General features: G+C 44.6%; 1 protein-coding gene across 1 annotated transcript; it reads left to right on the plus strand.

Annotated features, from left to right (window-relative positions):
* Window positions 1-2971: 2971 nt before the first annotated feature.
* SUZ12 (SUZ12 polycomb repressive complex 2 subunit) lies at window positions 2972-52772 on the plus strand. The gene is made up of 16 exons (XM_083148233.1): window positions 2972-3255; window positions 13294-13340; window positions 17193-17257; window positions 21485-21553; window positions 31166-31215; window positions 31284-31369; window positions 32116-32347; window positions 33062-33161; window positions 33235-33340; window positions 33830-34007; window positions 44848-44939; window positions 45209-45352; window positions 49097-49254; window positions 49482-49680; window positions 50010-50089; window positions 51030-52772. Exons 1-16 carry the CDS (start codon window positions 3093-3095, stop codon window positions 51373-51375), a joined length of 2115 nt encoding a protein of 704 aa, XP_083004359.1. The 5' UTR covers window positions 2972-3092; the 3' UTR covers window positions 51376-52772.
* Window positions 52773-72089: the final 19317 nt, after the last annotated feature.

Genomic DNA, 72089 nt, shown 5'->3' on the forward strand with positions numbered 1-72089 from the left:
TTTGTGGGCTCCGGGAAGAAGACAGGGTGGCAACTGATGCCATGTGACGTCAGCCATCCACATTTGCATGGGTACACCCATGAAACACAGGGTGTTCCCATATCCCAACAATGCCACCGCTTCTTTCCTCCCCCGTCTCTGTGCAAACACTAGGTTGAATGTGCAGGTCGGTGAAGACACCTGCACAGAAGCCCTGCGCATGAGAATATACAGAGCTTCAACATTGGACGTGCGTGGGGGCCCAATCAAACTAGAATAGGGGCCAAGGTGTGCTGCTAACTGCAGCTGGTACAAGGGTTGTCAGCCCAAATGACAATACAGGGAAAAAAAATAGTAAATGTGTGGCTGTGATGTAATAAGTTACATATACATTTTGAAATGGAGGGTACTGTTTTTTTTTTTCTCTAAATTAAACAGTTTAATATGCACTTGGCAAAAAAAAATAAAAAATGAATATGGATACCCAGTGAGATTAAAATATAAAACACATACTGGTGGGGGAAAGTACTCTCCAGTCTGTGTAAAAATTGTTGTAACCTACGTATCTCTTATATATTTAGCCAGATCTGTCACTCAACCCCTGTGGAGAACGTTCCTGTGTAGAACAGTTTCACTTTCATGTGTCTAACGTTCCACCCCCTTGACATCACCTCCCCCCGCCCAGCCAGGGCTACAGTACACGCCCACCATCCACCATTACTCCACAGCCACCATCCACCATTACTCCTGCACATCCCTACCCTCTGTCAGGACCCCCGCGACCCCCCTCCCGCGATTCGCGGGACCCCCCGCGACCCCCCCCTCCCGCGATTTGCGGGACCCCCCCGCGACCCCCCCTCCCGCGATTCGCGGGACCCCCCGCGACCCCCCCTCCCGCGAATCGCGGGACCCCCGCGACCCCCCCTCCCGCGAATCGCGGGACCCCGCCCCCCCTCCCGCAATTTGCAGACCCCCCAGACCCCCTTCCGGCAATTCCACCCCCCAGCGGACCACCGCGGCCCCCGCTCCCGCATTTCACGTACCCCCGTGACAATGGGGGATCCTGTACCACCACAAGCAGGTACCGCCCCTAGGTGGGAAATCCGGCCCTGGCTGCCGCACTGCAGGTTTCCCCACTGCCCTCTGCACCAGCGCCACAACTTTTATCAATGTCTTGCCCACATACCACTATTATACAGCCTCCTGCTCTCATGCACGCTCACTCCCTCCCAGTGGGAGGAGACGCTCACCCACTGCCGGGAGCTGCATACTGTCCCCCACCCTCCTCCAGTTCTAGGGATGCCCATCGACCATCAATGATTTTCAAATAATCGATGGTTTATGGCCGATGCTGAATACTTTTGCCATCAATGTGGGAGGACACTGCCCTGCCTCCTGTTCTCCTGCCCCGTAACTTCCGCCAGTGGAGACCCGCTCACCCTGTGTTGCCCATATTCCCCTATCATGCTTTACCGCCCAGCCTCCTGCTCTCATGCACCCTAACTCCCACCCAGTCGGAGGAGACACTGACTCCTGTATTTCTGTGCTGCCACGCTGGACCCTCACCCACTGGCAGAAGCTGCACAGTGTCCACCACCCTCTTTAGTCCCCCGTATGCCCACACACCCCTATCACTACCCAGCTTCCTGCTCTCCTGAACCGTAACTTCCACCACTGGGTAATCGCTGACGCTGTGTTGCCCACATACCCCTATCATGCCTCATATCCCAGCCTCCTGCTCTCATGCACCCTAACTCCCACCTAGTAGGAGGAGACACTACCGTCCGGTACTCCTGTGCTGCCACGCCGGACCCTCACCCACTGCCAGAAGCTGCAATACAGGGCATCTTTCATACAATTCTAACCATATTTCTCACAATACAAATGTTCACAAATTAAGGGGCGTAGCCCCTTACACCGGTGTGAAGAGCGCCCGTAGGGCGCGATGAATCACCTAGTGTTACATACTTGTCTACCTGACCCTCTCCATGAGGGAAAAAGTGCTATTTTCCTGGACTTCCCTGGTAATGCATCATTGCCATCAACTATGGTGAGCTAGTTAAGTGATGAAAGGTGTTGGCAATCATACATGGGTGCCGGATGACGCGTCGACCATGGGGATCCCGACAGTCAGTATCCCTACTGCCGGTGCTCCAACAGGGGGATCCCGACTCACAGGGAGAATAGAACCTGTGGCAAGCATACACTGGGCCCACAGCCTTGCGAGTGCAGCGAGCCCGCAAGGAACTTCTTTGCGCTTGCCCCCGTCGGAGCCACGGAATCCCAACGGCCAAAATCCCATGAATCACCCCCCCCCCCTTCGGGCTCACCACGGAGTGGGCACACAAAATGTATTCTCCTTCTATGGGTGTCTTGGACACCCACAGAGGGAAAAAGTGCCAGAATTCCCACCGCCTGGAAACTGACCGCATCCTGGAGCCACGGCAGTCGGGATACAGACTGATGGGATACCCACTGTCGGAGCCCCATCCAATACCAGGGAAGTCCAGGAACAGAGCATTTTCTCCCTCATGGAGAGGGTCAGGTAGGCAAGTATGCTATGTTAAACTTTGTTTAACCGGTTTTCTTTGCACGTCCCATTCCTACTGTGAGGTGTATACGGATTAAACCATGTTCATGAACACTGCACAACTACCTAACCTCACTGACTACCAGAATAATGAGCCCAGCGAAGCTGCGGTGTGCGGCAAGAGGAGTGCGATTTCCCAGCGTGCGCGGCCACCGGTATATGTTGCGCCGTGCACACATACACACACTTACAGTAGCAGCACTGCACACTGAGCAGTAGCAACAGGCAAGGCAACATCCGTACTTGCTATGGAGTATATGGAACCGAATTAGTAGTACCGCCCCCTTCCTCCCAGCGTGCACTGCGTCCTCTTCCCGCTGTTTCAGTTTGAAGCGGAGAGCTGGCGCCCTGGTGACGCAGATTGACGTAAAGAATTGGGTAATGGACAGGGAGGCGGGCCAATGAGCGCAGAGGCTCGGGCGGCCCGTGGCCAGTGACGACGAAGGGTGTGCGTGTGAGGAGAGCGCGGGCACACCACCGGGTGTATGTATCCTCCCATGCCGCTCCCCCGGCCCTGAGGCCAATGGCTCCTCAGAAACACGGCAGCAGCTCCGGACCGGGGGGATTCGGTGCTCCTTCCTCTTCCAGCAGCAATAACAACAGTAGCGGAGGTGCCCCCCCGGTAAAGAGACCCAAGATGGAGCTGATCCAGGCCGACCATGAGCTCTTCCTGCAGGCCTTCGAGAGTCAGTATTTATTATATCTCACATACTAATACTATGTCTCCTAATTAGAACAACACAGGCCATGAGGCTCATCTGTAGCCCATCCGAGATCAGCATAGTCAGTATGATCATGTATGATCCAGATAAAGATGTCCTCCAGACGTTCCCGTGTCACTACACACTACATATATAGTTGTTCGTCTCCTCGTAAAGTCTGAGCTCTTCCCACAGTGATGCCAGTGTACATTATATAAAGGTGACTTCTTGATGCTCCCAATACAAACCATAAGCTCTTTATGCACACCCTCAGTTTTCAGTACATATCCTATTTCTGCTGTTAGGCGTTTATATATGTATTCTGCTGTTTGCCTTCCAGTCCACATAGATCATATTTCAATAGTTTATCTGCTATGTGTAATAATGATCTTGATGATTTCCATAGTCATTGTGTCATTTCCTATTAAAGACATTGTGATGCCTTCCAAATTTAATATAAATTAACCACTTCCATAATATGGGGCATGAGTACTTAATGCAGATCTGTTTCTCTAAGTGGGCCTTCCTACCCATGTTTTTCCATATATAACATATGCTCACCATAAATTATATATTCATTTACTACCTTCTGTATACATAATATAATTTTAAATCTTCAGACTTTCCAATCATTCAGCCCATGATCTCAGCCTCCTCAACTGTGTCAGTATATTAATGACTTGCATCATAATATAGTTGATAAATTGCCTGTGAATAGTACCACGGTCAGTTACAAATGTCAGGTTAAACAATCTGTTGCCTCACAATTCCACACTGTATCAAATTGCAAGATGTATAATCTCTGGGAGCTAGGATGATTATGATCAATTTGTTCATCCATGTAGTTGGTTTCAGTTAGAGCCAGAATGAAAAAAGTCCAAGATGTCTATTTTCCCCTTCACACTGCACTTAAAACCTGGGTTATTGCCAGGTTGCTGCCTGGCCGAGGTGTGGTGTGAAAGCATTAAACCTAATAACCCGGGTTGACCGAACTGACAACTTGACCCAGGTTATAAGAAGGGTTAAACCCAGCTTGCCCAGTGTATAATGGGTGACCTGGGTTTAGTGTGAAAGTGCCCTATCCAGGATCAAAATCCTGGGTCCGACCCAGTACTGCAATGGGAAAGCGGTATATGTAATAGGAAGCAAGTTGTGTGAAGTATCATTATTCCTGCCGCACACTTTTAACCACAATAATTTAACAGTAAAAACCTATTGTAGTTCAGGGTTGCCGACCCTCCCGGAATTACCGGGAGGATCCCGAAAATCGGGTCCTCCTCCCGGCCCCCCGGAAAGGTGGGCAACCCTCCCGGATTCCGGGGGACCCCCACGACACCCCCCGATTGCGGCGTCTTCCCCATACCTTTTGGATTGAAATCGTCAATCCGTGGGTCTCAGAGGAGGGGGCGGAGCTAAAATTGCGTCATTTTAGCGTTCTTCCTTTCTATCCAGATCTAGTAGACCAGTGTTTCCCAAATTTTCACAGTGCCCTAAGGCAGGGATCGCCAACCCGTCGCTCGCGAGCGACGGGTAGCTCTGTGGGTGTTATGTTGTAGCTCGCGGCGTCACTTTGCGGCAGGAGGTCAAATGCGCAAGATAGTGACCTCCTGCCGGCGTGTATTGGTTCCTCGCTTGGGGGCAGTAGGTCAGAAAGTGACTTCCTGCCGCTCCACTATCATGCGGCGTGAGGTGACTTCCCAGCAGGAGATTACAGGCCTTCACCCCCATGCCGTTGCTGCCATCACCTCCCGTAGCTGGTAACTGTCACTTTGCTGTTTTTTTTTAAACTCTGCAGTGCGCATTTGCCTGTGACTCCCATCCGCATACAGCTTTCACTGCTGTATAATGGGCATCATGTTTGGGGCATATGTATAATGGGCATCATGTGTGGGGCATATGTACAATGGGCATCATGTGTGGGGCATATGTACAATGGGCATCATGTGTGTGGCATATGTATAATAGGCATCATGTGTGGCATATGTATAATGGAGAATCATGTGTGTGACATATGTTTAATGGAGCATCGCGGTGTGTGGCATATGTTTAATGGAGCATCACGGTGTGTGGCATATGTTTAATGGAGCATCACGGTGTGTGGCATATGTTTAATGAAGCATCACGGTGTGTGGCATATGTATAATGGAGCATCACGGTGTGTGGCATATGTTTAATGGAGCGTCACGCTGTGGGGCATATGTACTGTATAATGGGCATATGTATAATGGGCATCATGTGTGTGGCATGTATAATGGGCATCATGTGTGTGGCATATGTATAATGGGCATCATGTGTGTGGCATGTATATTGGGCATCATGTGTGTGGCATATGTATAATGGGCATCATGTGTGTGGCATATGTATAATGGGCATCATGTGTGTGGCATATGTATAATGGGCATCATGTGTGTGGCATATGTATAATGAGCATCCAGGTGTGGGGCATATGTATAATGGAGCATCACGGTGCGGGGCATATTTATAATGGGCATCACAGTATGCGGCATAGGTATAATGGACATCACGGACTGCACTATTGGTTTCATGTGTATCTGGCACTGTACTATTGGGGGCATATGTGTATCACACCTCCATTTTCCATGGCCGCACCCCATGTGGCTACAGCTCTTAGAGAGCTGACCATGCCCTCATATTGGAAAAAATGGGGGATGTAGCCTCGCAGGAGTTCCACGGTAGTAGGTGGACCCTCTAATTTTGGGCGCGTGCCGAAGGCACGCGCAGATGTCTCCTCTGCCTCGTGTTGGGGAGGTATGTTTGTCACATATTGGACATAGCAGTGTGTGGCATATTGTGTCTGGGGCATTGCAGTGTGTGGCATAAGGTGTCAGGGGCATTACAGTGTGGCATAATGTGTAAAGGGCATTTTTTTGGATATTATGCAGATTTAAAAAAAAAATTAATTTTGTAGCTCTTCGGGCGGTTTATACTGTCGCGAGTAGCTCCCGCCCCAAAAAAGGTTGGAGACCACTGCCCTAAGGGATCAATTTAGTTGCATTTCTTTTGTATGTACAAAGGAGCAATTCAGTTGGAATCAGGACATCTGTCAGAATGAACTTAGGTCTACAGTCATTAGGTCGAACCCACTAGGTCGACTGGCAGGAAGGTCGACCTGACTTAAGGTCGACATGGGCCAAGGTCGACATGACTTAAGGTCGAATTTGCATAAAGATCGACATGAGGAAGGTCGACTGGTCATAAGGTCGACATGTGTTTTTCACTGGTTTTTTATCCGAATGTTGACACAGTCGACATGGACACAGTTGGCAATGAGAATCGGACGCTCGCTTCGCTCGCAATGCTTCGGGCACGGTGCCTCGCTGCGCTCGGCACACTATTTTATTCTCCCACCACGCCCTAGTGGATGGTAGGGCATGAAATACCGCATGTCGGCTCAAAAAACAGTGAAAAACCCATGTCGACCTTATGACCAGTCGACCTTCCTCATGTCGACCTATATGCAAATTCGACCTTAAGTCATGTCGACCTTGGCCCATGTCGACCTTAAGTCAGGTCGACCTTCCTGCCAGTCGACCTAGTGGGGTCGACCTAATGACTTTAGACCTAAGTTCATTCTAATAGATGACCGCATCCCATTCAGTTGTACTCTGTTTGGGCATATGCTCTTCCTGAAGTGATGAGGTAAAATATGTGGAAAGTCTACTATGTGGTCACCCATTCAGCACTTTTCCAATTGCACCCATTCTATTAATGGTATAAAAAAAAAGTCACATAGAATGCGCTGGAAACAATTTAGATATAAAATAGAAAATATTTTTTATACTTAGTTTCACTGGCTAGTGATAAAAATACACAATATAAAATTATGAAGAATTCATTTTTGAAAATGTAAAGATAAAAATAAAACAGAAAATTAATTAATATTTTGACACAATTCGGCATCCAGAAATAACCAATAGATTAACCTCTGCTTTTGAAGACAGAGATTTTGACACAACAAGATAATGATTGTCCCAGCGGGGTAAGTGGGATCTATATAAAAAACCTATTATCCCAAATTCTATAATATCCCACTGGGGAGTGGATAGCTGGGGTTTAGGTCCACTTCATGAGAGATAGAGGCGCGAGCTCTCTAATCTCTTGTCTGGCCAGATACAATAAAAAAAAAAAAAAAAAAAGGGAGAAACCCCTATACCAGGGTTTAGTTTGCTTGTGTCTGTATTAAGCAGCAGTCCGGCTTTGTAAATTCCAGAAGCCCAGGCTCCTGGTTAGAGTGGAGATGGCAGTGATCTTTAAATCTGTACATCTTATGCAGGTAAAAAAGGGGGGGTCCTCATGTACTCTGGAGATGAAAGGTTGCTCAATGAAGAAATAATAGCAATGACACGTTTCCCAGCCTCTGTAGGGACTCAGCGACTTCTTCAGATTAATGTCTTTTATGAAGCTAAGGGTCGATTTTTGGCTATTTTCTAAAAATAAAATAAAAAAATTGGTACTTGTTTTCTAGCACGGCGACCATCACATCATATACCATAACACTAAATAAGGTATACGATGGTATGCGATGCGATGTTATACAATAAAATATTGCATCGTATGCCATACAATGTGAGGGGGGTTTCACGGTGTGGATGGATTGTTTTCAGTTATCCTCGCCAGAAACAAGCCATCCTCGCCATACAAACCCCCTCGCTGGCGACATTGAATATACCCCAAAGAGTTTTAAATCAGTTGTTCCTAATCTTTCTTTAATAATAGCATCTTCAAGTACCAGCATTTTTTTCATGCCACCACTAGGACAACTTTTTCATTTTTTTGTTGATCAATGTGGACGTTCATATGAAATTAATAAAATTGTGCTTACCAGTCATCTTTAAGGTGTGTGTGTGTACACACTGTGTAGCAGCGATATATCTGTGAATGGAGTCATTCACAGATAGATTGTGTAACGGTCAAAGCCCGATATATTGGCGCATTGTGCTGTGTATGGGCGATCCGCCATGCAGGGAGCCACCAGTGACTGACAGCTCAGTGGGCATTGCATGCAAAAGCACCCGCCCATTTGTAATATCCGTCTGTATGAAGAACATGCTCCCCGATCAGACTGTCTATATATCTGCAGATCGATTGAGCTGCAGATATATTTACTAATGTGTACCCAGCTTAAGGCTCAGTTATGTGGTGGTGTGCAGAGTTGTGCTTCTGATTGTCCTCATGTTTTAAGATTGGCAATGGAACCATTGTTTTAATTAATATGTGCTTAATGCTGCTACCACTGCAACTGTTTTAATACATCTTCACACTTGTGGTCATGGCAAAACTGCAAGTGCGCTGACAGTCTGTCTGTTTCATAAATTGGCAAGTCACATCAAGCTTTGTATCATCTCAGTGCTAAGACACTATTATGATAACAAACTTACAGTAAGAATCTTTCTAATGAACATACAGATTAGCAGTAGCCTCAACATCAAACTGTCTTCATGAAAACAAACTACTAAAGCACAGGCTTGTGACTGTTTAACACTATCGTAATAAGTATGACATTTGTTAGTGTTCACTCTAGGAATTTTTTAGGGCAGGGTGCCGACCACCGCCCTACCGAGTGGAGAATCTGCAACCAGGATTTGATGGTTTTTCACGATGGGGGGCAGTATACCACCTCCAGCTACCCATCTCCTGCCCCCAGACCACCTCCAGCTATCCATCTCCTGCACTATATATCCACAACACATACATACAAAAGAGTGCTGTACCTGTCTGAGCCATGCTTAACAATGTCAAATATGAGAGAGGTAACAGGTACACAACATTCACTAACACTTCCAGGCTGTCTGACACCAGGTACCGGCCTAGCTACATCTCCACCACCCAGGCATTTCCTCATGCTGCGCTTCACCCTCTTCTTCCTCCCCCAGGCCGCCCTCCTTGGTCTCTCCCAGCTCATGCTCCAGAGGCCCAGCTGCAGAATGCTCTGGACGGTTTTTGTCCAGAGGCTAGGTGAGGGAAAGCGCTCCAGAGGGAGCAGAGGCATCTCTGGGCAGCCATGAAGGAAGGCAGTCTGTGCCGCGCCACCTACTCCTATATGTCAGCGGGTGAACAGGGAGGCTTGGTGACACGCTGCTCTCAGCAGAGAGGCAGCATGGCGGCTGCTGCGAGAAGAGCTGAACTGACAGTGGCATGCCAGCATGACTGGCGGCGTACACAAAAGGGCACCCTGCATTTAGAAGCCTAAAAATTGGCAGGGTGCAGTGCCCTGCAAAAGAAGCCTAGAGGGAACACTAGTTTGTTTTGAATAGATAGTTTTTAAAGAAAATTAGGGTTAAATTAGGATAATTTAGTGAGAGCGCTGCAGGATGTACTGCCTTTGTCTTAAGGTGTATATACATGTGCAATTTTGATTTAATATCTCACAGCAATATATTGCTCAGCGACTATATTGCTCAGTGTACTGGTTTAATCTGCAAACACCAATTCTGTCTCTACCTCATTTTGACTAGAAATCACTGGTGTACAGTGAATTGTGCACCAGTGACCATTAAGGGCTGGCTGCAGGAGCGTGCTCCTAGCCATTCATCGCGCACAACACAAACAAAACACTGGTGATATGATTAAGCGGCCATTTGGCCAGCGATAATGGTTTAAATCGCACTGCACTGTAAAGACATAGCTGGAAGATACTGCCCCGGCCCCTCCTGATTACGCCACCCGCCCAGCTTTATGCCGAGTGGGGCAGGTTGAAAGCGCTTGCAAGCCGGGTCGCACCCAGGATTTTGGGTACTTGTATACTATCACGGCTCCCATCGCATGCCATATTTAGTGGCATGCGATGCGATTTTTCCGGGTTTTTTATGCATTTGTTGTAAAAATCGCATGGCATCGCATGTGATTTTGATCACAAATGCATCCAAATGCATTTAAATTAGTAGCAAACATGTTAAATGCACCCCAAATGTATTTTTTCACACTGTACCACCCCCATTATCAACGCCAACCCGAAGCGCAGCGAGCCCGCGAGGGGCGGCGGTACGCGTCCTACGACCTTTTCATACCCCCACTATCCACGTCGGCGTGGAGTTGAGAATAGAAAGTGTGGCGAGAACAGCGAGCCACCGAGCCTGAAGCGTGGCGAGCGCAGCGAGGGGACGCGGTTACCTTCACAGGTATCCGTGTCCCCTCGCGGGATTCACAGCTATCCGTGTCCCCTCACGGGGCTCGCCACGCTTCGGGCTCGGTGGCTCGTTGTTTTTATTGAATCTCATAAAATATGACAATGATACATCACATCCCAATTCGGATGATATCGGTACAATAGCATCAATGAAGATTCAAAACATTTTCTAACATTTTCTATATCTATAACAGTTCACTATATAGATAAAACAAGGAGCAGTTTCCCGAGTTATCCAATAAAGTATGGACATGGACCTATCTTGTTGATAATTCTCAACAGATAGTGTTGGGAGAAACTCCCCATTTATCAACCTGTTTTTATCATTTGATTAATATAGTGAAGATATCCTAAATCATACATAATAAACAAACAACAAATAAATTAACTGTGAGTAGTATCAAGAAAAAGATATACAAACGTATATTCTGGTCCTACCCCAACATGTCAGGCATCCAGAAAAATGTGAACCTTAGTGCCTGCCCAGCAGCTGTCCCGGACCGCCGACGCATCCACAGAGAGATCCTCTTGGTGTAGAAATCAGGAGGAGGAGGAGAAGGAGAGTCAAGGAGTAAGAATAAGGAGTAAAAAAAAAAGGGGGGGGGGGTGGAAGAGCGAAAAGGAGAAGAAAGAATATATTTCTAGGTTGGTGTGAAGGGGTTTAATCAACGATCTATGGTAATTGGTGGAGTGTTCTGCAATTGCTGAAGGGAATACCAGGATGTGTTTTGAAAACATCCCTGTATGGCCTGTTTGGTGTGAGAAGGGAGTGTATGAATGCATTTATTCCAACAGGCAAATAGTTTAGGGGTGAGGAGTTCCTTGTGAAGCGAGGTCTCCAGCCAGTCCATTGTGAACAGGAAGAGAAGGCGTGAAGTTGCCATTTCTACCGCTGGGGCCTCGGTGTGTATCCACTGCTGCAGGATTGCCTTTTTTCCTACCGCTGCGAGGAGTACCAATAGTTTTTTGTCATTTTTTGGTATATTAGGTTGGTCCGCTATGTGTCCAAAAAGGGCCCAGGAATCAGTACAACTAAATGATATTTTAAGTGTAGTCGTGGCGTAATTATGCAGCGCATGCCAAAAAGTTTGTATGTGGGGGCACTGCCAAAGACAATGATGGATGTCTGCCTCTGGGGTGTGGCATTTAGAGCAGTCTGACCTTTCAGTTGTACCCATTAGGTAGCAACGCTTGGGTGAGAAATAAGCTCTGTGGAAGATTTTATATAGCATTTCCTGGTAGTAACTGGCCGTGACAAGTTTTAAATTGACAAGGAAGGTGTCTAATATAGCCTCCGAGTCCAGAGAGGAGGATTGGGAGGCCCATTTTGCAAGTGCCGGTAAATCTGTGTCTGTGTCCAGCTCTGGACGTATGCGTCCATATATGTTGGAAATTGAGTGTTTGAGTACGGATCACCGAATCCAGTGGATTCGTAATATCCTGGGGCTGGAGTTTGTTTAGGACAGATCTGAGATAGTGAACAGCTTGAGTGTAGGAAAAGGCATTACTAGGCAAGAGCTTAAATCGTTGTGTCGCTTCTTCAAATGTAAGTGGAGTATGAGACGTATTAAGTAAATGTCGTAGACATGAGATGCCCTGGGATCGCCATGCCACAAAAGGTGATCTGGCTTCTCCCTTCTGGAACTCCAAGTTACCAACCAATGGAAGGGATCTCGCCACACTTTCTATTCTCAACTCCACGCCGACGTGGATAGTGGGGGTATGAAAAGGTCGTAGGACGCGTACCGCCGCCGCTCGCCACGCTTCGGGTTGGCGTTCACAGTGGGGGTGGTACAGTAACAAATGCCCTTTGGGGTGCATTTAACATGATTTTAACACATGTCAATGATTTCTGTGAAAAATCTCATCGCATCACATTGCATGCGATGCGATTTTTTTCCTATACGATGCCCATCGTGGGAGCCGTGATACTACACAAGTACCGGATTTTGTACCCAGCTTTCAAGTGCTTTCTAGTGTGAAAGGGGTATACGTGGGCATTCCCAGCTATTACTTTTCAAACTAGCGGGAGTAATGGGTGGCTGATGGGTTGTTTTGACAATGGATGAAAGTACTGGTGACAGCCATTATTTATTGCAAATGCATTATTGGATTTAGCCAACTAGCTAAATTGGTGCAAAATACTAGGGGAGGGAGTCGCTAAGTTTGGGTAGACTAACATCTAACTGGGTGAATTTCTGGTTGCTTACTCAATAGGGTGTGAGCACAAATTATAAATACATGCCCATCATAGAAACCTAGCATTTGATGACCGGAGCCAATTAACCTACCAGTATATTGTTGGATGAAACAAGTACACAGAGGAACCGATGCAAGCACTTGAAGAATATACACAACACCATTGTGGGAATCAAATCCATGAACTGAAACTGTTAAATTTGCTGCCAATCACTTTAAACGGGAGTTGTGGGAGCATTCAACAATTGATTTCTCCACATAAGAGATGTATTTGGTTTGTGTGTGCTAGGTTCTGGTCATGTGCAGAGCAAAAAAGCGCACAAATTAGCTCTGAAAATGTGCTTGTGTTGAACTCTGTATTATTACTCTGTATTAGCCCCAAGGTATTGTAATTATTCCCCTGTATTGACGGAAAACACATATGGAGCTTTCCATGTTCATGCTTAGACGAACCAGTAACGTTACTATTGGACAGCTGGGCACAAATATTTTGCTTTTATTTAGCTGTACGGTTTGTGAACATTAGGGGGAAATGTAATACTCTGTGAAATCGACGCAATGCTGGTGAGTCTGCCTGATGTTTTTAAAGTGGCAATCATTTGTAATTATTGGATTATAAATGATTTATATTCTGTGTATTTATTGAGGTAATTTTTATATTTTATTTTCATTTACAGAGCCGACTCAGATTTATCGGTTTCTGAGGACAAGAAATCTTATTGCTGTAAGTTATTGTATTTTTTTTCTGTTTCATTATGTGACTTGTAACTAGGGGTTTGATTAAAGGCCCTCATCCACTAGGGCAAGGTATCGCATGTGCTACCCTGCAATCTCACCAGGCAGCTGCCAGGAGGCAACATCGCATATGATGCATTGTATTCAGTCCTAGCAGGGGCTGCAACAAATATTCATGGCAGCACGTAGGATATGGGACGCGAGGTGCGCGGGAACACGCCTCACATCGCAATCGCAGGTAAATGAGTCGGTGCGTCGGAATCGCATAAAAAGTGGCCAGATTGCACTAGTGGATGGGGGCCTTTAGAGTTTCTCAGATGTGCAAAACCATGTGCACTGCAGGTGGGGCAAATTTAACTTGTGTAGAGAGATTTGGATGGGGTGTAAAATTTTAATTTCAGTGTAAAAATTAAGCAGCCCATAATTACTCAGCACAGAAACAAAATAACACCCCCAAATGTAAACTCTCTGCACATGTTACATTTCCCCCACCTGCAGTGCACATGGTTTTGCCCATTCAAGATATTCTTTGCATTTTCCATCAAATCAGGCCCTATGTCTTTACTGTCCTCTCCACGCTGTATGCAGGTTTTTTTTTTAATGTAGTATGTATGCTGAATGGTGAGAGACTCTAAGTCATTGAAAGTTATTTTAATTTGTTATTGTCTCATGACCACCTAAAGCAAATTGGGAGCCTGTAATATAATGGCTTTGCAATGAAAGGTGTTCATGCTGCTGCCCCCTTCCCTTGCAAATACTGCAACATACAAAGCATATCTGTTGGCACCTGAGCATGGCAGGCATGTGTGGCTTAGGACAAAAAACTAAAATAGTGACTACAAATCTAGCAATAACTTTAATTGCTCCATGTATTAAGCAGTAATTAGAAGCTGGAGTTAATTGAGCCTGTTCTGTTCAATTTATTTTTCACACATCTGTAAAAATAGCAGATACTCAGGCTATTTTTACATAAAAGTACTCCTCAAAGGTAGGGGATCATTCCCTATTTAGAATAGGGTGCTGGTTAGCCCCAGCTCGTTTAACTTAAAAGCATACAGGCAACAAGTGTATATTTTAGTTTTTTTGCTGGGCTCTCCCCTTCCATTTGTAATTCACTCTCCAGCAGTGAGACTATGAATTCCTTAATGTTCACACAAGGACTTTGTGCAAGGTTCTGCTTGTGTGGTGCTACAGCTGAGTAGTGTTGTTATGAATTGTATGCACTAATATGTGACATAGGGGCAGATGTATTAATCTGCCTATAACGTTTGGCAAATAACGAGTCCCGCTTTTCCAGCATAACGTGGAGAAGCTGGCAAACGTTATAAGCAGATAAGGAGAGCCGTTATCCCCAGCGTGAACAGCTCTCCTTATCTGCTCCCTCGCCGCCCCGCACATGCGCACTCGCAGTCCCCCGACCTGGCCGGCTTTCTGGGCATGCGCAAGATCTCGCTAAAACCGCGAGATATCCAGCGCAGCCCAAGCCAGTTGCAGGGCTAGCGTTGTCCCCACAGTGGGGGATAGGACAGCGCTAACCTTGAGCTGGCGAAGCGGCCGGGGTGAATTAATGCCTTGAAGGCTGTTAATACATCGCCCCGGCCGTTAATCCCTGGGGGCGGGGATTGCAGGGGACAGCCCCGCCGAGCGTAACTCGGCGGGCTGTCACTAGCGCACGTTAGGTGCGCTTTTGATACATTAGGGAAATCGTAATCCCCCCAGTTAACCAGCGTTAAGTGCATTTTTGCACTTAACGCTGGTTCATACATCTGCCCCATAGTATTGTTTCATTAAATCTTTCCTAGTCAATCCCCATATATGGATGTGCCGAATTGCAAGTTATACAACTCTTCTAGTCATCCCATACGAAATGCTGTGTTAGTGTTTTACTGCAAAGTACTGTAACGTAATAATTTGTAAATGGATACGCCCAGTTACACACACACATTACTATGTCTCCTATCCTTTTAATCTACATACCCTGCTTGTGTCCTATTTGCGTTGTTTTGCAAGTAAAGGCCCATACACACTGGTTGATTATGTACCAACAGCAGCTCTGTTTTGCTGTTTGAGCTGCTTTCAGCTCAAAAGTCGCCCAGTGTGTACGGTCCGGCAATGAGCGCTGATGTGTGCTCCCATGTCATCGCCGTCCGCCACCGATCCTCTTTTGGTATTTCCAGCAGATGAGCGACAGGTGGAAAGCTTTCCATAGGGTCCTGCTTATGGAAAGCCGTCCAAAATTGCTTAGACGGGGAAAATAGCTCAGTATATATGTACCTCAAGACTCATTTTAACGGGAAGAGCCACATAAAGACACTCATTGATACCAAGTCACATGTTGCTCACTCATTGTGTAGTGCACGGAGGATACATGTATGTGGACACATCTGTATCATTTTAATGTCCCTGAGGGCATCCCACATGACAGATTACTGTCAAACACTGCATGCTCCTTCAATGCCTTTCAGACTGCTACACACGCACACCCATTCCGCAAACCTCGGTACTACCCTCATTCCATCAGACCACAACACCTTCTCCTTTACTAAAATTCAATGCTCCAGAGTACCTGTGTAGATGTGTGTATTCTTATTAAGCAGAGTGAGAGGAAAACAACTGACCGCCATAGAGGAGAGCAGGCAGTAGGCAGTCGTGGGATGAGTAGTGTCTCTGCTGCTGTCATGTATGTTTGGAGTGGGAGCAACTGGAGACAGTCATTTCTCTGCAAAGCCTCTTGTGCCAGGTGGGACTTGGTCTGATTACTAGTGTGGTGCTTCGGCCCTGCCTTGAGGAGGGTAACAGCTGCCATTGGGGAAGTATGTATATTGGTGCTGATCATCCGAAACAAATCCTATAGTTATTTTTCAAGACCATGTAATTGTGTACTCAGCACTCTTCCCAAAGAGAGACCAGCTCAGGTAAAATAAACTTCCACATCTGTGGTCATACCGCTTGAATACCATTATCAGTGCTAATAATACTATTACATGAGGATTTTTTTACCCTGTCCTAAAATATAGCATTTTAAGATGCAGTAATTGAACATTGTTACTGCAATCGTTTAATCCTGCGCAAAATACATAATCATATTCAAAATACAAATGAAAACGGTCTGTGCCTATATTGAAAATTGAAATAATTAGCTCCACCTGTGGATGGTTTAAAATGTGTCAGTAGGTAATGAAAGCACCTGTGCACCTGCCAGGTGACCTGGAAAACATGAACTGTGTGGGGTCCTGAGGACCGAGTTTGAGATCCCCTGCTGTAGAAGTAATGCTGGCCATACATCAGAAAGATCGATTGCGCTCATGATTGTGTCCGATTTCCCTTCAATTCCCCGGCAGTCCTTGGTGGTTTTTGGACACACGGGGAAATTTACTAAAGGAAATTTGTAAAAAATAGGTGTATTTGTATCCAGAAATACACTTATTTTTGACATTTACTATCCAGAAAATATGGCAATTCGTATTTGTATTGATAGCAAATCAATACGAATTGCCGTATTTTCTGGATAGTAAATGTCAAAAATAAGTGTATTTCTGGATACAAATACACCTATTTTTTGTACAAATTTCCTTTAGTAAATTTCCCCCACAATGTGCATACAATCCATCTTACAATCAATTGAGATTGTATGATTGGGTACAATATCTTTCTGATGTATGGCCACCTTTACATTGAGTAAAGGTTCACCCCCTTAGCATACTAAAGATTACAGCTGCTCTCATTGAAGGGGTTAGTAGCAGGTGTAACTGTCAACATTTAGTGTTGTGGATAAAGGTCTGTAAAACTTATGAAATTTAAATAATTGAGACTTCTACTTAAGGTCTTATTTCTTTTGCAGCCAATTTTCTTGCATCGGACGCTCACATACATGTCGCATCGCAACTCTCGATCAAATGCCAGAAGGTAATTTTACTGGTTAAATGTCTGGATGTATTAATTGTAAAAATGAACACTGGTGAAGTGTAGCATGCATTTGACTCTTTATACATATTAAAGATTGTATCTAAATTCAGTCCATGTCAAGGCAAAGTCTTCAGCTGTGTACACTCGATGTACACTCGATGCAATTTTAACTATATAGTCAAAATCGCATAGCAAGTTAATCAAAATTGTAGTGTTCAGCCAAATGCAATACTGATGGGATTCCGATCGTATGGCTAAAGAGACTGCAGGCGAGTCGATTGACTGCAACCTGGAGAATGTATTGGGCCAAATGGCAAGATCGTGTCAATTTTAAGTGCAGTTAGCCAAAATCGGATATTCAAAATTGGGCATTAGTCTGAATCTCCGTGTGTACGCACCAATAGTTTTGTCTCGGCTAGAGAGTCTCTTGTGGACATATGGTGCAATGGGCAGATGGATTTTGAACTTTTCAGTAAAAAAAAACATCCTGCGTAGTTCACATCGCACCGTGATTCTTTTGTAAAAGTATGTGTAGGCAATACTTTTATCGCACGCTGTTGTAGCGTATCGCAAGTGAATCAAACTAGATGCGATCTAGTACAAAACCCATCAAGCACAACTAGCACCGTGTGTGGGCAACTTCAAGCTTGGTACACACGTAAATATTTCTGTCTAATCTGTCTGGTGGGAGCAAATGATCAACCATTTGCGCCCAAAAGCTGGACAATGGACAAACACTTTTTTTTTTTTTATTAAATCAAACTGATTTGTCTGACCGACCAGTGTGTGTCTGCCAGCATTTGGGAGCTAATGGTTGATTGCCATTTGCTCCCACATTTTGCCACATTTTTGGGGGGGAGTGTTGGGGGCTAGCGAACCAGCAAATTACACCTGCAATGCTAGTTTGTGTGTGGTCCTTTTAATGCCAGAACAGCTGCGATCCTGCCTGCAGAGACACTAGCAACAGACCCTATAAGTCTATGTGGGGCCTTCATGGCTTGGACTTTTTTTCCAGCACATCCCACAGATGCTTGATTGGATTGAGATCTAGTGAATTTGGAGGCCAAGTCAACAATTGGTCATGTTCCTGAACAATGTTTGCAGTGTGATAGGGTGTAGTATCCTGCTGAAAGAGACCAGTGCAATCGAATATTGTTGCCATGAAAGGGTGTACCTGGCCTGCTACACAGTTTATGTAGTTAGTATAGGCTCTGGTACCCAGGATATTGCTCAAATTTGCAGCTGCACCTGGGTTATGTATGAACAGACTTGACCCGGTTCTGTGAGCCTGCTTAGTACCATGGTTATTTCTGGGTCACACTACAGGCAGCCCGTATTCAGTGTGACTGGGTTTGACTTTGCCTTTGTATAAGGTGTAGTGTGGTTCCTAGCTGAGAGACAGGTTGAAGACTCATTCATTAATGCTAAGAACAGGGTATAATATATCACAACCAATGGCATTTCTATTTTAATGAGATAATGTAAACTTCACCTGTCAATTGGCTGCCAACAACCAACCCTAGCGTGTATGTGAATGTGGTAGGGATATAGTTCATAAGCTCCACTAGGGAATTGTGTATTTAATATAAATATATTGCATAACAATTTATACTGCTGAGAAACGAATTGCACCCTTGTCATCTGTTTTTTATCACAAACGGTCCCTTCTGCTATCCTTATCTGCTGCTACAATGACATTGTTTTTCTCCAGCATCTCCCTTGTAATGGTATCATGTTACATGCTGCATGCATGTTCTTTCTATGAAATAATCCTGCAGTATACATATCACAGATGTAAAATGTTTCTTTTGCTGATACTGTTATGCCAATGTCTTCAAAGCTCCATTCTGTGAAAAACTAATTGGTTACAGTATTAGTTCCTGTCTTTTAAGGGCCATTTCCCAGGATATTACGATATTTATATATGTGATTCATGTGGCCTTAATTTCTCCTGGTAACCAACTAACCAGTATGAATTAAATCACTGCACTGCCATAAAGTATTCGTTTTGTCCTAGACTAATCACAGAAGCTAGGGTTTTATCTAGTTTTTGCATTTGTTTACTTGAAACTTTTACAAACATATTTATTACTTTATCGGTCTTCTTTCATGGTTGTTAATGTTATAACCACAATTGATGGAGGAAATGGAGAGCAGTTTTGTATTGACAGCAAATTGTAGTTTGCCAGATATAGTATAATATAATTGGATGCTAAGTAACCAGAAGCAGACGTGCAGCATGCATGCCCAAGTATATGCGGGGGGTGCAACTGAGCATACAGATAGAGCCAGGACTATCTGTACGGACCTTGACATGGTATGTTGCAATTCTTTTTAAGAGAAGTAAACCATAGTATTCTTTACTTTTTTTCTTTCTTCCATGTGGGACAGTGGAACCATGGGTATAGGTGGAGCTGGAGGAGCCTAGGCACCAATGTGATAACTTAGACATCTGGTTTCCCTATCCCTTATACCTGGGGTAGCAAACCCTAGTCCTCAAGAGCTACCAACAGTGCATGTTTTGCAGGTCTCCTCACAGAATCACAAGTGAGCTAATTAGCTCCATCTGTGTATCTTTTAAAATGTGTCAGTGATTAATGAGTGCAGCTGTGCAGCAGCTAGGTTGTCTGGAAAATGTGAACTGTTGGTAGCTCTCGAGGGCTAGGGTTGGCTACCACTGCCTTATACCCAGACCCCTGCATGAAAAATTCAGTTTATTTTTGGTGCCACATGCTCCTCTGCATTCTATTGAGGTCACTTGATTTTTGTTTTGAGTTTCCTATACGCAGGCTAAGATATTATTTTGGCCATTCTAGTAGCCCTGCTTTGCTCAACTGTACTTATGGCTTTTATCCGTAGCGTTTTGCAGCCTCTGGGTATCTTCTGCACAGTCTGTGCCAGGACCCAGACCGCCAACTAGCTTTCTCTCCTAGCTTGTTGGGGCTACTTACTGCTTCATCATTTTTTGGCGCGTTTATGTTGCGCGTGCTTGATTACCCTCCAGGATGATGGTGTCTCCATGGTTTATTATGTGGTGTGATGCCTACTTTGAGTGTAGGGCTAGTATTGTATCCTACTCCTACTGTCTACAGCTGTTCTGGGTCTTATTCTTTCTACAAGCATAATTGACTTGATTTCTCATCTCTTTTACTTCAGTGTATGTGTGTCAGTCCTTTTTGGTTTTATTTCAGCATAGAACTACACTTCAGCCGGTTCAGTTTCAGATTTCCTCCATAATCACTGTTATACCCTTTTGGTTTGGGATATGTGCTCCTCGCTCTTCTTTTTTGTCTGAGACCTTTGCCCACTTGGTACCACTTGTGGTTGAAGCCTGTTTGCTTCTTTTTGCAAGAGGTGTAATCGTGAGGCTTGAACACCTGAAGGGGAATGGGTATCTGACCAAGGTTTGGAATGAACAAACATAAAATCTTGACTAGGTAGGACATTTTCAGTGTGATATACACACCACCACCCGTCTAACCTTACTGAAGTGTTTTTTTGTTTTTGTTTTTTAGTTCAGAGGATGTCCACAACTATCTCTGCCAAATATCTCCACTGTCTGACAATTAGTTTTTTAAATATTGTTTTTTTAATTAAATGTTTTAACAAATGGACCCTTAGCTCCACTGGGGCAGGGACTGATGTGAATGTTCATCTATTCTCTGAATATATGTGCGCTAGTGTTCACTGTAGGATTTTTTTAGGGCAGGGTGCTGACCATCGAGCAGGGCACATTTTTCAATCGGGAGGGCACCACACACACACACACACACACACACACACACACACACACACACACACACACACACACACACAGTTGCGCCCAAGACAAAATGCCCACAGTAGTGCCCTGTAGAAAATGTCCCACAGCGGTGACATGGGTATCGTGCCCCCCAGCAGTGACACGGGCATCGTCCTAAGCCTAGCGGGAACACTATGCGCTATATAAGAAGCTGTTGATAAATAAATAAAAAAGTGTGGTCAGTAGACAAGTCAGCCCACATTAGATCACACACATAAGGTGTGTGATGCAAAAAGCTGGGATGTCTTCTTGATGGACAGATCTGTGGTTAGAAGTAAAAGGAAGGTGAGATACAGGGGGATTTGGATATGTTTTCTAGGAATATTTTCCCCACCATCCATATCTGAATGTTGCAAAATGCTCTTTAATGTACTGTGAAGTATTTTCTTCCTTTAACTTCATCTAATATCTTCTCATTTCTGCAGGAAAACCTTTAAAGTTAATGACCTGTTGTTAAAAGTGGAAAGAATGAGAGGAGATCATGATGCTGACAGGTAACCAATCTCTCTAGATGTTGCCAAGCTGACCCTGTGCAAACTCCTTATTCAGAGATATACAATATGTGCACGTACCCTCCTGTATTAGAGTATTTTCCTATAGCTTGTGAGCAGGGTCTTCATGCTCCTTTTTCTGCATGTTAACACCCAGGGTGAGATTTAATAGGATGAGAGACTTAGAAAGTGAGAGATTTGGGAAGAAATCTCCAGTTTTTTTAAAGCTGCAATCATTTACACTGCAAAATCAAACTGGTTTTGCAGTGTAAATGATTGCCACTTTAAAAAAACTGGAGATTTCTTACCAAAATCTTATGGTTTGTCACCAATTGTAAATTGTGGTATGCTGGTATTTAAAGGTTTGCACAGCAGGTTGCTTACATGCTCCATTATTTTTCATCCACGTTATTCAGCCATCAGTTGTAGTTCTGTATCCATGCTGTTGTCCCCACTTACCCATACCCCTTTTTTAATCGGGTGAATCACGGGATCCCGCCAGGCATTTACCAGACGTCTGGATCCCGACTGTCAAAACACCGACAGCCATAGAGGGAGAATAGAATAGGTGGCTCGTGTCTGCAGCGAGCCCTCAAGGGGCTTAGTTGCGCTCACTATGCTGTCTGGGTCCGGCCAGTCGGGATCCCACCGTCGGGCTAATGACTGTCTGGATCTCGACTGTTGGACACCTGTACCACACCCTTTTAACCTTCAAGTGAAATCCTGAGCAAGTTCTTGGTTGCTATTCGTAGTCACACTTAAAAGGAAGCTTTTTTTTTTCTTCCTGGTTTTCAAAGTGCAAACAAGGGATGGTTGCGCTACACACTAAATGCAGGTATGCAATTTAAAAGGACATTTATTACACAATTTCTCTATCATTCTTATGGGATACAGGGAGTCGTTCATAACGATGGGGAAAAGAGCTTATCCGAAGGAGACAGGCACATATAAAAATTTATACAGGGTGTACTGGCTCCTCCCCTCTGCTCCCCTCCCTCTAGCTTCAGTTTGAGAACTGTGCCTCAGGAGAAGCACGCATCAGGAAGAGCTCCAGAGAGTTTTTCTTCTGTTTTATTTTCTTTATTATTTTGGGGCTGCTGTTTGGACTTAACAGCAGCCCTGCGTCGTGGGAGACTAGGGGAAGGGTTCAGCTGCTGGCCACTTCAAGGTACCGAGCTGTCCCTGCCACAGGACCACCGTCCTGAGTGGGTGATGTTACCGCGGGCATTGCGCTGCAGCGCGCACACCCCTGGCACGCCGCACACCCCTAGTCCAGTCTGAAGACGTCAGTGGTGAGTATTACCCCGGGGTCCCCCGCCGTGGGGTCCCCGGGTTATTGTGCGGCAAAATGGCGGCGGTATGGCGGTGCCCTGCACAGGGACCGCGTAACCCCCTGCCTACACTGAGACAGGGTACAGTTCCTACAAAAAAGAGTAGGGATTGACCACCACCAGCGCTAGATATGATAACAACACACTGTTACTTCCCTTCTTTTTCCTATGTCCTTTTTTAGGAAACGGTATCCCTTTTCAGCTCCTTCCACTCATAATGACATGTAAAGAGAGCATATACAATTCATAGTGCATACCGTTTAATGTTTACAGAAAGGGGGAACATGTACATCAGGGTAAAAAAATTTCACAATGAGGGTAATAAAAGTCACACACATAAAATCCAATGGTAAAGTGCCAAGTGCAATGATGGATAAGGTGCTTAGAATCTAGTTACCAGATGTTGAGTGAACCATAAGATATACAGTTCAAAATGCGCATGTATTAAGACCTGGGTCGCCCGGGCACAACCTGGATCAGAAGAATGCTGCTGCCGGTCCCACGATCCCGCACCTCAAGTCCACCTGCTGGAGGCCGCCAGCAGGTGGACTTGAGGTGCGGGATCGTGGGACCGGCAGCAGCATTCTTCTGATCCAGGTTGTGCCCGGGCGACCCAGGTCTTAATACATGCGCATTTTGAACTGTATATCTTATGGTTCACTCAACATCTGGTAACTAGATTCTAAGCACCTTATCCATCATTGCACTTGGCACTTTACCATTGGATTTTATGTGTGTGACTTTTATTACCCTCATTGTGAAATTTTTTTACCCTGATGTACATGTTCCCCCTTTCTGTAAACATTAAACGGTATGCACTATGAATTGTATATGCTCTCTTTACATGTCATTATGAGTGGAAGGAGCTGAAAAGGGATACCGTTTCCTAAAAAAGGACATAGGAAAAAGAAGGGAAGTAACAGTGTGTTGTTATCATATCTAGCGCTGGTGGTGGTCAATCCCTACTCTTTTTTGTATCACTATTGAATTTCTGCGGGGTACTTGAGATATACCCCAAGGGAACGCATACCCTAGCTGCTAGTGCGCACTGGGGGAGACACTTAACTTTGTATTTTAAAGGGTACAGTTCCTGTTTTGTCCAGAGCAGTTACCAAAGAGGATTTGGACATTCCCCAATGTCAGTCTCAGTATAAAACGCAGGTAAGCTCCGGCGCCATTACGCTGGGCGGAGCTTACCCAGAGTGAGACCAGCTCTGTGAGGGCGCCAAAACCTGCTTCCTGCTTCTTCCCTGGCTGCTGGAAACGCCATTATACTGCTCCAGACACTCCTCAGCGGTGTGGATCAGAGGGAATCTGCTTGCAGAGACAGCTTCAGGTTTTCAGCGCTTGTGTACTTGTGCACTTGCCTGCTTACACTGTAAAGTACTGTTATTGATTACTGTACTGTATTACCAGCTCTTCTAATCGGAGAGCTAAGGTTATCAGGTGTATTGGTCTCCTCCATTATCCTCTGTACACCACCCCACTGGCTTGGTTAAGCTGTACAGATCAGATAAGGCTACACATAGTATTTATCTGGTTATTTCACACTGCATATCCACTGTGTGTGCGCGCTGTGTGAGGGGAGACTGTTTGTTTGTCACAATGGTGAGGAAACTTACATGTATGGTGTGCAGTGATAAGTTTGTGCCAGCATCTTCATCACAGGTTACTTGTGAGTCATGCATGTCCCCTCAAAGTACTGGGGTCCCCCCACAACTAACTGGGCAGCAAAGTAGCACACAGGACAGCTCACAGGAGCCAGCCTGGGCTACAGGTATAAAAACCATGCTTGAAACTGTAACTACACAGTTAACTGCTACTGCAGCACAGACCCAGAGAGTACAAAGGGAGCTGGCTGTCCTTTCTGCCAGAGTGGATGTAATTACTCCCACCCCTGGGGATACTCGTAAGAGAAAGACCCCCTCTCAAACCCCTGATTCCGGGGCTGACGATGGGGATGATGGTGATGATATGGATGATGCAGACGCAGGTGATGACGAGCCTGATGCTTCACAGTCACTACTGCGGGGCACAGAGCCATTGATTATGGCAATCAGGGAGGTGTTGGACCTTCCCTTAGCTGAATCCACAGCAGGTGATACCTTCTTTGCTACTCAGAAAAGGCAACAGGTAGTTTTCCCTGAGCAGGCTGACCTGGAAAGTACATTCAAGTCAGCGTGGAATAACCCAGAAATGAGGTTTAAAGTGGCTAAAAGGTTTAAGTCCACGTTTCCCTTCGATCCTGAGGGACGTAAGGTGTGGGAGGAGCCACCAGAGGTTGATTCTTCTGTGTCTCGCTTAGCCAAAAAGATGGTACTCCCAGTACCAGGGTCGTCTTCACTTAAAGACACCACGGACAGAAAGGTTGAAAACACTTTGAAGTCCATTTTTACTGCTAGTGGCGCGTGTCAGCGTCCTGTATTAGCTAGTTGCTATATGGCCAAGTCCATATACACGTGGGCCTCCCAGATACAGGAAGGTCTTCTGGGCGACATGACAGTTGCACAGGTGTCTGAAAAATTACACCATATTCAGGACACTGCTAAAGTTCTGTGTGAAGCGCAGAAGGAGTTAGGAGCCATTAACGGCCGTAACTCAGCCATGGCAGTGTCAGGGCGCAGATCCCTCTGGCTCCGGCAGTGGGCAGCTGACGCTGACTCCAAAAGGAGTGTAGAAAACCTCCCCTTCACAGGTGGCAGGTTATTTGGCAGTGATTTAGACGAATTAATCTCTAAAGCCACGGCGGGAAAGTCCACTTTCCTGCCATCCACTCCACAGGCGCCGAAGCGTCCTTTTCAGGCTCACTCCCAGCAGCAGTCCTTTCGGGCTAGTAAATTCCGCCCTAAAGCAAGGGGTGGTTCAAACGCTGCAAGAGGCTCCCGTGGTAAATTCAGGAAGCCTTCCGCTTCGGCCACCGCAGAGCGGCCATCTGGGGCAGCTGCAGGGAAACCCGCAGCATGACGGTGGGGCTCCACCATTAGCTCCGGCAGAGGTGGGAGCCAGACTGGCGTTCTTCGGCCAGGTTTGGGAAGCCTCGTGCCTCAATTCTTGGGTACAGGCTCTTATTACGCACGGCTACAAGCTGGAGTTTGCAGTTCAGCCACCTCAGAGGTTCTTCAAATCAGGCCTCCCAGCGTCCCCAGAGGACCAAGTGGTGTTGCAGCAAGCAATCCAAAAGCTGGTGCAGGCCAAGGTTATAACCCGGGTCCCTCCCCTAGAGAGGGGGCAGGGTTATTACTCAAACCTATTTGTAGTTCCGAAACCGGACGGGTCAGTGCGCCCAATTCTGAACTTAAAATCCCTGAATCCCTTCTTGAAAGTAACCAAATTCAAGATGGAGTCCTTGCGGGCCGTGATAGCGGCACTGGAGGAGGGGGAGTTCTTGGCGTCCCTAGATGTGAAGGACGCCTACCTTCACATCCCAATATGGCCCCCTCATCAGAAATATCTGAGGTTTGCGCTGCTAAACGAGCATTATCAGTTTCGCGCACTGCCATTCGGCTTGTCCTCAGCCCCGCGCATATTCACCAAGGTGATGGCGGAGATGATGGTGGTTTTAAGAAAAAAGGGTATCTGTGTGATACCATACTTGGACGACCTGTTAGTAAAGGCGCGGTCGCCACAGGAACTACAGACAGCTCTACAAGTTACCATACAGACCCTGTCGGGCCATGGTTGGCTCCTGAATCTGGCAAAGTCTTCTCTGATCCCTTCACAGAGACTCCAGTTCCTGGGCATGGTGATGGACACAGCTCTCATGAGAGTGTCCCTGCCACAGGACAAGGTGTTGGACATCCAGCGGCTGGTCACAGACTTGCTAAGGACCCCCCAGGTGACAGTACACCAGTGCATTGTCCTATTGGGAAAGATGGTCGCCTCTTTCGAGGCTCTCCAATTCGGGAGGTTTCACAGCAGGATTTTCCAGCTCGATCTCCTAGGGAAGTGGTCCGGTTCACACCACCAGATGCACCGGCGCATTGCGTTGTCATCTCGGACCAGACTGTCACTACAGTGGTGGCTCCACACGCCCAACCTGCTGGCAGGGCGTCGGATTGGCATCCAGGATTGGGTCTTAGTCACCACGGATGCAAGCCTCACGGGATGGGGGGCAGTGACCATGGGTCAGTCCTTTCAGGGCAAGTGGACCCTATGGGAAACACGCCTCCATATCAACAGCCTGGAGTTACGTGCTGTGTATTACGCACTTCTGAAGGCGGGCCCTCTCCTCAGCGGTCAGGCGGTCCGTATACAATCAGACAACGCCACCACTGTGGCATTCCTGAACAGACAGGGCGGGACCAAGAGCAGGCCCTGTATGAGGGAAGCATCGAAGATCCTGTCCTGGGCAGAGAGTCATTGCCAAGCGCTCTCGGCCATTTTCATACCCGGGGTGGACAACTGGGAAGCAGACTTCCTCAGTCGCCACGAGCTCCACCCCGGGGAATGGAGTCTACACCACCAGGTATTCAATTCTCTGGTGGCTCGGTGGGGGACCCCACTGGTAGACTTGATGGCATCAAGAAACAACTGGAAAGTATCCAGGTACTTCTCGAGGGCAAGAGACCCTCAGGCAGAAGGAGTGGACGCCCTCTCCATACCGTGGACGTTCAACAGCCTGGTCTATGTCTTCCCACCGATTCCCCTAGTGGCTCGGGTGCTAAGGAAGATAAGAAGAGAAGGAACCGAGGTGATTCTGGTGGCCCCAGACTGGCCACGAAGAACGTGGTACCCGGAACTTCTAAGTCTGCAAAGGGACTCGTGGCGCCTACCTCTGCAAAGAGACCTGCTCATGCAAGGACCGTGCGTCTTCCAGGCCTTGGAACAGCTGCGTTTGACGGCCTGGAAGTTGAACGGCAGATCCTGACTCAGAAGGGGTTTCACACTTCGGTCATCAGAACTATGACAAGTGCAAGGAAACCGGTAACAGCTGCACATTACCACCACATCTGGAAAAGATATGTGGGTTGGTGCGAACAGGGAAAGTTTTCTCCATCAGAATTCAGACTTGAAAGATTTCTTAGCTTTCTTCAAGCTGGTCTGGATCTCGGCCTACGCCTAGGCTCTTTGAAGGTGCAGGTATCTGCGTTATCAGTTTTCTTCCAGAGGAAACTGGCTAATATTCCTGAAGTGCAGACATTTCTGCAAGGAGTATTGCATATACAACCTCCTTTTGTGGCCCCTACTCCACCGTGGGACTTGGATGTTGTGCTGCAGTTCCTTAAATCCTCCTGGTTTGAGCCCTTGGAGGAAATTGACCTGAAATATTTAACCTGGAAGACAGTGGTCTTACTGGCCCTAGCTTCGGCTAGGAGGGTCTCGGAACTAGGGGCATTGACTTGCAAGAGTCCTTATTTGATATTCTTTGAGGACAGGGCAGAATTACGCACTAACCCGCGTTTTCTGCCCAAAGTGGTGTCTGCGTTCCATGTGAACCAGCCAATTGTGGTTCCTGCTGGTGGGCCTCATTCTGAGGTGCCGACGTCCTTGGACGTAGTAAGGATTCTCCGTGTCTACATCAGGAGAACAGCAAGGATTCGTAAAACTGAGGGACTTTTCGTCCTTTATGATGCCCAAAAGATTGGACGTCCTGCTTCCAAGCAGTCTATTGCACGATGGATATGTGCAACCATTAAACAGGCTTATGCGGTAGCAAAGCTGCCTATGCCTGTTGGGGTGAAAGCTCACTCTACTCGTTCCGTGGGGACATCCTGGGCGGCTGCCCGAGGAGTTTCGGCCTTACAATTGTGTAGAGCAGCCACATGGTCTGGCCAACACACTTTTGTCAAATTTTATAAGTTTGATGCTCTGGCCACTGAGGATACTCAGTTTGGGCAAGCGGTGCTGCGGCAATAGGTTCCGCACAATCCCGCCCGTTCTGATATCTTTGGTATATCCCCATCGTTATGAACGACTCCCTGTATCCCATAAGAATGATAGAGAAAATAGGATTTTAATACCTACCGGTAAATCCTTTTCTCGAAGTTCTTATGGGATACAGGGCACCCGCCTCTGTGCGGAGGTTTGCCTTGCTCACTTTGTGAGATATGGACCAATTCTGGGTCCTTCTGCTACCCTTCTTGTTCCTGGCGGACATAGGGTGTAGGTTACCTAGGTAACTTAATCTTACATAGTGTACCTTAAAGGTCCACGAGTGTAAATTGTCACTTAGGTGATAATTCTATGCATTGTTCCAGTTGGAACACAGTTCAAAATAGTTGTCATGTTGACATGTTCTTAGGCCCTTAGACTTCCCAGGTTATGGGGTTGCTAATGTGGTCTGTTATGTTGAATGTTGGGTGTGCTGGATGAATCTCACCACGGTAAATATACACATATTCCTCTCATATTGTTCTTCTCCTTCGGCACAGTTCACTTAACTGAAGCTAGAGGGAGGGGAGCAGAGGGGAGGAGCCAGTACACCCTGTATAAATTTTTATATGTGCCTGTCTCCTTCGGATAAGCTCTTTTCCCCATCGTTATGAACGACTCCCTGTATCCCATAAGAACTTCGAGAAAAGGATTTACCGGTAGGTATTAAAATCCTATTTTTACATTTAAAACATGGGTGGAATAGCTTAAAGCTGATGCAGCGAAACGTATTGGTACACTTGAATTGCTGCCATCATACACCCTTCCCAGTGTGAGTCTCCAGGTGCCCAATTTGGGGAGTAGGAACAAGACCTAACTGCAAACATGGACTATAGGATGGTCATAGAGGCACTATTGTTTGCTGTGGAGGAACGCCACCTCTCTAATTTGTCAAATAACGAGATCCTACAAGTCCTTCTCGGGCTCACTCAAGCCAAATAAATCCTATTGGAGGAAGCACAGTGGCTATTTACCGCAGACTCCCTTCTATTTACCTGACACCAGGACTCACAACACCTTTTGGGCCCAAAAAGGAACGGGACATATCTGAATATAAGGTGACTTTTTTTTCAATTATCTCACAAAAATCTTACTAACACGTGTATGAATGACTGCAGCAACTTTTCTCATTCAACTTTTTCATGATTTTTTACATCCGCTTTTTTAAGCTATTCCACTCATGTTTTAAATGTAAAATTGTAATAAATGTCCTTTTAAATTACATACCTGCATTTAGTGTGTAGCACAACAATCCCTTGTTTGCACTTTGTTTCACCTTTTAGGGGAGTGACACCCCCTCTCTTTACTGGTTGCAGCTTGGCACAACAGACTCATACAGGTGCCATTCTGTAGTTTTGTCTGATTCTGGTTAGCTGATTCTTTCCAGTCATTGCTGTAATGCTGGAGGCTGCTTGACAAAACAATTGTTTGGTATTTTGTGCCTTAAAATCTCTTTCAATGTATCTATTTGTGCATTCCTTTAAACTGTTTAGGCTGTAATACTATAGCCTGCTGGCTTCTGCCTTTTTTATTGGTACTTGAGGTGTGTACACAAGGTGCAATTTTGGTCGCTGAGTGATTTTGGCTTAATATCACTTAAGCCCCGTACACACGGGGGAGATATATTGCTCAGCAATATATTGCTAGCAATACATTGCTAAACAATATATTGCCCAGTGTCTCCTTTTCATCAGCGACCAGAGATGGTTGCTGATGAAAGGGAACCTCTGCCGGCGGTGCCGCAGAGGTAATTAGCTGGTCGCAGGAGCAAGCTCCTGCGACCAGCGATTACAATGGGGCTGAAAACGGGAGTGCCGGGGCACACTTCCATCACTGGCAATATGGTCGCCTGCGACCATATTCCCAGCGATTATAGCCCCTATCGCACCCTTGTGTACACAGCTTTAGTGACCAAATCGCTCAGTGCACCGTTTTCACCAGTGACCAGTGATTTTTAGCCATAATCAAAGGAGCATGCTCCTGCAACCAGCGACAATTAAAAGCTAATGCGGGCGTTCGCTCCTATCGAATTATCACCTGTACACACTAAAAACACCCCGTGTGTACAAATGTTTTTAGTCTGGTGAATTTGTGTCCAGTGTATCAAGAACAACTGCTCTAATGCAAATAAATAACAAATCAGTACAGAACAAAACCAGAGTTGCAGAAAAACAACTAGAAGCCAAAAAGATAGTTTTCTGAAGGTGGATTTTACTTTTCTTCATTGAATCATCTTGCCCCTTTCTACTGTAGTTTGAGTGAGCCTAATACCAGCATATTTAGATTTAAAGGTATGCATAGATTTTATTTACACAAACCCATTAAAGTCATTATTTTTTTATTTTTACATAAATTGGAGTAAGCTATAAACTAAATATTTGTTTTGCTTTTTCCCTTTTTTTAATTTTTTTAGTTTGTCTGCTCACCTACAGCTGACATTCACTGGCTTCTTCCATAAAAGTGGTATGTATCTGGTGTCTGGTAACATGTTTATCTGCCATGCCTGCAACTAATATATTACTTCTCCTTAGATAAGCCATCTCAAAACTCTGAGAATGAACAAAATTCTGTAACATTGGAGGTTCTGCTGGTGAAAGTGTGTCATAAGAAGCGCAAGGTAACTGCTTGATTGCGCGCTACACTTTAAAATGTGGTCTAGATTGGCCTTGATTTTAACATAATCATAGTGTCATGTGAATCAATTAATACATTATTTGCGTTCGCCGATGTACAAATAAGTATGTCTATAGTGGGTTAAGGTGCGTACACACGGGGGAGATATATTGCTCAGTGTCTCCTTTTCATCAGCGACCAGAGATGGTCGCTGATGAAAGGGAACTTCTGCTGGCGGTGCCGCAGAGGTAATCAGTTGGTAGCAGGAGCAAGCTCCTGCGACCAGAGATTTAGAATGGGGCTGAAAATGGAAGCGCGCACCTGGCGATTTATCGCTGGGGCACACTACCATCACTGGCATATTTCCAGTGATTATAGCCCATATCGCTGCAGTGTGTACACAGCTTAAGTTCTAGATCATGGGAAGTGCTCCCATTTTGCTTAAAGGTGTCTACTTTAACTTTTAACTATGCTCATCATTGAAACGTTAAATATCCAATGTATGTACGCTAAAAAGTTGAAATGTCTCACCTCCCCCCGTGTTCCCTTGCTTGTTCCCTTGCTTGCAGCTGCTCTGTAATCCACAAAAAAATCCTAGTATACGTGAGTATACATGGCCAATAAAAGTTGATTCTGATTAATAGGGATTTATTTATAAATGTATAAATGGCAGTACTAGCAAGGAGGGAAGTAATTGTATTTAGATGAAGCATTCCTTGACTAATGTAAGCTGTTGTGGTTATTGTGCAGGATGTAAGCTGTCCCATAAGACAGATCCCCACGGGAAAGAAACTGGTGCCTTTGAATCCTGACCTCAATCCTTTAAAAGTCAACAACTTCCCCTCGCTGGCTGTTTCTAGCAATGAGTTTGAGCCAAGCAACAGTCACATGGTAAAATCGTACTCTCTGCTCTTCCGAGTCACCAGTCCAGGCCACCGTGACTTAAATGGCTTATCTAATGGAGAGACCAATGAGAACATAGGTGTGTATCATTGAAAATGAGTAGGCTGTTCAGTTTCCAAGTGAGTACCAAAAGTATGATTTATATGGATACTTTAGTTTGGTTTATTATCCAACAAGAAAAGAAAAATTACCAAACCATCCACTTCTATGGTTACGGTATCTTAGATCTACAATGTAGAGGTACTAAAGATTCTATAAATGCAGAGATGAGGTTGTCCATAGCAACCAATCAGACTGTTAATCATTTTCTAGGATACAATAGAGAAATGTTGGACGGAATCTTATTGGTTGCTGTGTGACACATGACCAATTTCTGTGGATCTCTGTATTCACTTGATTAAGACCTTGCAAGTATACATTTTCACAACTTGTTTTTAGGAATCTGTGCAAACATGTGAAACACTCCTATCCCAGCATAAATCCGTGTATGGTGATAGGGATACTTGGTTTTAATATTCATCTTCCTATTCGTACGATCACATAAAATGAATAAAGGTCAAAGGTGATTGACAGCCATCCGCTCTAGTTTTGCTGATGATAAAATATGTGGACAAACCGAAGCATATCGACCATATAACTGATGAGAAACCTTATACCAATTGTCATGGTGAATGACAAAGCAGACGCACTAGGTTGTAGCCATACAACAAAGATTAGAAGCCACTGCTTTAATAACAGCAATATGTGTTTAGAATTTGCAGATAACAATGAAGCTTTTTCTTCTCCCCATTAGACGTCACAGAAGATCCTCCTGCCAGAAGAAAGAGAAACTCCTCAAACCGGGATGAAGAGAAGACTTTTGTTGCACAAATGACTGTATTTGATAAGAACAGGTAAGTCATTTGCTGCTTTGTGGGAATAATGCTCAACAGTTCAAAGTTAATTCGAAGATGTTCTTGTCTCTAGGCGTCTGCAGTTACTAGATGGAGAGTATGAAGTTGCAATGCAAGAGATGGAGGATTGTCCTGTCAGCAAAAAGAGAGCTACGTGGGAAACCATTTTGGATGGCAAGGTATACTGTTATATTTAGGTGCCACAATTGTTTAGCCTAGCAGTTTAAAGGTTTTAGATAAAAGGGGAATGTTTGGGTTATTGGGTCGACACGGGTTAGGTCGATACAATCATAAGGTTGACCGTTTTGAGGTTGATAGTCAAAATGTCGACTATGGGATCGTAGCTGAAAATGTATAGCTCCGGCTATATGGCTTTCTTATTTCAGGAATATATTATACTAGAAAAAGTCATTCTTGAGATCACATTTTCACCAGGTTGGTGAGTGGCTCCTTCCCTCATAAGAGCAGCTTTGGATAAAGACCCTATGATTCTAATATCTTGGCTGTTTGTCCATTTGCTAAACAAAATGTGCTTTGTGATCAAGTCTGAATAACCCTCAGAGTCAAGTGTTTTTAGATGGTTTCCCACCTTCCAAGTGTTGTGGGTTGTTTTTTTTTATGCTTTTATGTACTGCTGTCATTAATACTGTTTTATTGCCCATTTACAGAGGCTGCCACCATTTGAAACTTTCTCCCAAGGTCCAACCCTACAGTTTACCCTAAGGTGGACAAGTGATGCAACAGATAAGTCCACCGCACCCATTGCTAAACCTTTGGCAACCCGTAACTCTGAGAGTGCTCCCCAAGAGCACAAACCAATTGCTGTTAAGCCCATGCAGACTATAGGTAAGAGTATAACTTTCTTTTATTAGCGGTACTTTGCAAGGCTAAGGCTAGATTAACAATGTCCAGTATGTCTTTAATTCTGCATTTCCATCCTACAATTACAAATAAAAAAAGATGTTGCACTTCTCCCTTTCAGCGATCATGTATGTGACCAGATCATTTAAAGAGGCTTTCTAGGCTCCTCATTTAAAGATAATGGCCTTGTGTTTAACATGGTTTGTTGATAGACATTAAAAGAATGTGTGTAAATATACAGAGCTGGCTTGGGTAGTAATGTTCAGTTATATCAATCAGGGGAGCAGATGTATTAAGCCTGGTGAGAAGATAAAGTAGAAGTTGAGCACGCACCAACCAATGAGCACGCACCAACCAATCAGCTGTTTTTGAAAAATGACAGTTGATTGGCTGGTGCGTTATCACTACTTTTATCTCCACTTTATCTCTTCACCAGGCTTAATACATCTGCACCTTTGAGTTATAAATGCACATTTTTGTATCAGCTTGGGTGGACACTACACGGACTGCTCCTCCACCCTCATCTTTTGGACAGTTTGCCAACCTCATGGCCTGCTGTCACAGAACCGACCTCCTGGCACTAGGATAAAATCGTGGTCAGCATTTGGTGACAGATAAGCGCTTCCCAGTCTGCTGGAAGCCATTGCACTGGTGATCACTGGCAGTACTGGTAGCAATCCTTTCTGGGGGAGTTTTATTTATTTTTTGCTTGTCCCTGGACTTGCAGGGGGATGCTTTCTTAATACAAGAACTATGTGGTTTGTAAGGTTTCTTTTATAGGTTTTAGAAGACCTTAGGGTTCATAAAAAGAAGGCTTTCCAAAAGGAAAGGGCTGCTCCTGAGCGGCATGCCTACACATATTCAGTCTGCAAATAAAAGGTTTTCTGTCTAGTGCAGGACTACACAGGCCCTTTTGATCATTGATTTCCCCCCCCCCCCCACACTTTAGTTTTGTCAGCTGAACAGGAAGTGGACTGAGTAGTATCTATATCCTTAGCCATGCATGCTGGTGGCTTATAGGCTTCCTGTGCTGCCTACCGCAACCTCTGACCAGCAACAGCTCCCTCACTGCACCACTACATCCTAACCCACAGCAATCTCTTTTAGAACCTGCTTTGGTTCCGTCCCAGTCTGTACAGAGCTTGCTCCAAGTTCCACTTCCCTGCAACAAACCTTAGGTTCTGCAAACAACCTAGACAGAGGAGATTTTGGTCCTCACGCAGACAGATGACGTCCAGTCAGAGCATTCCTCGGAGGATGAGGCTACGTCCTACGATTCTGATGGCATAACATTTTATTGGGACAGGATGACCACATGACCTTAGACAGAGTGGAGAATACCATCAGGGCAGGTCCATCGATCTTACAAATGTAAAGATACTGATCAGCAATCTGCCTCCGAGGAGGATCCATCACTCTTTCCACATTCTCAATTAAGTGACCTCTTAAGGGAAGCCTGGTCACACCCTAACTAGAACTTCTTGATCTCCAAGCGCATCACCTCCTTTTACCAGTTCTCTGAAGGAGACCGAAAAAAGTGGGAAACACTGCTAGGTTGGAAAAATCGTCAACCTTCCCTAATCCGGGTGTGACGTTACTTAAGGATCCCACAAACCGGAAAATGGAGCAATTTCTTAAGTGAAATTTCACTAACACTGGTGCAGCTATTCTTCCTGCTTTTTGTTTTGGATTTAATTTTCCAAGGCCTTTGGCAGTTGGGTGGACTCCTTGGGCGAAGGTTTTCGGTCAGTGCAATGGTGTTTAGACTTGCTGTCCACTGTGCATAACATACGTGAGGCTAGAACATATTTAGGTGAAGCAGCTCTGGATTCTGGCATCTTTGACATCTAAGATTTTGGGGAATCTTTTGGCATAGCTCGTGGCAAGCCAATTAAAAAAAAAAAAAAAAAGTCCCTTAACCTTTTTAAGGAGATATTCTCTTCGTCCTGGAATTGGATAAGATTGTGGATATGGTTGCAGCTTCTAAAACTTTTATTTATCCCTTCTGCGGCACATAGAGCCAAGCAGACTTCCTTTCGTCGGCTGGGCGAAACAAGAGGACAAGCAAGGCCTAAAGTTCTGGGCTTTCATGCCAAGCCCATCAAACCCAAGGGGCAACAGACTTAAGGTGGTCATACACATGCAGATTTATCTGCAGATCTGTCTGGTTGGAACAAAAACATGGTTATGGATGAGAGCAAATGACAGTTGACCATTTGCTTGGAAATGCTGGAAAACTGACACTGTCACTCATCTATAACCATGTTTTTGTTCCAATCAGCCAGATCTGAAGATAAATCTTACTAGTGTATGGGCACCTTTAGTCCAGCTGCAACCAGGCTCCTAAACCAGCTGACAAGCTTGCAGCATTATTGCCTCTTCCATGGTGGGTGGAAGGCTTCTACAGTTCACTGGCATCTGGCTGAGGACTGCACTCTTGGGTTTCTGGAATTGTATCCAGAGTATAATCAGTCACCATTTGGGAGCATCCACCAATACTAATATTTTTTAATACTTTTTAACCATTCTGCTAGTTGAAAAGGCTACCGCTCTCAAACCTTCAATCCGTTCCAGAAAGTAAGTCTTAGGCGCTGGAGGCTAAGTGTTGTAACTTGGTACCCTGCAGCCACCACATAAGAGGATTGCCAAAGTCTAAAACTACAAGAAAAAAAGGGAAATATGTATGGCGCTCAAAGGTAAACAAGATGAATGACAATTTATTAAAACAAACAAGCAATACAAATACAGACAGTACAGTTATTAAAAGGAGCTGCAGCTGCAGACTTACACCCATCATCACAGACGCAGTGGCAGAGCGCCGTGTGAGCCATACAACCTGGGAGGTCTGCACTAAAGGAGGCGGCTGCTGTCGGGACAACACAAACGGCTGAGTCCCTGCACAAGCCCAGGACAGCCGAGCGGTACAAGGGGTGAGCGAGCGCTGCGGCGCACTTTTGTCAATTGACTGACTTTCAATTTGAATCTACTGCCGTGCGGCAAGAACTTTGTGGAGGCAGGACGGACACTGTCTATCTTATCAACTAGACAGAAGTCCTTGCCCCCAACTGCACAGGCACATGTACACCAAAATAGAGTGTCTTATTGCCAAAACTTAATGCGCATAACAGCCTTCATCTAAATCCATATGGTCTTTTTCTTTGGACGATTCTAGTCCCTAACAAGAACTTTATTGGGACCCACTTGGTAGCTATATCCCCGATAAGAAAAGGATTAATATATATGGTCGTATTCACATCCCAGTGGTAATAATTTTGTTGCACCAATTAATGTGCTTTTAATAACTGTACTGTCTGTATTTGTATTGCTTGTTTGTTTTAATAAATTGTCATTCATCTTGTTTACCTTTGAGCGCCCCACATATTTCCCTTTTTTTCTTCAATCCGTTCCCTCCACAAAGCAGAAATTATCCTAGTCCTGCCTCCCCAGGTTGGAACAGGCTGTAACCAACATCTATTTTTCTTGGTGCAAAAGATCGACATGTCTTTCTGTCCCTTACATAACATTCACAACCTGAACCGGTTTCCAGGTTCTGGATCCGGTCTTTTTGGTCCATTGTACAGGCTCTGGAGCTTGGAGATTTCATAGCCTCATTGAACATTTGGGGCATGCCTTTTGGCCTCTCCACTGTAACAAGATTTTTCGAAGGTCACGGTGGTGAGGGCTTCCCACCTCTGTCTTCAGGTGATCTGCATTCTCCCATATCTAATAACAAATATGAGAGAACAACAACCGGCGCTGATTATAAATGGTGGCTCGTGAAGAGGCTTCCTCTTTAGTTTCCACAAATCCTACTGGGATCCCAGTGAATATCACTATTGGACCACACTGACCTGGGTGTGGGTCCCTATGTACACATAGCGTTTTCTTTGTCCAAATATCTTTATTCACCAATCCACATGTCATAAATGATTCCACGAACTGACCTGGGAAATGGTCCCTATATTCACATAAAGGTATCTTTGGACAAAGTGTGTTCTCCAAAATCCCTCCAGAATCAACCAGCAACGCACATCATAGGCATAAGGAGACAAACTGACCTGTATTTAGGTCCCTATATTCACGTAGCGTGTTCTTTAGTCACTCACTCCTTTTCAAATAGACCAAAGTATACGCGGTCACCGAATTTTCTCCAAGACAAATTTTTAATTCCCAAATGGATAAAAAACATACAATAAAATGTAGTAAAACAGTGGGAGCTTTACACAGGCAGAGACCAATAACACTGTATTATTCCTCCTCACCCGGAATGAGTTGGAACAATCTGTGATGCCCTGATGGTAGGGTAGATATCAGCCTTTCCTGTGTCCAGCGTCCCTGTACACCAACGCGTTTCTGACGTCACCGTCCTTCCTCAGGGTGTACTAGACACATGTCCCTTTGGGATATATATACCCAAGGGGATTACTTCAAGAGGAGGGATCAAACCTCCCCTTACCGTGGTCACATAAAAAACCCGGAAGCACCAACATTCACATAGCATATTACCATTAAACTAAATATACATGAGATCAATACATAAAACCTGTATCCATAATAATACAACTACTAGTTATATAATGTGTGCCAATATTTGGTTTTTCGCTGGTTAATGCAGGAAATCCATGGCACATAACGTTCCTGGTGTTAGAGTTAACCAATTTACAAATCCCGCTCCCCATTCTCCAATACGCGAGTCTGTACGCGTCACTTCCCCCCTGTGACACGCACAGTACCCAGTTCATACAGCAGGAAGGTCCGTTCGTGTCACTTCCTCTCTGTGACACGCATAGCAGCTGGTTCGCACGTAGAAGGATCACTTCTGACATTGGACGCCCGACTTCCGGTAGCTTCTAACCGCTCTGACTCCTCCACTTAGTTTCGGAGCTATGTCCGGTGTTTGGACCGCATGCAGCTGGAACGCAAGCGGCTTGGGAGCATACTTCCTGCTTTAGTAATAGGCGGAAGTTGGATTTTGTATGGAACCCGGTACTTGACACGCATACCGGAGTGTATGGTGGCCCGCACATCCCCTCTCTCAGAGATTCATTTTTTCACATAAAACATTAAGAGAAAAAAAGATGAAAATTAATCATAAGGACTATGCGCCATTACCATGTTACCATACACATTAGGATACTTCTATTAAAAAATTCGCATATATTAATAAAACTAAGGGACAATTACCCATATAATACATATATTATTAAAATATATTATTAAAATGGAATTACCATATAAAAATACAAAATTCATATAGGGGGATAGACATAAAATTGACACATAAAAATACAAAATTCATATAAGGGTACAGAGTTCATATAACGATAAAACCAGAGGACCCATTAATATATAAGGTACAGAAGGTTAGAGCCAACTATCAAAGGATTCATTATAAGCTTTGATGGAATTGAAAGCTCAGGGAGTTTTTAAGAACAGTTGGTGGGGCTATAACACACTTTATAGGAACCATTTGAGTTCGAAGTCTGCATTGAGTCCTCGTGGAACCAAGGTCCTCAATGCATGTATCGTCCTCATCTCAGTCCTGGCCAAAGTGGTGTCCCGATCTCCATTTCTCCATTGTGCAGGAACGGTCTTTATGCCACAAAAGGAGACCAAATGTTTGGGGTCTTGGCCGTGCATTGTTTTAAAATGCATCGATACATTATGTGTCTCTAGGCCCAACTTGATGTTTCTAGCATGCTCCGCGAGTCTCACCTTAAGCATGCGGGTAGTCTTACCCACATACTGGAAACCACACGTACACTCCAGTAAGTAAATACAGTATTTGGAACTACAAGTAATAAAATCCCTGATTTCATATTTTTTGCCAGTTCGATTGGATTCATAATGCGTTATTTTTGTAGTTTCACTTTTACATAATTTACACAGACTGCAGGAGCCGCATCTGTAAAAGCCCTTAGATTTTATATTCCCTTTTGTTTTTGGGACAAAAACATATCCCATATCTAGACAAACACCTTCTTATGGTTCAGTCCCTGAATATCTTAGAGCCATCTTTGCCTGACCTTGGACATCTTAATCTTACAGATTGCTAGTAAATTGGCGCAAGTCCAGCCTTTCAATGTCCCAGGGCAGGCTTCATACAGGGGCTTTTTTGGACTCCATAGATCAACAATTCTTTCTTCCAAGAGACAAGCTGAAGGATGTTCAATACCTAATCCAAAAATTCTGAGTTTCATGTTTCAACATGGTGGCAAATGCTCCATTCTATTCCAGACTGTTGCTATTCTACTTTTCTATGGTGGTGGAACCATTCTCTACATCTTAAGTCAGGTGGTTCAAGATATGGTTTGTGTAGTGGGTGGTAATATTGCTTGCATTAATGAATTCCAATGGACTTAAGGGTACAGTACATCCATAAAATATGTTCTTAGTTTACAAAGTCACTGATTTTCGCAAAATGACGGCTGTACTGCTCTTATGCTATGGTTCTGAAGATGCTTGTCATGTCCCTCCCCCAACTAGTGTTATTTTCCTGCACTGAACTATTGGTCCTGTGGTGACCGTAGAAGTGAACCCTATCACACAGTAACCCTATCACACAGTAACTATTAGTCTGTGAAATGGCTGCATGCAACTGTGTGATTAATGACTCCTGCGTAATTCCACCTTCACTTTGGTGTTTTCCCCCTATTGTGACTCAGCACTATTAACACCAGTGCTTTCTTAGCTGGACAAAAAACAGCAAGGGAGAGGAAAAGAGTTTGTACGGATGCACTCCTTGTGAACAATCTAAGAAATTTATTGGAAGATATTCCTTTTCAGTTTTTAAAAACGTGGGGACTCCTTTTATCTTTATTAGAGAATTGGATAAGGAGGTCACCACTGGTAGCGAAATAAGAGGTTAAGAGTTTTTTTCACATTAATCAACATACATGGTGTGTTTATAAAGAGAGGAAAAATAGTGATTAAAGATTTTTAAAAATGTAGGTAGACACGACTGTTGGTGTTAGTACTAAAATATTGATGGGGTACATTCCCCGTTCTGGTCCTTATATGCAAAATCTGATCTGCACCAATCAGAAGACCTTTCTTTGTCCGCTGCTGATGTTTATCAAAATATGCCTTACTCAGGCTTGATACACTGCGATAATATGTTACCTAGATTTTTAAGACACAGTTTTAAAACATGTCTTTGGGGGTAAGTTCCCCACCTCTATCACCTGTATTCAAAAAATGATAATAAGGGGTAGAATTCCCCACAGAGGGCCTCCCACTTAGACAGTTTTATAGGAATGCCTGATATATTTTGGTATCTCTAGACATATAAAGGTGGTATAATTGGTTCGGGATAAATTCCCCAAAGGGTCCCTCAGACCCAGAAAGTAGCGTTTAGGGGTAGATTCCCCACAGGAATTCCTTGAATACTGTTTTCTAAGGGGTGCCTAAGATGTATAGGTGTAGTATATAATTGGGGATAAATTCCTCATTCAGAGTCCCCTTGGAGATGGTTTGTATTAATTAGGGATAGATTTCCCAATAGAGATCTCCTACGTATCTTCTTACAGGTACACTTATTGTGCACCCACAGAGACACGGGATCGGTGTACTTGGGGATAAATTCTCTATGGAGTTTCTGTGGGTACAGTCTATGAGTTTTTTTTTTTTTTTTGGGGGGGGGCAGATTCCCCACACAAGACTATCTCAAATACCGTCACCCTTGGGTGCAGTCTCTGATATTTTAGGGGTTAATTCCCAGATAGAATTATCTCAAACACCGTCACCCAGGAAGTTTAGTGTGTATTCACATATACAGGTAAGAGGGTTAATTTTCGGGGTTATTTCCCACTAGGTTCGTAACATTTATACGCAGATGATCAAAGAAAATGGAGGGCAAATTCCTCTGAGGTTTATGGCATTCAGTAATTATCATACATGTAATAGCTGTCTGTGATCTCAGGGGTAAATTCCCCACTAAAGTGTATGTATAATATACTCCAAAAAACCTCAGTTTGTTATTCCCTGCGGATCAGAGAGAAAAGAGGGTTCTGATTTTTTAAATTACAAGGGGCTAAGGGCAAGGGGACAGGCAATGTTTGTATCAATAGTAATAAATACAATTTAGATAGGTGATACAATGTTTGCTACACTTGTATCAACCATTTACATTTGCAAGACTAAGTAACGTCTCTACTTGGAGATACTTCAACATAAGGTGCAACAGCTCCACCTGCTGGTCGGTAGGAGATAAGCACTCATTAAATTAAATCTAGTGCTATGTTAAGCTAACGCTCCCCAAATGTGGGTGCGGGTATTCTCCTGATTGGTATCGGATCTCTGTCACAAATACTTTTGCCTAAGCCTCTTGGGTGCAGATTTGCTAGGACACAAAATACATTTTTACATTTTTATGTTAATGAAAAATACATTTTCTAGGCTAACACCATTCAGTCTGTCTAGCGCTACACGGACAGGACACGTGTTTCGCTATTATAGCTTCTTCAAGCTGGTCAGCTTGAAGAAGCTATAATAGCGAAACACGTGTCCTGTCCGTGTAGCGCTAGACAGACTGAATGGTGTTAGCCTAGAAAATGTATTTTTCATTAACATAAAAATGTAAAAATGTATTTTGTGTCCTAGCAAATCTGCACCCAAGAGGCTTAGGCAAAAGTATTTGTGACAGAGATCCGATACCAATCAGGAGAATACCCGCACCCACATTTGGGGAGCGTTAGCTTAACATAGCACTAGATTTAATTTAATGAGTGCTTATCTCCTACCGACCAGCAGGTGGAGCTGTTGCACCTTATGTTGAAGTATCTCCAAGTAGAGACGTTACTTAGTCTTGCAAATGTAAATGGTTGATACAAGTGTAGCAAACATTGTATCACCTATCTAAATTGTATTTATTACTATTGATACAAACATTGCCTGTCCCCTTGCCCTTAGCCCCTTGTAATTTAAAAAATCAGAACCCTCTTTTCTCTCTGATCCGCAGGGAATAACAAACTGAGGTTTTTTGGAGTATATTATACATACACTTTAGTGGGGAATTTACCCCTGAGATCACAGACAGCTATTACATGTATGATAATTACTGAATGCCATAAACCTCAGAGGAATTTGCCCTCCATTTTCTTTGATCATCTGCGTATAAATGTTACGAACCTAGTGGGAAATAACCCCGAAAATTAACCCTCTTACCTGTATATGTGAATACACACTAAACTTCCTGGGTGACGGTGTTTGAGATAATTCTATCTGGGAATTAACCCCTAAAATATCAGAGACTGCACCCAAGGGTGACGGTATTTGAGATAGTCTTGTGTGGGGAATCTGCCCCCCCCCAAAAAAAAAAAAAAAACTCATAGACTGTACCCACAGAAACTCCATAGAGAATTTATCCCCAAGTACACCGATCCCGTGTCTCTGTGGGTGCACAATAAGTGTACCTGTAAGAAGATACGTAGGAGATCTCTATTGGGAAATCTATCCCTAATTAATACAAACCATCTCCAAGGGGACTCTGAATGAGGAATTTATCCCCAATTATATACTACACCTATACATCTTAGGCACCCCTTAGAAAACAGTATTCAAGGAATTCCTGTGGGGAATCTACCCCTAAACGCTACTTTCTGGGTCTGAGGGACCCTTTGGGGAATTTATCCCGAACCAATTATACCACCTTTATATGTCTAGAGATACCAAAATATATCAGGCATTCCTATAAAACTGTCTAAGTGGGAGGCCCTCTGTGGGGAATTCTACCCCTTATTATCATTTTTTGAATACAGGTGATAGAGGTGGGGAACTTACCCCCAAAGACATGTTTTAAAACTGTGTCTTAAAAATCTAGGTAACATATTATCGCAGTGTATCAAGCCTGAGTAAGGCATATTTTGATAAACATCAGCAGCGGACAAAGAAAGGTCTTCTGATTGGTGCAGATCAGATTTTGCATATAAGGACCAGAACGGGGAATGTACCCCATCAATATTTTAGTACTAACACCAACAGTCGTGTCTACCTACATTTTTAAAAATCTTTAATCACTATTTTTCCTCTCTTTATAAACACACCATGTATGTTGATTAATGTGAAAAAAACTCTTAACCTCTTATTTCGCTACCAGTGGTGACCTCCTTATCCAATTCTCTAATAAAGATAAAAGGAGTCCCCACGTTTTTAAAAACTGAAAAGGAATATCTTCCAATAAATTTCTTAGATTGTTCACAAGGAGTGCATCCGTACAAACTCTTTTCCTCTCCCTTGCTGTTTTTTGTCATATAAACTGTTTGGGATAGCACCCCTACTGTGGTGAACAAAACACACAGTAGAATCCTGCCCACAAAATACAGGGCTCTAATATTAATTAATGTGTGCAGAATTCCCCCCAAAACCCTATTCTTTCTTAGCTGGACAAATATTCTTCAGCCATATGAGGCAGAACCAGGCTTCGTAAGACCCATTGCAGGTGACTTATGTTTTATACCACTGGGAATGAGTTATTTAGTTTGGATTATTTATTTTGAGGCACAAATGTGGCTAGCCTCAGTTTATAAACCCATTTCTTATCAAAAAGTGCTAATTTTATCCATTTCACTCCACTTAAACAAAATGGCCCTATTGAAATACACTGAGTGTGTGTAGGTCATCGAATGTTAAATAGCTAGTGACTCAATGTGAGGACATTGAAGTGTACTTAAAGTGGGCATTGAGGCAGTAGGGGGGCATTGGTTTGCTGGTTGAAATGATTGTAAATGGGAATTTTAATTTAAATCTATACACAGCAGCTCAAAATGTATCCGAAACATTATGCAGTTCTAAGTAAGAATGTTTTTGTGCTCTTCTGTTTTTACAGCTGTGAAGGAGGCTGTGTCCTCGGATATGCAGACAAAGAAAGAAAAGGACCTTTCAAGTGAACCTCGTCAAAAACTGCGGATATTTTATCAGGTATTGATTTTATATTTGTAAATTGATCTATTTTAATCTCTTTTTATAAGCAGTGGGACTTGTACCCAAGTTTAAATGCTTTCTGGAATGTTTTCATCATCCTCACGGTGGCAGTAAGTAGTCTGAAGTGTATATAACTATACCCAATGATGATCAGTGCACAGAGAGGATCTGTGCACTTCTGCAACCAGTGTGTTTAGGGCAGATGCTGGCTTTCTCGGACTGTGTGTCTGGAAGTATTATATAATGTAAAAATGTTTTGTTTATAGTTTTTGTACAACAACAATACCCGGCAGCAGACAGAGGCCAGAGATGACCTACATTGTCCATGGTGCACACTGAACTGCCGCAAGCTTTACAGTTTACTAAAGCACCTCAAGCTGTGCCACAGCAGATTCATCTTCAATTACGTGGTAACGTACACACTAAATTGTTCTTTCACATTGCAGAATGCCTTTTTTCTTCTCTGCTAAGTTTAGTATTCATTTGTTACCATTCAATTGTCTTTATAGTAGAAATTTTGAGATCCAAATAAGTAGTAGTTATTATGTGTCTAAAGTGTTTTTGTACCTTGTTAACATTTGAGTTCTTGCTTTCAGAGAATTGTGTAGTTAATGGAAAATTGGAGACAAAATCTAATGCAAACTATTAGATATACATTTTTGGAGATAAACTTTTATTGACGTACACGCTTAGATTACATACAAAATGCATTCCACAATAGATTTGTTTTTGTGATATTTAAATAGGTTTTACCTCTTGGGAAACCATAGTGTTCAGATTTACCGACAGTGAAAATACTGACAACCATTGGCAGACAGTCAAAATACCGACTTTCATTATGCCGACATGGTCAAAATGCTTCCACGGTGCCCATACCAACATTTAAAATGTCACCGTGTTAAAAAGTGGACATGAGTCATGAGGTGTTTTTTTTTTTGTTTTTTTAAAACCAACTTGTTCCAAGTATAACACCCACACATGCCAGCATTTTGGACCATAGTGGCATTTTGAATGTCATAAAATCATAATGAACTCCAGTGGACTCTCTCTCTGTCACACACACACACACAAGCCCGAATATAGGGTGCTCATCGATCTGATCTCTAACCATCCTTATGCAAATTGGCGGGCTAGAGAACACCATCTAACATTCTTGACGTGCCTCTGTTTTATAAGTCACCCTCCCATAGCTGCCCCAGACGATGACCACATGTTACTCGATTTGCAAAAATACCCTTGGCTTGTCCGCAGTCTCTTATCATTCACTGCACATGCTCGTTAAATTGCACATAGGCATTATGTGCACCTCAGACCGAAGTACTAAAGTGTCGGCAAGTGTAGAGGGTGATCATAAATATGTCCTGTATGCCAATATTGGACATATATTTATAGTATTCATTATATCCATTAAGATCTTGGTTTTCACATCAAGATTATTAGTGACCTAATGATGCCCAGCACTTCATCTTTTGTTCAGTTTACCAAATTGTGCATTTTGCACGTTTTGGGGTGTGGAGGTTTAAGCATAAAGTTTTCTAAGTAGCCCTGTCTGAGTACATCTCCCTAGGTGCAGCTTTAGTAGTGGTAGTGGGGTCCCCCAGAATCATTATACTGGCCTTAAATATTTTGCAGAGTCCATATGGGGGGCACCCATATGCTTGTTTAATTTTGTTGCTGGTCTGGAATCTTTTTATTTCTTTGCGGCTTTACAGTGTATGACCAGAAAATACCTTTAAGTTCCCAGCATATGCACCTCAACACAACCTCAAGGCAGCAGATTCCTTGAAGGAGAAGTAAATTTAACACAAGTGAAAAACAAACTCTTTCAATGTGTTGAGCATTATGTTCTAGGCAGTCAAATTTGGGTACTTGTTTAGTTTCACTGCGGCAGTTACGTACTTAGCGTAGCGTCCCTTTCAGAATCGGCCTTGTGTTCCAGCGTAGTCAGTCAGAAGTAGAGTATTGTGTTCAGCTAGTCAGCGTAGGTCCCTGGCTACGTTAAACTAGACAAGTAACTACCATACTGTTGCCGGGAACTGCATCTCTGTCCCTGGCAAGTGTACTCAGCGCCTCACTCACACCGCTGCACCAGCATGATCCCCTCTTTGGCGGAAAGGGGATCATGCTGGTGCCGGGGGATAGGCGCTCCATCTGTTTGACACGCAGGAGCGTCTCAGACGCTCCATCAATGAGACGCTCCTGCGTCTGAGTAGCTATTAGGGGTTCTGTAGTGCCTTTTGAAACCCCCACTATCCACGTCAGCCCGAAACGTGGCGAGTGGACGTCTTACGCGTCCTCCCAACCTTTTCATAAACCCACTATCCACGTCGGCGTGGAGCTGATTTTATATAGTGTGGTGAGCCACCGAGCCCAAAGTGTGGTGAGGGGACGTGGATTATATGTAAGGTAATCCGCATCCCCTTGTGGGGTTCGCTCCGCTCGCCACACTATATAAAATCAACTCCACACCGACGTGGATAGTGGGGGCATGAAAAGGTCGGGAGGACGCATAACGTGTCCCCTCGCTGCACTCGCCATGCTTCGGTCTGATGTGGATAGTGGGGGTTTCAAAAGGAGCTACAGAACCCCTAACCCTGTAGTCAGGGTTGCTGTACCCTGCCGTTATAGCTACTCAGATGCAGGAGCGTCTCATTGATGGAGCAACTAAGACGCTCCTGCGTGTCAAACAGATGGAGCACCTCTCCCCCAGCGACAGCATGATCCCCTCTCCGCCAAAGAGAGGGGGATCATGCTGGCGCCGTCGGTGTGAGAGAGGCGCTGAGTACGCTTGCCAGGGACAGTGATGCAGTTCCCGGCAACAGTACGGTAGTTACTTGTGTCGTTTCACGGCGGCAGCCTACGCTAATAATGTAGCTTAGGCTGCCGCTGTGAAACTCCACAAGTAAGGCAGCCGTTGGGCTATGCTGACAACGTAGCTTAGGCTGCCGCCGTGAAACTAAACAAGTACCCAATTTTTTTTTTTTTTATATATAAATGATTTGCAGTTTTAAAAAATTTGGCAAACTTGGTGGAGTTGCATCCATGACTATTACATAAAACCAAAATAAATTATAAAAGGTGGTTTGTCTGTGTGTGTGTGTATATATATATATATATATATATATATATATATATATATATATATATATATATATATATATATATATATATATATATATATATATATATATATATATATATATATATATATATATATGGTTTATGTACATATATAAATGTATAAATTGCTAGTGCAAATATTTATAAGAGAATGAAAACCTGTGTCCAGGTCGGGCTGATCAGATGCAGGTCGGACCAACCCTCCCTGCTGCATCACAGTTATAATTACAAAATACAAATCTGTACACAATATACAAAATATCTTTAAATATATACACACGTACATTACATATATATCTGACAAATAACTTGTGCATACAAATACTGTGAATCCTAATTGCATAAAAAGAGAATGTATAATATTCATTGAACTGTAAGTATATCAGTTATGTCATTTTTAAGTATAGAAGTGCATCAATTACGTTATTCTTTTAAATAATTGCACTATTCCTCAAAAAAGGTTTAATAAACTTGTCATACCTATTGATTATTGCCTAAGAACATGAGTATCAAAGACTAATCAAAAACAGTATAAGCCTACCATTATTTTTTAGTCAAGATAACTTTCCTGTTTAGAATGGACTGGGTGGAAGCCATTATAGATAAAGGTAAACAATTAGAAAAATGTTTTCACTCTATTGGAATCTTATATATCCACTCTTACGACAGCAGATAAACTTTACTCTTAAGAATACCACTTGGTATCTTACAAGTTTAGTTGCACAGGACCCACCGGTTTCTCTGGTCTACTGAACCATGGTTTCAATAGATGGTCTCTCATATAAATTCCTTCTGAACACATTAACTATATGAAACAGAAACAACTAGTGTTCATTTTTCAAAATGTCTTTTTATTGTATCATTGCATTTATTCTTCATGAAAATGTCAGTATTTCTTTGATCTACTTCAAATGTTTATGGTGCTTATTGATAATCCATAATGTCTCAATAAAAATGGTTTAAACTTTGTTTTTTAAACAAAAATCTGCTTCATATAGTTGCTGACTGTGCTGTTCTAACTGCTTTTCTCACAGTATCATCCGAAAGGAGCTCGAATAGATGTCTCCATCAATGAGTGCTATGATGGGTCCTATGCAGGGAACCCACAAGACATTCATCGTCAGCCAGGCTTTGCATTCAGCCGGAATGGGCCAGTTAAGAGGACCCCTATAACACACATCCTTGTGTGCAGGTGAATACCAGTGGTGCTCTCTAATTCAGTCGCTGTAAACTTCCATCTTTTGTACTCCTGAATAATACTATACTCAAGTTAAGAGTAATGTTTATGAGAATCTTACCCCGCTGTTTGTGTATTTACTTTCTTGTGGTAGTGAATGTCTAATGTGTAACTTTAATTTCAGAATCAGATACTTTTCTTACAATATATTAGATACCACATTAACCAAATTTTTTTTTAAGGCCAAAACGTACAAAAGGTGGTATGTCCGAGTTCTACGAGTCGGAGGATGGAGAAGTGGAGCAGCAGAGGACTTACAGCAGCGGTCACAATAGACTGTACTTTCACAGCGACACATGCCTTCCTCTCCGTCCCCAAGAGATGGAGGTGGACAGCGAAGATGAGAAAGATCCCGAATGGTTAAGAGAAAAAACAATAACTGTAAGTGAAATATGGAAACCCTGTTTAGACTTAAAAAAAATGTGATGCTGTTTTTAATATTCTCACATTTGTGTAGTAATTATATCTTGTACAATACTAATTAGTATGACTTACCAATCCATCTTACAATGTCAAAACTTGTGCTAAGAGAACAATCCTAAAGGTATTACAGAGCTGTTATGCATTTATACTACATATGCCTTAATCTAAAATAGAATACAAACTTCTGCCTGTTAAGAAGCAACTTCTGCCTTATCTCTGAGCTGTTCCTTTCTGCAGTCACTGTTGCGTTTTACCTTCCCCTTATGTCTGTTTTCTTTCTCCTCTAGCAAATTGAGGAATTCTCTGATGTCAATGAAGGGGAGAAAGAAGTCATGAAAATGTGGAACCTACACGTCATGAAACACGGGTAATTGGCAGATCTGGTTGATTATGGAAATGGGTTTGAGTGGTGTGCTATCAACAGCAGCTGGTACTGGGTTGTCAAGCCCAAATGATAGGACAAAAAAGGAAAAGGTGTGTACCAGCGCTGGCTGTACAAATATATAGACCAGACTGTTTCTCAAAAACGTATAAACAATTTATTAATATACACATATATAAAAACACATTATATAAAATGTAATCTAGCTATAGAGCACAAGATGTTTTGTCTAAACAATACGGAGCTCCACATATAGTGACTTTTCTTTGCTGAATGAATAATCAAATATGTATTACCATCTGATATTTTTGAGTAATTATACCAGAAGGGGGTGATAATGAAGTCCCAAGGTGTAGTTCCTTTATAGAAATATAGATGTTCTCCTTTAAGCTGGAATGAATTAGGAATTTGCAGGAATCCCATTATTTGTAATCCAAATGAAATCAGGAGGTCATGGACGTCAGTGGGAGTAGGGACATCACTTGGTGGCAGATGGACAAATATCATTCAAGTGGCTCCAGGCGTTTCCCCGGATGTTTACGGTCCGGCTTCCCCTTCTGGTATAATTACTCAAAAACCAGTCATACATCAGATGGTAATACATATTTGATTATTCATTCAGCAAAGAAAAGCCACTATATGTGGAGCTCCGTAATGTTTAGACAAAACATCTTGTGCTCTATAGCTAGATTACATTTTATATAATGTGTTTTTATATATGTGTATATTAATAAATTGTTTATAAGTTTTTGAGAAACCATCTGGTCTATATATTTGTACAGCCAGCGCTGGTACACACCTTTTCCTGGTTGATTATGGATTGGTGCCATAGTTACAGCATTATACATTGGTTAAACACTTCCTTGGGAAGAACAGCCCTGCACTAACCTATTTGAAATTCTAATATTTTGCTTTTGTTTCTCAGGTTCATTGCAGACAATCAAATGAATCACGCTTGTATGCAATTTGTGGACAACTTTGGACCCAAAATCATTAAGAAAAACTTGTGCCGAAACTTTATGCTTCATCTAGTGAGTATGCACGACTTTAACCTGATCAGCATTTCTACAATAGAAAAAGCGGTGTCCAAACTGCGGGACATGCAATACAAAATGGAAAAAGGAGAGTCTCCCACTTCCACTGTGGAGGAACCTCTAGAAGAACTGCACGGAATCACCAATGGTTTTGTTGAGACGAATGGCAGAGAGAAAGCTTTAGAAAATGACAGTGTGTCGGGAGTCTTCAAACAGAGCAAAAAACAGCGCCTGTGAAAGAAGTGTACACTGAACTATGGCTGAGCATAACTTCCACCCGAGGTGCCCAAGCGAGTGTCAATATGCAAGGGCATTCGCAAAGCAATACATTACAAACTTTTCTACCTTTCTACCCAATTTCTCAATTCCACCTCCAGTCAAGGCATGAAGTCTGCAATGTTTTCTTTTTTTTTTTTTTTTATAAATAACACAAACTCTGGCTTTTGTACCCTTCCCCTCCACTTTTACAGTGGTGTGGTTTATGAATTTTTATTTGTTACGTAAATTTTTTTTTTCTGTTGCTTCCAATATTGACTGTTATTTTTTAACCTTTTGTAATGACAAATGAGGTTTGTATTTGACCTCACAATTAAACCGAATGGATTTCTGTGGCACAATAACATGTAATTGTGCTCGCCATTTACCTGAGGAAAACTGTATGAAAATGTAACCTTCCCCTCTCCAATGGAAAGCGCTTTTTGGTCAGATTTATTTGCTTGAGCCCTTCTGACCCAAATCAGTACTCCCATTACTCTGGGCAAGGTTGTGCTAAATAATGAACTTTTCATGAATGCATCTGCATGTAATCACATTTTAGTTTTGAACCACTTTGTAATCTTACTGTAAGCAGGCTGACCAGATGTCGCCCTCTGCTGGGAGAATTGTGCTCTTCCCATAGATAGGGCATTGAGTGCAGCCGTGTCCTTCCTATGTTTTTACAGGTCTCTTAATCATGATCTGCATATGTCACTGGTTTTTCGTTTCTGTCCCAGGAAGCACTGCTAATGAGATAATATCCCTTTTTAATACTGCATTTCATAGTCTTTATTTATAAAATAATTATGCTGCTTAAAGTACAGGTATCTTCATCCACAATCTTCTTTTTTTTTCTTTTTTTTTTTATAAATATATCTTCTATCTTGGTAAAATATCATCTAATCTTTGTAATTGTGACTTCAGACATGTATACAATTGTACATATAGCAAATTGGTTGGTCGTAAATGTATGTTAATTGTGATGCTATTTAATGAATTGTGTGGATGTTCAGTATAAGAGTCAGGGTCACTGATATTTGTGTAAAAATAGGAAGAAGGTTTTGCAGCTTTTTTTTTTTTTTTTTGTTACATTTCCAGATTCATGCTTTTTTCTCTTGCTAGAAATCAATGAAATTGTCTATTTGTTATGCTGCACCTATCTACTGCAGCCTCTGACATGCATCGGCACGTAAGACATATAGGCTACAGGTAGGTAGAGATGCTTAGCGGGCAGTCCTGCTTTTATTTGCTTAAAGACTGGCATTGTTTGCACAAGATATGGTGATGGCCCCCTGCACCCTCTCTTGAAATAGTCCTGAATTCCTGTGTCAAGTTAACTTGTCATGTCAATTTCTAATAAAGTATAAAATGGAAAACCTTGTGGGTAGTCTCATTTTGTCTATACAAAATTATACAGGTAAGTAGCTTCAGCCATGGCTGCCTTACTGCTATTTGTCTAATGTTGACGTTTCTATAAACTAATTTAGTTGTTGGTGTGGGGCATTGAATAGCTGTGCAGACATGCTAGGCATGTAGTAAATATGAGAATCATCAGTTCTGATACAGCAATCGGTTATGGTATAAATCGGATGGTCAAAAGGTCGACAGGAGTTAATGTTTTTAGTGTGCCTATGTTGACATGGACATTAAGCGTACTGCGTTCCCTCGCATGGCTCGCCATGGTTAAGGCTTGGTGCCTTGCTTTTTTTTCTCTCCCTCCACGCCCTAGTGGCTGGTAGGGCATGAAATGCCGCTTGTCGGCTGAAAATGTTGTAAAAAAATGCATGTCTCCCTTTTTCATGTCGCCCTCATGACTGTCTATCGTGAGTCATTCTATAATCAATCCGGATACCCAGCAGTCATAGCCTGAGCGCTCACACATCTTTTATGGGCTATAGGCGGTAATGTACTCTGTTCTGTAAAATGATCTGGTTTTGCAGGACACTCTTGCTGTTTACGCATCTCTCCATCTGATCCCTTGGTAGGCAAGCCCCATGCTGAACTAGTACTTTTTGCCTACTCTCAATTTTACTGTCCTGAGAGGGGCTCCATTACCAGGTACATGTGGGTTTGCAATTCTTGCTTCTGGTCTGCCAGACCATACTGGTGCTACAGCGAACGTTGGCCATTCTGTTTCCTATGAATTTCAGTAATATCGGTGTCTCTGCTGGTGTGACCAGATATTCCAATCCCTGAGGTGCTGATCTGGCTGTTTTCATACCTACCTCATACCATGCCTAGATGGCTGGATTACGACCCTATCTGCTCAGGTATGTTGTTCTGTGACACCCCTTTGGATACTTGCCATCAGTCCGTAGAACGCCTGTATCACTGGCTCATCCTACTGACTACATCTCTCCCTAGGTGTTCCTCTCTTACAAAGTGCTCTGGGCAGCAGACTGAACTGATATCACATGCTAGAAATAACAGCCTTCTGCAGAACTTATGGAAGACTGCATTGTTTAAACAAAAAATGCATTCCTTCACTCATGAGTTGAGATTGCAGTACTGTTCATTGGTGAACATTGTGCTAAATGTGCCTTTTCAATTTGTACATAAGTTGGTTTTGATATGTAGTAGTACGTTTATTTATAAGGCGCCACAAAGTGTCTGCAGTGCCGTACATAACAAACAAATTACAAGGTAACATACAGGGTGTGTTGATAAAATACAGCATATAAATATGGGTATAGCTGGTAGAACTAACATCAGCATCAGTTCTGAAGTAGGTGTCGAAATTGTCGAGACGAAAGATGAAGTAGAAGAAGGGAAGAACAGGACAGGAGCACAGGTGAGGTAAAGAGGTAGGGTGAGTACGTGAGGAAGGAGGACCCTACTCATAAGAGTTAACAGACTAAAAGGAGGTGGGTGGACGAACAAAAACAATAGGATAAGTAGGAATGGGTGGAGGGGCAGGATAGGAGGAGCAAAAGAGGTTAGGTGGAGGAGGGATAGGCTAGTCTGATGAAGTGGGTTTTGAGAGAGCGCTTGAAGGAGGTAAGGGAATATTTCTTTAAGGTGAAAATTACTCAAAATATTAAAGCTAAAATGTTAAACCCATAATACCCTTCCCTTTTACTTTCCATCTCCTTATCACAGCCCAGTTATTCCAATCTAACCCTTCTTCATCCAACTCTGCTTCACTTTTATATCCCATAAAACCATTATCCTTGAATATTATAATTGACACTTCCTACTGTATCCAAATGAACTCGTTCATTCTTATCAAAATTAACTCTTTAGTAATCTATCCTGCCATTTGCTTCCTCAACCACGTTCTGCTGTTCAACATTTTTCTGAAAGTATAACAGAGCAGCATAATTCTGTAAATCCTTAATGTGTTCTGCTTCATCAGAGATTACATTAGGTGGTTAGTGCATAGAGCTTCTCGCAGAGCGATCTACATTTGTATAACCCGCACCTTCACCAAAAGTGTTATGACACTGAAGGAAAGGAAGAAGTCACATTGCACCCTTGCTTCCCAGAAATTAGGTATTTTTAAATGGCTAGCTGGTTCCTGTGTCTTGACGTATCCTGAAGAATGTAAAAATAATACCCCTTTCCCACCAGCTCCAGCTCTTAAACGGTAAATTGCAGTTTTTTTTTTACCCTTTTTAAACAGGTAGAGCTGCAGTGGGAATGCTCCAAATTGCTTTACCCGTTTAACAAATACGGGTAAAAAGCAGTGTTTACCCGTTTAAAAGCCTTTTTTTTGGCCGTGGGAAAGGGGTATTCAATTCTACCAGATTTTCTCTGCTCCTGATTGGCTGCTAGGCGGCCAATCGACTCATTCGGAGGAGAGGGGCTGAAGACCTGGACTACAGCGGAAAGAAGAGGACGGAATTTTCACCTGAGGACCCTGGTGAGAAGGATTTCCTTCCACAGGTACCCCTATGGCTTTCTTCGGATCCTGGAGCCTCGCATCCAGGGACCTACCTATGGGCTCAAGATAGGTAAGTATCAGTATGTGTGGGCTTTGGATGAAATAACGTTTTATTTTCAGTGTGTGTCAGTGTGTGTTTATTTGACCATTTTTAATACTGTGGAACTACAAGTGCCAGCGGGCCCTTTAAAGCCCCGCATGTTGGGACTTGTGGTTCTCCAAGTCCCAGCATGTGGTGGAGGCTTGCTGGGACTCATAGTTCCACAGTATTAGACAATAGTTAATTCTATATATTTTTTTTTTAGACCATATTATCAGCCCAGTGACCACAGCCCAGGGTTACCGGGGACAGCACCAGGTAAGTCCTGGAGGTGGGGGGGTCCTCTTTATTGATGGGGGTTCCCCAGGACCCCTGGCCAGGCTAACAGGTCACAGGCCTCTATATGCTGGGTTTCCTGATTTATAATTTTTTTTAATACCGGCGACGGCTCTTTCAGCCTGGTGCTGTTTATGGCAGTGGGGGATACCCCAAACTTTTTTTTTTTTTTTAAATCCCCCCCCCCCCCATCTTTACTATGGTTTAAACAGGTTTTCCTTGTCAGGGTCCATGGGTCCCACAGGGGACATCGGGGGTTGTAGGCGGATCCAGGGGGTCCGAGGCACCAATCAGCGAAGCTCTTTAAGATTTCCCAGCATGCCCGGGCCCTCTCTCCTACAACCCCGCCTCCAGGCTACTGCCGCCAGTTTTTTGTTGGTGCCTGCAGGAAGCAGACGCACCTTTACTTCAGCAGGGATTACCTCTTTGAGGTAATCCCATATGAAGCTCATTTATTTTTATTTATTTTTTACTTTTAAATCTGCCGCCTCGCGGCTGAAGACGTTCCCCGCCGTCAGTGATTGACGGCGGAGCAAGCGTCTGCATCACTCCTCCCGGCGCCGACCTCCTCTGAACGCTTCTTGAGGCAGACGGCGGGGGCGACGTCAGTGCCTAGCACCGCCGGACGTCTCCCCCCTGACAGCGTGGCCGGACCAGGAGCAGGTAAGGCTTCCTAAGGAAGCACTAATCGCTGTCCTTCCGTGGCACGCTGGGAGACGCCCGCGGTAGCTGGCGTGGGCACTCTCTTCGGCCAGGGACCCCACTAGACCACCGGGGACAGAGCGGCAGGCTGGGCATGGGGGGACCCATTTTTAATTGGCTCTTATGCCCCGGTGGGGGAAGTCCAGCAAGGGGAGGTGACGCTTGGCCTGCAGTCCCTCCCCCAGCTTTGGTGCCAATCTCCCAGAGATCTGCCGTCCATTAGCTGACAGTGTTTGTGCCCGCCCCCCCTCTCTTGGACCGGCGCCATTACTGCAGCACGCAGGTCTCCAGAGGTCGGGCACATCTCTCTCCCCTGTGAAACCGGCTACAGGCTAAGTAGTACTTTTCACAGCCACCCTCACTCCCCCTTTGCTCCATAGAGTACTGTGGTTGATATAGGGTGTGTTAGCTTTATTCATATTGGCTAATAGTGTGTATGTGACTTGGTGCTAGTACTTTATTTCTCTGTCAGTTTTTTTCTCAAACTGTCCACTTTATTTCTGATTGAGGTTTTACCTCAGAGGTCACATACTGTCAGTGAATCACTCCAGGTCCTCTTGTACTGAGTTACCTACTGTGCACTGTACCCCCCTATTGTTGGGAGTGTTTACACAATGTCCAAACGGGGGCGCAACCAGACAGAATCTCCCTTGCTCTTGTCCTGCAAGAGCTGCGCTGCAGGTCTGTCTGACATGGATGTCATCCAGGACGGGCTATGTGTCAATTGCTTTATCCCTCCTGGTCAGTCCCGGCCCTCGGGGGCCCCTCAACCACCATGGGCAGCCTTTCAACAATTGTTGGGCACCCTGGTGGACCGCCTTCCTAATGCTGTAGCACCCCCTGTAGTACAGTCCCCTCCACCATGGGTGGATGCTCTGTCGACCACGGTGCAGACCTTGCAGCAGACTATGGCAGCTATGCAAAAGCTACTGCCCCTTGCTGCGCAACCCAGTAGATCCCTGATAAATCCGTTGCTACCGGTAACCAGGGATGGCTCTGATGACACAGACGATGGCGGGGATGACCCCGATGATGGCGACATCATGCCAGATGACGATCAGGATGACCCTATGCCTACTGATCCTCCCGCATCTCAGGCTGAGGCCCCTGATATAGCAGGGCTTATTCACGCTATCCGTGAAGTTCTTCTGTCAGATGCAGATGAACCTGAACCCACTGCTAAGACCAGGGATGTCTTTAAAAAGCAGAAGGTAATTAAGGCCCAGTTCCCACTCTCTGATCATTTATCAGAAATTAGGAAAGATCAGTGGGAGGCCTTAGGAAAAAGAGCCAATATCCCTAGAAAGATGTTGGCTAGATATCCTCTCCCGCCAGAAGATTGCACCCCATGGGAAATCCCTCCCACGGTAGATGCGCATGTGTCTAGGCTGGTTAAACCTTCAGTGCTCCCTGTATCCTCAGGGTCAGCTCTGAAAGACCAGACAGACAGACGCCTTGAAAATGCTCTCAAGGCAATATTCTCTTATACAGGGGCAGTTCAGAGGCCTACCATTGCAGCTACCTGGGCGGCAAAGGCCATTTCACCTTGGTTACAAGTAATAGAAGATGAACTGGCCCCAGTCGCATCCGAGGATGCAAGGTTGTGTATGCAACACATCAAACAGGCAGCATCATACATTATGGATGCTATGTCGGACGCCGCCACTCTAGCTGCCAGAGCCTCCGCCAGTTCAGTTTTGGCCCGCCGGATTATCTGGCTTCGGCCATGGAAGGCGGACCTGGAGTCAAAAAGGACTCTGGAACTCTTGCCCTTTAAAGGGGAAAACTTATTTGGGGAGGAGTTAAATAAAATTGTGGCTTCCTTGGCTGCAGCTAAGACAGCCTGCCTCCCTACGGCTCTACCTCAAAGGCCGAGGACTCAGTCCTTTCGGCCCTTTCGCCCCCAAGGCAAGGCCAGAGGTCAGTCCTACACCAGACCCTCGCCTTCTCATAAGACAGGCAAGGCCAAAGCCAAGCAGGCTTGGGCCGCCAGACAGGCCCCTCCCAAGGCCGACAAGCCTTTTGCATGACGGGGCCAGCCTCCCACAGGGAGACCCCCAAGTGGGAGGCAGACTCCTGTACTTCGCTCACCAGTGGCTATCCACTACAAAGGATGCCTGGGTAAGGGAAGTAGTATTGCAGGGGTACGCCATATCATTCTCAAAGCCTCCCCCAAGAAAGTTCTTCTGTACAGGTCTCCCACACGACCCATACAAAGCAGAACAACTGCGGATTATCCTACAGACCTTACTTCGGTCTTGGGTCATTGTTCCCGTACCTCGGCACCAGAGAGGCCTCGGCTTCTATTCAACCTTGTTTCTGGTGCCAAAACCATATGGTACATTCCGTCCCATTCTAAACCTCAAGGCACTGAACAAGGTGGTAAAAGTCTCAAAGTTCAGGATGGAGACCTTGAGGACTATCATCCTAGCTTTAGAGGAAGGGGATTACATGGTCTCATTAGACATCAGAGACGCATATCTCCACATCCCCATTCTACCTGCCCACCAGAAGTATCTGCGTTTTGCGATTCTCAAGAGTCACTACCAGTTTCAGGCCCTCCCATTCGGCCTAGCAACGGCGCCAAGGATTTTTACAAAAATCATGGCAATAATGGCAGAGCTTCTACACAGGCAGGGAATCAGGGTCTTCCCCTACCTGGACGACCTGTTGATTGTAGCCAAGTCACCAGAGGTCCTAACATCTCATCTACAGATAACGATCTCCACTTTACAGAGTCACGGGTGGCTCCTCAACTGGGAAAAATCTTCCATGATCCCCTCCCAGAGAATGCTGCATCTGGGAGCTCTACTGGACACCAGAACCTTGAGGCTGTTTCTACCAAACGACAAGGCCAGGGATTTAATACAGCGAATCCAGACATTTGCTCAGAGTCCAAGAGTCTCGGTTCACTGGGCCATGAAAATATTGGGCCGGATGGTGTCCACATTCGACATGGTCGAGTGGGCCCAGTTCCACTCCCGTCCGCTCCAGAGTCTCGTCCTGGCGAAATGGGATGGTTTACCACAACACGTCAAGTCGACGTTCCTCTCCCTAACACAGGAGGTCAGGGATTCCCTCCTGTGGTGGGGGCAGATGGACCATCTCAACCAGGGAAGACCATTCTGGTTCAAGGAATGGATAATTCTAACCTCAGACGCCAGCCTCAGAGGCTGGGGGTGGTAGTAGAATCCCGGGCCTTGCAAGGCGTGTGGACCGCTCCAGAATCTCGCTTGTCCATCAATGTTCTAGAGATACGAGCAGCCTACAATGCCCTACTCCAGTCCCAGGACCTGTTACAGGGAAAACCGGTTCAGATCAGGTCAGACAACGCCACGGCGGTGGCATACATAAACCGCCAGGGAGGAACCCGAAGTGTCGCCGCTCTCCGGGAAGTCTCCAGGATTCTTGTCTGGGCAGAGCAACATCTTCTAGCCCTGTCAGCAGTCTTCATCCCAGGAGTTCTGAACTGGGAGGCAGACTTCCTAAGCCGACAGGATATCCACCCGGGGGAGTGGTCTCTACACCCGGAAGTGTTTGTCAGTTTGACGCAAATCTGGGGCACGCCAGACGTGGACCTCATGGCGTCTAGACACAACTACAAAGTCCCATGCTTCGGGGCGAGGACCAGGGACCCTCAGGCCTGCTTCACGGACGCCCTGTCCATGCCGTGGAAGTTTCACCTCCCATACATGTTTCCTACAATAAACATGATCCCCAGGGTGATCAGGAAGTTCAAGCAAGAGGGGGGAACTCTCCTTCTCATTGCCCCAGACTGGCCACGCAGACACTGGTACGTGGACCTGCAACAACTGACACACCAGCCCCCCTGGCCATTGCCTTTTCATCAAGATCTGTTGAGTCAGGGGCCATGTCTTCATCCAGACCCTCAGCGCCTTTCTTTGAAGGCGTGGCTCTTGAAACTGCCTTACTAAAGCGCAAAGGCTTTTCTGATAAGGTGGCAAAAACAATGATCCAGGCTCGCAAGCCAGCATCATCCAGAATATACTATCGGACATGGCATTCCTTTTTCACTTGGTGTACTTCTAAGAAATATGACCCCAAGATTTTCAAAATAGCCAGAATATTGGCCTTCCTTCAGAAAGGATTGGATTTGGGACTGAGACTGGCTTCTCTGAAAGTCCAGATCTCAGCCCTCTCAGTATGGTTTCAGAGAAAGATTGCGTTTTTACCAGACATACGCACATTTTTACAGGGAGTGTTACGTATACAGCCTCGGGAGTGGTACGTATACAGCCTCCCTTTGTCCCTCCCACTACTCCGTGGGACCTATCTTTAGTGCTACAAGCACTAACCAAACCACCTTTTGAACCACTACCATCAGTGGAGCTTAAATGGCTGACAGCCTAGACTGTCTTCCTTCTGGCTATTGCCTCCGCACGCAGGGTGTCGGACTTGTCTGCACTGTCTTGTAAATCACCTTTTCTGGTTTTTCACAGTGATAGGGCAGTGTTGCGGAACAGGTCTTCCTACCTACCCAAGGTTGTGTCAAAATTTCACGTGAACCAGGAAATCGTGGTACCAGCATTCACCTTAGATGATCTCTCGCCAGATGAGAGATTGCTGGATGTGGTCAGAGCTCTGACCATCTATATCGACCGTACTAAGTCGGTCAGGAAATCAGATTCCCTTTTTGTCCTGTACGGTTTTCACAAAAAGGGTTGGCCAGCGGGTAAGCAAACCATTGCCCGCTGGATTCGCATGGCTATACAACAGGCCTATCTTCAGTCTAACAGGCCTATTCCGGTTTCTGTCAAAGCACACTCTACTAGAGCGGTTGGTCCCTCATGGGCAGCAAGCAGGGGTGCTTCTGCCGAACAGCTGTGCAAGGCTGCAACGTGGTCATCCGTCCAGACTCTCATTAAATTCTATGCCTTTGACACGTTCGCCTCCCAGGATGCCTCCTTCGGTAGTCGGGTTCTGCTGACACCTCAGGCAAATTCCCTCCCTTAAAATACGGCTTGTGACATCCCCGATGTCCCCTGTGGGACCCATGGACCCTGACAAGGAAAAGGAGAGTTATGGTAGACCTACCTTTGTTAACTCCCTTTCCTTGAAGTCCATGGGAACCACAGGGCGCCCTTCCTTTAATTTGCTACTGAGGTTCACCTTTACGTGATGTTCTGATACTGTGACCTGTTCTGACCATTCCATGTCCATGCTATGTATGTATGAGTCTCTGGGCATGTGTGTTCTCTGTCCTCTTCTCCACTTCCTGCTCTCGGCTTGTTACCAAAAACTGGCGGCAGTAGCCTGGAGGCGGGGTTGTAGGGGAGAGGGCCCGGGCATGCTGGGAAATCTTAAAGAGCTTCGCTGATTGGTGCCTCGGACCCACTGGATCCGCCTACAACCCCCGATGTCCCCTGTGGTTCTCATGGACTTCAAGGAAAGGGAGTTAACAAAGGTAGGTCTACCATAACTCTCCTTTTTAAACGGTTAAGTGTGAATGTGACAAAAAGCTTTTAAACAGTAATTTACCGTTTTAAAAGCTGCAGTAGGAAAGGGTCTTTATGGCTCTTACCCTTTTAAAGACCTGTTTAAAATTAACGGGCCATTACAGATTTAGGCAGTGGGAAAACAGCATAAGGGGCAATAACCATACTTCCCTTTGAGTGTCAAAATCTGAGATGTGCAAAATATCTGCTAAAAAATGGCAGCATTGCTCACAGTTATATGAATTCAAATTAAAGTTTTAAAAAAAAGTATTTCCTATATAAGGTAAACATGATGAATAAAAATATTTGCTTTGCACGTTTAACACCGATTTTGACATTCACTTAGCACTCTAAGGAGACTTTAATGTGTGTGGGTGAAAGCAAGTAAAACATTTTTTTGGGAAAGCAAATTGTATTTCTTTCTAGGGTGATAAACTTGGTCCAGTAAGCTTCAAATTTTTAGAACAGTTGAATTTTCCAGGGATTGTGGCATCCCATAGAATTTTGCCACATTATCAAACTACCATTTTGTCAGTAATGCTATTTGCCCTATACCATAGCACAGTGGTTCCCAACCCTGATCCTCAAGTACCCCCAAAAGTGCATGTTTTCCAGGTCTCCACACAGAATCACAAGTGACATAACTAGCTCCACCTGTGGATCTTTTAAAATGTGTCTGAATAATGAGTGCACCTACTGGGTGACCTGGAAAACATGCACTGTTGGGGGTACTTTAAGACCAGGGTTGGGAACCACTGCCTTAGTGGATAGCTGCTGGAGCTTCTTTTGTGTCAATATTATAGCAGTAGAAGTCATCAAGCTTTCAAATATGGTTTGGAAATATCTTTTTTGAATGATCTTTCAGTCTTAGATCATGCCACCAAGCTTTTTTTTTTTTCTTTTTCCTTTTAGCACTGAATCAATTTATATTCAAGAACTTCAGTCTCTACAGATAGGGTTTTCTTTTTTCCTCAGTTTCTTTCTTGAGCTTGTGTATAGAAGGACAATAATGGTCCTTCTGTTGGGCTATGATGCCTGGAGTTTGCAGTGACTTAGGACATGTTTAAATAGCCTTTACCTATACAATCTCCTGCAGATCTTGGCTATCAGGTATTAATTCTGCAACCAAAGCAAAATGTATTGTCTTTGAGGGAATGTAACGTATGAGCATTCAATTTTAAAATTCTAGAGAGCCTTCAAATGGGAGTTACTACTTGAAAACCAATGTTCATTATCATAGGATATGGAATACATTGATTCTGTGCTATAAATGTATATGATGCTATGTCTGGTAGTTCCACAATAAGGAACATATCTAGTACAGTACTTGGGTAAGTGTCTATTATCTATTAGACTGCCTTTGTATTTATTAATCTGATGGGTGTTTTAGCGCTGGGTGGAACGCACGTGCGCTCTAGGACACAGTTAGCCCTAATGCTTTGGATCACCCACATGACTCTAAACCTCTGGAGCTTTAACCGCATATGCGTTCCATAGAGAGGTAAGTTTCCTCCCAGATGTGACTCATTCAGCCGCCGATTCCCAGACTCCGGTCCTTGGAACTGATATGTGTTCCATAGAGAGGGAAGCTGCCCCCCGGATATGTCTTATTCAGCTGCCAGAGGGCCGCACTATTAGGCTTCCCCGCTGCGACCAATTAAAGCCCTCAGTACAAAAAAATATGGAGACATGGGTTCCATACCCATTAGACGTCCCACCTCCGGCCACGCCACATGGAAATGTGTGTCACTTGCACTCCATAGGGCAGAAGTGACCGCTTAACCAGACTTTCGGTAGCGCACTTCTCATTAGAATTTTATTGCTAAAATTTTATATTTATACTAATCATTTTTAATATCTACTGGGTTAGGAAAAAATATGATCTGTCTTCTATTAATATACAAAGCCTTACTAAGTGTTTTTAATAATAATTATACTAATTAGTACCAGAACCGGTGTGCAGTGTTTTTCAGTCATGGATGGTATTTAAACCTTGACTGGAGACCAGTATGCATGATAAGGGGTAGGAGAACCCCATAATGTGGAGGACCAGCGGAATGCGGCTGTGACCAAAAGGTGTTGAATTTGAACCTACCCCTTATCAGGAACCTGCAGCATTGTGACCAACCAGTCTCCTATTGAATCAACATGAGTACATTCATTTTGACCATTAACGGACAATAAGGGGTAGGTCCAAATGCAACATCTTTTGGTCACAGCCGGATTCAGCTAGTCCTCCGCTTTATCAAGTGATGCCTTTGGGAGGAATGCCACCTCTCTAAAAACCGGACACTATCCAGTTACCCTATCCTGAAAGTGGAGTTACTACTTCTAATGCTAATAAGGGACATTTGGAACGGATACTGCTTTCATCCACAAGCTGTGGACTAAGTGTGACTGTCAATTAAGGCCCATGCATGCCACACAGAACAATTACATTTAAGAGAAACTATCATACACATGGTGGACAGTGGGTAAGGGTGGAGCCACCAAGGAGATTCAAATTCTTTTGAGTGCAGTCCAGGCTCCCCCACACCACCTACAAGCTTCAGTTGTTCCTTGGTGCCCTTCCTGAGGAAGCGTTCAGAGCGAAGCGTACGCTGACCGAGGAAGCGTTCAGAGCGAAGCGTACGCTGACCGATTTTAACACACTCAGTGTGTTGTAAACCCCCTCTTCCCCTCCCCACATACAATTGTAAAATTTTGATCTGTACTACAGCGCGATAACGGTCACCGGTGTACCCCGTGACCAATACGCAAGTCTGCCGCCAGACTTAGCATTAACCTGAGCGGACTGGGTGAACGAGGCAAGTGCAAGCCTGCACACCTCCGATACAGTTCACCGGCACTCGATGCCAATGAGGTGAGAACGGCCTCAGGAGCTAACGGCAGCACCATTAGAGGACGGCCCGAGACGGGTGCTTCCCTCCCTTGAACCCGCTATATTTATCTCACCGAGAGGCATAAGACTAACTGTGAGAAAGACTATACTGCTAGCCCTCTCCGACTGAGAGCACTTACTCTCATTGCTGCTACATACTGTATTATAAGTGTCTCACGTAGAGATACATGATCAATTGTGAGAGAAACTGTACCGTCAGTCCTCTCCAACTGAGAGTACTCAATCTAATTACAGCTGCATACTGTACAAAAAAACACTCATACACAAGGGTTGTGGTGATCAGGGGGTGGTCACACTGAGTCAAGGGAACGCCTCCCCTTTTTTATTATCTGTTGTGATTGTTGTATGTTTTGGTTTTATTTCGCAATCTTAGACTGCCCAGAGCACTGGGGTTTCCAGGTGGCGCATTAGATCCACAGCTTCCCGACACCAGTACAAAGCTGTCAGTCACACTTCCCGTGCTGAGCTCTGCTACTCCCCGACTCCACATTGTCTGAGCGCCATTACAGCACGGCACCACTGCAGGGGAGAAGTGCACCCGGACTCCTGCTCCTCTACTAACCACAAGATCAGGGGTGAGATTTAATAGGATGAGAGATTCAGAAAGTGAGAGATTTGGTGAGAAATCTCCAGTTTTTTTAAAGCGGCAAGCATTTACACTGCAACACCAGTGTGATTTTGCAGTGTAAATGATTGCTGCTTTAAAAAAACTGGAGATTTCTTACCAAATCTCTCACTTTCTGAATCTCTCATCCTATTAAATCTCACCCTATGTTTTACTTTCCTTTTTCAAAGGCTTTGATATCACACTAGTTTAGTCTGGATACAAAGGGCTTTATATGTGTGTGCTTTTTTTTTTCCTTACATCCTAACTTGTTTGCTAGGGATTAAGGTCCTTTTTTCTTAAACTCTATATTTCTTTTAATATAGCCTGTTATTGTCAGAACTAGTGTGTGGAGTTGTGACTTATTAACATGGACACAGAAAGTTAAAACCACAGCAAAACCCTCTAGGGCTGGGGTAGCTACCAACAGTGCATGTTTTGCAGGTCTCCTCACAGAATCACAAGTGAGATAATTAGCTCCATCTGTGTATCTTTTAAAATGTGTCAGTGATTAATGAGTGCAGCTGTGCAGCAGCTAGGTTGTTTGAAAAATGTGAACTGTTGGTAGCTCTCGAGGGCTAGGGTTGGCTACCACTGCTCTAGGGATACTGCTCCTAAGCTGCATGCTTCTACTTGTAATTGTAAACAGAATTTCTCTTCTGAGGCACAGACAGACCTGGGCTTCTGTGACCGTTGCTCTGCAGACATTTCACCAGGCATCAGTCTAGCTGAGCCTGTAGTACCAGCTGAGCCAGCCTGGGCTCCAACTTTCTCTTCTTTAAAGAGAGACCTAGCCTCACTGTTAGCTGCAGCTAGACCACACACACCTCCCCCTGAGGCGGCTGCAGGCCTTGCAACACAAACTGCGATCTAAGCAACTCCTGAGCCAGAGCCTGCTTGGGTGCAAGGCCTATCCTCAATGCAGGGGTTAGTACAGGTGTCCAGCTCCCTTCAATCTATCCCAAGGGTACCAGCTAGATGCAGGGCCCTCCTCCACTTCTGACCCACCAGTCTCATGCTATAGATGGTGAAGATAAAGCGGAGGAAGGTGTAATAGACACTTATGATGATGACGGAGTTGAAGAGCCAAAGGCTTCTAAGGAAGACCGTATAACTCAATCACGAGTAGACATGCTTATAAAAGCGGCTTGTTCCTCACTAAAGATACAGGAGGATCAACCTGCAACATCAGATGCTCCTGTCTTCAAGAAAAAGAAAAAAGAGCTAGCGGTTTCCCCCCCAGTGCATGCTTAGAGGTTGTACTATCTGAGGCTCGGGTTCATACAAACAAAATGTTTTAGGTATCCACGCGCCTTTTATCCTTTTTCCTGTTTAGCGCAGCAAATGAGAAACTCCTCCACAAGTGGATGCCCATGTGGCATGGATAGTTAAGACCTCTACCCTACCTATTCATACAGTGGCTTCCTTAAAACATCCCACTGACAGGAAATTGGAACACTGTCTGAAGGCTATATTACCAATGCGGGTGTCTCTGCCCGGCCAGCAATGGCTTCAGCACAGTAGCTAGGGCTATTGCCTCCTGGGTGGACGAATTACAGGAATTGATAACTTCAGGTACCCGCCGCTATGAACTGTTGTCTTCAGTGGACATAATCAGAGAATGCAGAGCCTTAGAGACCCTTCCATTTTCAGGTAACATGCTGTTTGTCCCTGAGCTGGACAAGACACAGCATGTGGCCACTTTGTAAACTGCATTTTTACCATCCGCACCACCAAAGGAAAGTACAGTAAATTTTCAGCCCCAGGGCAAGCTCAGGTCAGCCCTCAGCAAGACCCAGCATGTCCCATCAGAGACGAGCCCCTAGCTCCCGAGGTAAACAGACCTGGGCAGGTCGTTGTCAGGCTCCAAAATAGCCTGAAAAGCCCACAGCATCAGGGTTTGGTGGCCCACCCGGGTGGGCGGTTGCCTCCTGCAGTTCTCCGCCATATGGCAGGCCACCACAGATGACAGATGGGTGACCACCATAGTATTGCAGGGGTACTCGCTCTCATTCTTAGGACGTCCCCTGACCCGCTTCTTCAAAACAGGCTTGCCACAAGACAAGGACAGGGCAGAAGCATTTTCCCAGTCCATCCAGTCTCTTCTGTCCAGGGATGTCATAATCCCAGTACCTCCCTGGCAGCAAGGCAGGTAATTTTACTCCAATCAATTTCTGGTGGCCAAGCCGGACAGTTCGTATCGACCCATCATCAACCTGAAACTTCTCAACCAATTCATCAAGGTCCCCAGGTACAGGATGAAGCCCCTGCATTCTATCCTGCAGGCTCTGGCACTGGGAGACTTTATGACATCTCTCGACTTCAGAGATACATACCTCCACATACCAATCAGGACGGATTGCCATCACTTCCTACGGTTTGCAGTGCAGAACTCCCACTATCAGTTCACTGCTCTACCTTTTGGTCTATCCACAGCCCAAAGGGTCTTCACGAAGATCATGGCCATTATGACGGCAGCCTTGAGGACTCAGGGAATCCGTATCCTACCTTATCTGGATGACATTTTGATCATGGCACAGTCACTGGCGGTTCTACAGGTTGGATACCTTGAGGAAGCGATAGTGAAACGGTCGTTGGTAGTTAGATTAGGATGTAACGTGTGTGTAGTTAGTCAGCTTAGTTGCACCACTTAGGGTTTAGATAAGTGAGCAAAGTATTGTTATAAATATTGTCAGATATATTTACTAAGTCTGCAATTGAAGCCGACAGCGGCATGAGTGTGCAGTAAGGCCGGGAGCACATTCAAAGTCTACCCGGGACCTGCAGTATTAGGTAGCGGCGCAATATACTGTGTGCGACCGCTGAGTAATAGATCGCCGGGAACACTTACACAGCATTGCCCGAGACCAGCACAGACAAACTGTGCCGGGAGCACGCACATTGTGCTACCCGGAATTCACACTGACAGGTGGCAGCGCAATATTATATGCGACCGCTGACTACCTGCTTACTAATACGATCATTACGTTATTAACATTAAATACCATTTTACCCGCATTGGTACAGTTACTGGCACGATCTTCATAGTACTGGGATGAGAGATGGAATCATGTGTATGAACACACAGATCCTGAGATCCCAGTGGAAATAAAAGTACTAAAACAAATATGTTATAACAGTTACTGTTCAGTGTATGTTATGTATATGTGTGAAGGGATACATTAAACATTGTGTGTCTAATTGGGGCACGTTAAATATTTCAAGAACTGGGTATATTTAAACATTTAATAAATATCAAACAGATTTATTACTGCACTTCCCGGCGGTAAACCGCTTATTATCGGGATCTATAAGAGGTGGGGAGCATTAAAAGGGGTGTCAGTATAAACCACCCTAGGACCAAGAAGGACCATTTAATTAACAGACTGTCCACAACTGTGATATAATAACACAGCCACCCTGAACCCAGCGAGGACATCGCTTATTTTTGGGCAATAGAATTCTATTGATATATACAGGCTGTATGATATTAGTCAACTCCATCTATAAGGAGAGGTCTGATTATAAAATCACTAGGTCCGACTGCACCCGATCTGGCGGTTAGTCCGCTCAAATACGGATACAGGGATATGCGGATTGGACAATAAATATAGAAGGGACATGTCACCTTCAATCTAATTTACAAAGGTCCCCCCCCGCACCTCTATAGTGCAAATATAAATAAAATCACTACCCAGTTGTGAGAAAAATTACATACTACTGAACAGCATAAACTTTGCTCACATGAGGAATATTGATACTGCAATATAGCACAATGCCTCTCTACTAACTGTGTAATTTTATAAACCCTAGTGGCAATACTATTGTTTGCTTAGCTGCAACATAATAGCAATAGCAAGTAGCAACTATTAATAAAGGCAATCCAAGCAAAAATTTATAATAAACTGACACACACACACACACGTGCATCCTTTTCTTCTCATTTTTTATTCATACATTTTTTCCAATCTTTATCACATTGTTCTATCTTTTAATATTTCACTCTGAGACAAGGTTATGTGGTCTCCTTCTGATTAAGAGACCTTTTTATAGGAATAAATAAAAGTTACATTTTATAATATATATTTGATTCTCAGTGCACCCAACAAAATACTTATAATCTTTGTGGGTGTAAAGGTTTAACTTTAAGTAGTGGGTAGCACCCCCCAGACCTCTTTAGGGGAAGATTTGATCTCCTCTAATTTTTGAAAATAACTGGAGGAGGAGAATCCAAACAAAAGATACTGGTGCGGGAATTCCTTCTTTTTTGGTTCTACAGGTTCGCCTCCAAATCACGGTGGACCTTCTACATTCCCATGGCTGCTCATCAATTGGGAAAAGTTCAGTGTGACCCCCATCCCAGACAATGATCCCTCTAGCAGAACGTCTAGACACCATTGCAAGACGAGTCTACCTGCCGGAAGAAAATATTTGGTACTTATGTAGTTTCACGCTATGTTGTCAGCGTAGGCTAAGCTACATTGTCAGCGTAGGCTAAGCTACATTGTCAGCGTAGGGCAACAGCAGCCCAGCTTAGTGTCCCCGCCGCAGCCCTGTGTAGTAAGCGTACTGTTCCCATCTGGAAGCGGAGTCACCATACTGTCACTGCGAGCTGCAGCTCTGTCCCTAGAGCCCTGTGTAGTAAGCGTACTGTTCCCATCTGGAAGCGGAGTCACCATACTGTCACTGCGAGCTGCAGCTCTGTCCCTAGAAAGCCTAGTGAGTGCCTCTCACACAGAGCCGGTAACCGCCAGATCCCCTGCGCTGGCGGATGCCAGCGAAGCGATCATGCGGGCGCTCCATCTGAGACGCACAAGTGTCTCATATGCAAGTGCACCTCAGGGAGACAGGCAGGGTTAAGGAGCACATGCGTATCGTGCACAAAGAGGGGGTGCGGGCGCAAGTGCGTCTCATGCACAATAAAGGACGCATTTGCCAGTGCTCCATGCCTCCATTTCAAACCCCCCCACAACCCACGTCAGGCCGAAGCGTGGCAAGGCCCACGAGGGGACGCAGTACGCATCCTCCTGACCTGTTCATATCCCCACTATCCATGTCGACGTGGAGTTGATTTTATAAAGAATGGCGAGCGGACGCGGAATGCACGTCAAGTAATCAGCTGCGCTTGCCAGGCTTTGGGCTCGTTTTTCGCTTTGCTCCCCAACGCTTCAGGGTTGCTGCGCTCACCACACTGTATAAAATCAACTCCACGCCGACGTGGATAGTGGGGGTATGCACAGATCGGGAAGACGTGTACCGCATCCCCTCACGGTGCTCGCCTTGCTTTGGGCTAACGTGGATAGTGGGGGTGATTCAGGTAACACAGTCACACCTGTCATTTCAGGCAGGTTCAAAATGGTCAATTGTTTCCACACAATGTAATAAGTGCTAACGCAATGCTGATTGGCTACGCTAACTGCGTAAGCTCCGGTTAGCCGCGAATGTACACACAGTCGCAGATACAAGCTGACTACGCGACTACACTGGCTGCGGGAACACGACACTGTTGCTGACAGGGACGCTGGCTGCGGGAACACGACAGGGATGCCGACTACGCTGGCTGCGATGCTGACAGGGACACTACGATGACTACCTAAGTGCCGCCGTGAAACTACACAAGTACCAAAAGATTTTTTTCACCACACAACAAGGTGTTGGTCCATCAATGCATGAAGGTGCTGGGGAAGCTAGTCTCCTGTTTCAAGATGGTGGAATTCCCCCAGCTGCTCTCCAGACAACTACAGTTGGAGCTGCAATGTTGGTGGAACCACTCACAATTGGGGTTCAGAACCCAGACCTTCCTTTTGTCCAGACAGACAGGGATATCCCTCAGCTGGTGGCTCCAGGTTTGGCTATTCTCGGCTCACGCCAGTCTCGGGATGGGGAGCAATTGTTCAACCCCCATTCTTTTCAGGGCCGTTGGTCAAAGGTGGAGGCAAAACTCCCCATAAATATCCACGAGATACGAGCCATTTATCGTGCCCTCACCGAAGCAGTGGCATACATCAATCACTAGGGCAGGACCAGGAATGAGACAGCAATACAGGAAGTGCTCCCTCTATTACAGCGGGCAGAAAAACACCTTCTTGCTCTCTCAGCAGTCCACATCCCTGGGATGGAAAATTGTGAGGCTGACTTCTTTATTTGGCGGGACATACAATCAGGAGAATGGGCACTTCACAATGAGGTATTCGGGCTAATCGTGGCAGCGGGGGGCAGGAGCAAGCCTGTTGGACCCCATGTCCGCTCCTTTGCCGATCTAAGTATTTCCTCCCATTGCACTCCTCCCACGTCTGATTCTCCAAAGCAAACAAGAATCAGCAATGTTCATCCTCTTGGCTCCATACTTGCCGAGGAGAGCCTGGTTCACGGATCCGATAGCATTGACGCTGAATCCTCCATGGTAACTTCCGCTGTGGCCAGACCTGCTGTCTGCATCCAGATCTACCAACATTGGCTTTGATGGCGTGGCTATTGAAATGCAAATACGGGGCAGTACGGATGGTGTAATGGTTAGCATTACTGCCTCACAGCATGGAGGTCATGGGTTCGATTCCCACCATGGCTCTACCTGTGTGGAGTTTGTATATTCTCCTTGTACTTGCATGGGTTTCCTCCCACAATCCAAAAATACACTAGTAGGCTAATTGGCTCCCAACAAAATTAACCCTAGAATGTCTGTGTGCGTGTATATGTGGTAGGGAATATATATTGTAAGCTCAACTGGGGCAGGGACTGATGTGATTGTTCAAATATTCTCTGTAAAGCGCTGT

This window comes from Crinia signifera, chromosome 6 (genome assembly GCF_055691185.1).
Source record: "Crinia signifera chromosome 6, ASM5569118v1, whole genome shotgun sequence".
Taxonomy (NCBI): Eukaryota; Metazoa; Chordata; class Amphibia; order Anura; family Myobatrachidae; genus Crinia; species Crinia signifera.

Excerpts from the sequence above, each read along its gene's own strand:
- SUZ12 (XM_083148233.1), top strand. The coding sequence starts at position 3,093 with ATGGCTCCTCAGAAACACGGCAGCAGCTCCGGACCGGGGGGATTCGGT. Across the intron at positions 31,370-32,115 it reads TGTGTCATAAGAAGCGCAAG|GATGTAAGCTGTCCCATAAG; the intron begins GTAACTGCTTGA and ends GTTATTGTGCAG. Across the intron at positions 49,255-49,481 it reads ACACACATCCTTGTGTGCAG|GCCAAAACGTACAAAAGGTG; the intron begins GTGAATACCAGT and ends TTTTTTTTTAAG.